General features: G+C 39.8%; 1 protein-coding gene, 1 long non-coding RNA gene and 1 other non-coding gene across 3 annotated transcripts; all 3 read left to right on the forward strand.

The window, feature by feature from the left end:
- Positions 1-10,829: 10,829 nt before the first annotated feature.
- On the forward strand, positions 10,830-43,238 carry LOC109029547 (uncharacterized). The gene is made up of 2 exons (XM_019040040.2): positions 10,830-11,011; positions 41,393-43,238. The coding sequence occupies exons 1-2, from the start codon at positions 10,937-10,939 to the stop codon at positions 42,623-42,625; spliced, it is 1,308 nt and encodes a 435-aa protein (XP_018895585.2). The 5' UTR covers positions 10,830-10,936; the 3' UTR covers positions 42,626-43,238.
- Positions 24,987-25,058, forward strand: TRNAD-GUC (transfer RNA aspartic acid (anticodon GUC)). The gene has a single exon. It is a non-coding gene; the product is annotated as a tRNA-Asp (tRNA).
- An 18,458-nt stretch (positions 43,239-61,696) lies between the features above and the next one.
- On the forward strand, positions 61,697-64,573 carry LOC109041916 (uncharacterized). The gene is made up of 2 exons (XR_011899870.1): positions 61,697-62,101; positions 62,927-64,573. It is a non-coding gene; the product is annotated as an uncharacterized lncRNA (long non-coding RNA).
- The last annotated feature ends 7,516 nt before the right edge of the window (positions 64,574-72,089 follow it).

Consider the following 72,089-nt stretch of genomic DNA (forward strand, 5'->3'; position numbering starts at 1 on the left):
AAGAGAAAAATGAAGACACAGTAAAATTCATTCATAAAAGTAAAAAAAATGGGTTGTATCCGTGAAATCCTAAATGGGGATCTTATCAATACGTTTATATACAATAAATGGATCTGCTTAAATACCATAAACTTTGTCAAAGATCCGGACTGAGTTTTCTCTGAAACAAGTTAGGATCCTTTTCCTCCAAATCTCATCTGGAGTAAAGGGGTCTTGTGGCCTAAGCCCGCGAGAGATCTTATACACGAATAAACAAACAAAAACACCGCAATCAAAAGTATTTTCCTTGCCCTGAGAGCACTCCTCAGAGGTCCGCACTTGGAAAGTACAGAACCTTTCCTGCTCGTGGTGAGAGAGAGCGCATTGGTCCAGGAACCGTAAAAATGTCCTACAGAATTTCACCTCGCCTTTTCCACGGCTGGTGAAGTGGGTACAAGTTTGGTTTGCCGTGTCAACATACAGCAGGGACCAGTGATTTTCATGACAGATGGGAAAGAAATAGTGCAAAACGTCGGAGGTTCTGGTTCTTTTCATCCAGTTCACAACTCTGTTTTTGTAGCCCTCATTCGTGAGTACAGTGAATAAATTACTCTCAACACGGACAGATTTTGCTGTACTCTGACAAACTAACTTAACAAAATGATTCACAACATCACAATTTAACCAGCTTTGGCCAATGAGAGTGGTTTGCCCGGGAATTTGGGGCTGCTTTGGGTTATTTGTCACACGCACGTAAGGGCTATTTGCCTGGACTGAGAAAGGAGAGCCATCTTGGACTCGGTACCTCTTGACCTGACTTTTTGAGCGGTGTCCTCTCTGTTTCCGACTTTTAGTAACCTTGGTTTCCATCTCGAAGCTGTAACACAATGATATGAAACCCTACCGTCAGATTTGAGCTTTTCTTACAGCAATTTATAAATGCACTATATATATACATCGTATGACAGAAGAGGCAACTTAAAAAAGCAGAAAATTAAATCAAATTAAATTAAATTGCAAAAGGATCTTCTCCCGAGAAAATTCCCTTTAAAATGTTGCCAGTTGAGGGGTTTAATTCGTACATTTCTTTACATCTTTGATGTGTATAAGACCCACGCACTGGTCATTTAAGTCTTTAAGTTGCAAAACGTTCGAGGACACAATTTTTGCCACAATATAGGGGCCAATAAACTTGGGCTCCATTTTTGGACCGGGTTTTCTAGGTCTTGCGAATACCGGGTTTTTTCGCCAAACTTGATCCCCCACGTTGAATTTCACCACTGCGCGACGCTTGTTGTAACCGCGGCTCTGCTTCTCGAAAGCAGTCTTCATACGTTCGCGCACAATTTTGAAAATTTCTTCCAAATTCTTCAGCGCTGAGGGCCGCCTAGTAAGATTCCGTATGTTTTCGGCTGGTGTCCGCAGTTCACGGCCAAAGTTCAAGTATGCTGGGCTCAAACCCGTCGAATCGTGTTTGGCGGTGTTCATAGAGAATAAGAATGCATTTAGATTTTTATCCCAAGGTACTTCTTGATTAGAGAACTGACAAATCAGAGTTTTGAGTACACGATTTGTGCGCTCCACCCAGTTACTTTGCGGCGAGTACAAGGGTGTAAAATGATGCTGCACTCCGAATTTCCTCAATGCTTGCCTGAATGTTTTGGAGACAAATTGGCCGCCGTTGTCGGTGAGAAGTCGTTCGGGAACTCCATGACGGACCACGATTAATTCGAAAAAAACTTCAGCGACAGTGGCGCCATCTACCGCAGGCACGGCCTTCGCTTCGACCCACTTGGTGAATTTGTCTTGAAAAACAATCACGTACTTATTTTTCCGAGCTGTTTCTTTGAAAGGCCCAAGGATATCTGCTGCTACGTCCGTCCAAGGATGCGTGACGTTCCGGAAGTGCATGTGACCTTTTGGAGCGGTGTGTTCAACTTTGTACTCCTGACATAATTTACATTTCTTCACATACTCCATTACATCGCGGTACATTCCGGGCCAAAAATAAAGCTCTTGAGCCCTCGCGTAAGTTTTGGTGACGCCAAAATGACCCGCCAGAGGTTGGTCGTGAAGTTCTCGTAAAATTTCCCCGCGTTCAGTTTCGGGAACACACAATTTCCATTCGGGTCCTGTCCATGGTTTGGTCCCGGATCCGACAAGTTTGAACAATTTTCCATTTTCAAGCTTGAAATCTGGAACGCTAGCAGGATCATTTCTAACTCGCCTCACCGTGCAATCGTACCAACTTATCTTTTCGGCCGAGATTTTCCCGATGACGCCTTCAAGTGTGTCATTTAATGGATAGCGTGATAACATGTCAGGAACGTGATGTTTTCTGCCAGGTTTGTACTTGATATCGAAGTCAAACTGCTGCAGCTGTAACGCCCATCGGGCCAATCTTCCCGAAGGATTCTGAAGTTTATTGAGCCATGTTAAGCATTGATGATCCGAAATGACGGTGAAGTGGTATCCCTCTAAATACGTTTTAAATTTGTGAATAGCCCGAAAGACGCAGAGAGCCTCCTTCTCCGTAACTCCGTACAATTGCTCCCGTTGCGTCAGAGATCGGCTTGCATACGCAATTACTTTTTCTTGTCCATCAATGGTGTTTGTCAACATGGCCCCGAGACCTTTTCCCGATGCATCACAGTGGAGGGTCAGAGGAAATTCAAAATTCGGCGCGGTCACCACTGGTTCGCTTGTGATCGCATCGATAAGCTTCTGTTTCGCCGTCTCTTGTTCCTCGGTCCAAGTCCATTTTGCGTCCTTTTTCAGGAGCTTGTTCAGTGGAGCCGCTATAGACGAAAAGTTGGGAATAAAGCGCGCAAACCAACGTGCTGTTGCCAGAAAACTTTTCAGCTGCTTAACATTTGAGATGGCCGGAAATTTGGACAAGGACAACACTTTATCCGGATCAGGTTTGATGCCTTCCCTTGTTATCAAGTGTCCAAGGTATTTGAGTTCGGAACACGCAAAATCACATTTGTCCATATTCAGGGTCAATCCTGCCTCTCTTAACTTCGAGAAAATCACACGTAAATGTGTCTTGTGCACTGTCAGATTAGAGGAGAGGATAAAAATATCATCCAAAAATTTTACTGCAAAATCATCACATTCTGGGCCCAACACGTTATCAATTAGCCGCTGAAAGGTTGCAGGCGCAGAATGCAGCCCTTGCGGCATAAAATTCCATTCAAAAAGGCCACGCCCTGGCACCGTAAAAGCAGAATACTGCTTGCTGGATTCGGCGAGCGGGATATGCCAGTATCCATCCTTTAAGTCCAGTTTGCTCATCACTTTCGCTCCTTTGAGCTTATCTAAAGTAGCCTGGATAAAGGGCATTGGATATGCGTCCTTTTTGGTCACTTTATTTAGTTGCCGATAGTCGATACAAAATCTGTATTTCCCATTTGGTTTCTTCACTAAAACCACCGGACTGCTCCATGGGCTCTTGCTAGGTCGGATCAACCCTCGTTCTAAAAGAGCGCGAATTTGGTCGTCCATAATTTGTTGCATAGCTGGGTTTAATGGATAATAGCGCTGTTTGATGGGCGTCGTTACAAGGGGCGTGATTACATGTTCCACGGCTGTTACATTTCTTGTATTTTCCGATAATTTCTTCAGTTCAAATTTTAGAAATTCTTGGAAATCTGCCCATTCTTCAGCAGGAAACCGATGTTCTTCGCTGTTCATTTCCGGCGGAAGTGGTGAAGTTCCAGGTTGCATACCCATTGCGGCGCAAATCCCACCAGGATCCCATGGTTCGTCCTTCAATATCAGAGATTTCGCTGCAGGGTCAATCAACACGTCCCAATTTTTCAGGGAATCCATACCGATGAGAATCATCTCATTGAGATTATTAATTAGGTACAACTTTAAAAACCTTTTTCGACCGTGGACTCGACATTCTACCTCATAAATTTCTGACGTGGAGTGGCGACTCCCATCTGCTACGAAGAAATTTAATTGCGGCCCAAAACTCGCAAGACGGCCTCTCTTCCGTAGAATTTCTGCCATTTTCAGGTTCAGAAAAGTATGAGTCGAGCCTGTGTCGATCAATCCAGGGAAAGTTTCTCCATCGATGTCCACTGCCACTCTAATTTTGTCAATTTCAGCTTGAACTTCCAGGTTGGCCCCATCGGCAGTTTGAAAATCCTCTTCTTCTTCTAGCCAGGTTTCAGCTTCAAAAAAATTCTGATCATCTTCAAGATCTCCAAAATCATGCCATTCACAATCGTTGAGGCAATCAAAACATCGAGGGTACTCAGGTTTTACCCAACATTGAGAACAGTCCTCTTCTTGCAGATTTTGGTTTGTCAAACTGGTTTGACCTGAATGAAGAGCCCGCGTATACCAACAACACGCTGCAATCATGATTAAGCACCATAAAACTCCGCAACCAAAATTCATAAAATTGCAAATCTTCTTAAAAACTGGGCCATCCCGATGAAACGAGGTACCAATTCCTCTCAGCCGATTCAATCCTGGCTTCAAGCCACCTCCAAGACGGTCAGGTCCCATCCTGGACTTGCAATTTCCCACATCGTTAGGTTCAAGAGTACTTAAGTTCGGCTTCTCATGAGCAGGTTCGCGGTCTTCAGCGTCAAAATAAATCTGATGATCTTCTTCTCCGTAGTGATTTTCAATCTGCGGGGGTTGGCAGCTCGGTTTAAATTTCCCCGCGAAATTTAAACCTGATTTCCGTTTCCCGAATCATTTCCAGTTCTCTCTTTGGGTTCGCTGCATCCGCAGACTCGCCGAGTTACGCCATCTTTACCGCAGCCCCAACAGTACAATCTCCTTGGTTCCTTGCATTGTCTCCAATTGTGGCCTTCAGTCTTGCAATTTGTACAATACCGGGATTTCTTTCCTTGCTCCGCGGTGTTACCATTAACAGCCATTACTTTCCCTTTGCCTGCAGATTTTCCCGTGGTTGCACCAAACGCGGTTTCTGGCATATAGGAATTGGAGGCTTCCGGAGGAGGTCTAAACTTCAAATTTTCTTCCCGAGTCTCCTCGAATTCAACGGCTAGTTTAAGCAAGGAGTTCTTGTCCGTAATATTCTGGCGTCGGACGTATAGCTTGTACTCCGGCTGCAGATTGTGGAAGAACCACTCATTCCGCTCATCTTCGGTCAATTTGCCATGTCGACGCATCAAGGTTCCTAGGGCTTCAAAGTATTCGCGCACCTTCTCATTCGGTCCTTGAGTGCGATTCTGGATTTCCGTCATTAAATGGCGATGGAAGTTCCCAGGGAAGAAGTACTCGACAAAATGGTCCAAAAATTCCTTCCAAGTAGACCACTGTGCGAAGTTATTGCGGTACCACAGCGTTGCCGTTCCGGAAAAAAGCTCTGGCAGCAGGTTAAGCATCTTCTGGTCCTCAATGCCATAAGCGCGTTGTAACTCCTTCAGTCTTTCAAGAAAAGAAACAGCCCCTTCTTTGCCGTCAAATTTCAAGTTCCATTTCCTGGCCATGTCGCACAGTTTACCTTGGTTCAATTTGCTTTTCTCCCCTGAGCTAAGCTGATGAGGATCCGAAGGTGAGAGAACGGGAGTATTTTCATCAGAAGTACTGTGAGCTTCAAGTACATTGATCGCATCTTCAATCCTTTTCATGCGGGCTTCCAACTCTTCATCGCGTTGTTGGAAACGCTGGTCAATGTTAGTTGAGAGAGAACCGATCGCGTTGAGGACATCGTTTAAATTTGGAAGAACTTGCGGTCCTGCGTCATCGGCGGTTATCTGATCTGCTAAGTATTGGAGCAATCGATTTCTTAAGATGTTAACATTGCCCGTGGTATCGAGATTGTAGCCGTCAAGTTCTTCTATTAAAGCATTTCTTCTTAAACCGTTCACGCGTTTCCGTTCAGCATCCATCGTTGTTTGTAAAATTTAAAACACAACCGGCAATCACGAGAAGAGAAAAATGGAAAAAAGTTAACGCGGCTTTCAAAATTCCCGAAAAGACAGTAAAGAAAATTTAAGGAAATAAATCATCTAACGACTTAAACTTCCTCGCATAAATGATACTCCAGCCAAAAGAAAAAATTTGAAAGCACAGTGTTCGTATATAAAATGATTGGTTTCAAAATTTTTAAAAAAATTTCAAAGTTTCAATGGTTTCAAAAATTCTAAAATACCTAGTTCAAATTTCGTAGAAAATTCAAAATCAAAATCTCTTGTAATGACATTCGCGTATGTCAGACTCACAAGTTTAGCTAACAAGACATTCAGGGGTACAAATTTAGATAAGGTTCAAAAGAAGTCCCAGTTCGCGGGCTGCCACTTTGTAACGAGGCAAATCCCGTTTCTTCAGAGGCACATACGTCCTCTGGTATAAGATAAGCCAACGTTACTGTAGTTGCCGGAATGAGCTCGCCGGGATCCTGGATTCGGGCGCCAATTTTAAAAATGAGTTCGAACGAGGGGGAGAATGATCAAAAATCTCGTGTCTCAAATTTACAAAAAGAATGTCTTTTTATTAGCTAAATTTGTGAGGACCCTACACTCAACAAATATAAAAAAGAAGCCGAAATGCTACTCAAAGCGTGCACTTCTAGGTTTCCCCGAAATAAATAAATAATGACAAAAGTAAAAATTTTGTTAAAATAACCGAAATGCTACTCACAGCGTGCACTTCAAGGTCTCACAGCTAGAACTCGTCAGGAACAGGAGATGATAGACAGGTAAGGAGAAACAGAGCTGGGCGAAATGCGACTCAGAGCGTGCACTTCAAGCGCCAGGAGGAAGATAACAGAGGAAAAATGAGTGTAAAGCAGAGCAGGACGAAATGCTACTCAGAGCGTGCACTTACGAGTCCCAAAAGTAAAGAGAGAGAGTAGAGAGAGGAAGCGAGGGTACCTTATACAAATCTTGGCTCATGAGCCCATCAAATCGCTTCCAAGTTCTTGGAATGCGATCTTCACATTTGTACCGAAAATTTTAATACATGAAATTTAAAGTTTGACCTGATATTTACATAGTTCAGCTTAGAAAAATTTTGCCCAGGCGTTCAAAAATTTAAAATTTGGAAAAATGCCCTTTTTCATAGTAAAACGTACAATTTTGGAAAGTTCAAAAACAGGAAATTTGTGTATGTGTGTGTGAGCTATGACAAGAGAGGAGAGGCAATTTGTTTTTTGAATTTTATCTTCCGCCATCAGCTGATCGCGCCGGGCGCCGCTCGGTCTCGGCCCGACTCCGCCGCCGCGCTCTGCATGGCTCACTCCTTCCTTCGCGTGAAACAAACAGCTGTTCATTTTTAAAAAAAAACTTAAAACGGAGAATTTGATTCTTCGTTACACCCCCTCCCCACGCCTCGACATCCCGGTGCACTTTGGCCACCCGTTCGTCCTCTCGTCACTTTTCTGATGTAAGGACGGATCTTTATTTATTCGTGAGCCCTGTTCTCCGTATAACTCTATGCTTTTCGGGGATCATGTGAAAATTGAGGTACACCTTTGTGTAAAAGGAGCGGCGTTCTGTGGCAGGGATGTGGTGGAGATGCTGATTGTGGCCCCGGGCAAAATCACTCCTACCCTGACGGGGATCCCTGCTTACCTTCGCGCGCCTCTCTGCGTTTTCAATAGTCAAATAGCAGGACCAATTGAACCCGCTTTATGTCGCAATAATTGAGGGAGAGACTACCGTCCGGGTACGACTCCCTCATACCCTCCATCGATTCAAACCCGTGAGTGTCAATTATTCGTCGAATTTGAATGGATTGAATTGGAGTTTTTACTATTGAAGTGAATTGTTTAAAAAATTTTAGGTGGTTTAGGGGAGGATCAAGTTAGAGTACCTATATACGGAGAATATGGACAGCGCGACATATGTAGATCTTACGGCCCAAAAGGGTAGGTAGCCTTTGAAAACGTAAAATGTCACTGTCAATTTTTAGACTCCAATATCAAACGAAAATGGACAAGTGAATTCATAAGTAAGCATTCTTTCGCAAAAATGAGTAAGTTTATGCAAAAACCAAGTCAAATACGTGCTTTACCAACGACAGTTCCCAACAATTGTGATTATAAATCACTCTGGATAATTTGAATTCATAGATTGCCTATCCTTTTGGGGTCTGAGAGCTCCATCACCTAACCTCAGAATTTTCGACATGTCCATACTCTCCCTATATAGGTACTCTAGATCAAGTATGTTCGGGAAACTTGGGGGAGGGGATCTGAATTTGTCCTACCGGGCTTTATGAGGGAGTGACTGGGGCTAAGTCTTACGCGAGTCTCCCACATTAAAAACAAAAAATAAACATTTTCAATAAGTATCATTTTATTCAACTATTTTTGGGCTCGCCCTCCATGGTGTGATGGCATGATTGATGACATGAAAATTTTAGCTTTTTTGCAAATAATCGAATGCGAAAGTAAGAAACGTCTAATTTTCACGTAGATTCACACGAAAAGTTGGCAGATAATAATTTTCATGGTACCGTATAGAGACTAGCTTTGTTTCCCTTCGCTTGATGTGCTTTCTTTTCATCTTCCCTTAGCGTTAAAATTTAAAAAACAAACAAGAAAAAAATATGAGCCTGACTGATCATTGCATAGTGATCTTTCCAACGCCGAATCGCGCCGCGGTACCCCTGGCGCCTGACTGACTATTTTCGGCGCAGAAAAGCCATAAAATACGCTAAGGCTCAGCTCCAAGACTTTTCCCGGGGCATGAATACTGCCCTGCCACGGAAGAACGCCGTATGGACCTTCAGACGTTGCCAAATTTCATATCAAAAATATTTGTTTTTGAAGAAAGTTATGAATATTTTTCCTTGACATTTTCACAAATTTTAGATCAAATTGCGGAAAAAATTTTCTGAAAAATCGGAAGATATATATTTACAAAGTTTTCCGAAAATTCCAGATTTGTCGAAGGGAATTTGGCAACGTCTGAATGCTTATTCGGCGTTTTTCCTTAGCACGGCAGAATGACAACAACAAGCACTCCACTTTTCCGGCTGCGTGTCCTTTTGAAGTTTCCTTTTCTTGTCAAACACGCCGAACAATTGATAAATAAATAGAGGAGGGAAGATGCCGCGCCGCGACTCCAGGCCCGGGTCCAACCCCCTGGATATTTCTTTCCAATCATGTCCTGCTTTCAGCATGAAGTCATCTTTTCCGCTAAGCCGACACCGATCTACTTCGACTCCGCAAACAAGATCCTGTCTCTCTCGTCATTCAACCCCTCATCCTTCACCGCCCTTCGATGGACCACCGGTCTCATTGTTTGAGGATTCGATCCGTTCTCTGTTTGGCGACCGCCCCTTAAAGGCTGTCATTTCCTTTCACTTTTTTCCCGGCCGGCATGAGAATCAATTAATTCGCTTTACTTCAAGGAGAGGATATTGCATTATTTTTCGCGTGTCCTTTACTCACCAACCACCCTCCCCTCCTCAATGGCTATCATCGGCTATCGATATTTCTCCTCTTGAAACTAGGGTTAAGAATCGAGTACTGAGAGAAAATCGATAATCGATCATTTCCCATAGGGTTAAATGGTAGATTAATCGATCCATCGCAAAACGCGACACGCCACTGATCCCCACCCCCTTCCTGCTTCTGTTTATTCCTTATTTAATTACTCGCGGAAAGGAGCTAAATCGAATTTTTCGACATCGCTGGAGGAAAAGAAGGAAATGGAATTATTTTCCTTTTCTTTTTTAATTTTTTTAATTAAGTGTTTAGCATTTCTTGAAATTTTGTTTGAAGGTGATGCATGTGCTTCTTTGATTATTTACTGCGCGTATCACCACCAGACCTCAGCGCTTGTTTTTATATCTTTCTCGGTTTCATCCCTCCTGCCCTTTTTGTTGGCTCTTTCTTTTTAATTCAGACGGTAATGAAGTTTCTTCACAGGCATTTGGTATTTATTTTTCACATAAGCAACTTGCTTTGGAACGCGGATACCTTTGAAGTGGTTGATTAAGATTTTGCCCTTTTTTCGTATCGGAATGAGATTAAGCCCTCGGGCATGGTTTAACTAAATGAAATTTCTTTTTTACAGAGGCTTAGTTTTAAATTTGTACCCTCAACAAAAGTAGAGACCAAGTAATTAGCAATTCCTGAATGTTTACTCCTCAACTTATTTCACTTCCTGCTTTTAAGACATTAATGCTGCAAAGATACTCAAATAATTTTTCGGGACATACTGAACAAGTTTTAAGGTTTTTTAGAATTGAAATGAGGTGAGAAAATTGAATGGCATGGTATTATTAAGAAATTGGCTTTCCAATGACAAAAAGTGGCAATTATAAAACTGAATGAAACGATAAGACAAAATTGGAAAATGGATCTTGCCCATTAAATGAAGATAGGTACTTTTTTTCATCATGAATGAAACTGTGTGAATTTACTCTAAAACAGTGGGGGAAGCAGAAATTGCTTTTATGCCATCGATGCATATGAATTTTTTTCTTTTTTTAAAAAAAAAAAAAAAAATTATTGAAATAAATTAGACAAAATGAATAAGAAACTACATTTTCAGAACAAATCAGGGGGATCCTCTAGGTATATGACGCTTTCAAGTCGAAAATATCAGAAAATAATGTGAAAGTCAGGCTTTTTTGAGAATGCAATTGATTTGATCGTGAAAAATGGGCAGTTTGGTTTTGCAAAGTTCCGAGAACCTATGTCATTGCAGATTTTTCAGGTAGAGCGGTTGTTAGTCGTGGAATTGAAAATAACGAAGCTCTAAACCGATCTCCTCAACCGGCGTGAGGCATGATTTCACAATGAATTGGAAAATTTATCAAATTAATACATCGTTCCGAGGTGTGATTCGAGATAAAGAGGGCATAAAACTACTATACAGCGAGCGTATCTGCCTCTCGTTAGGGAATTTTATTGGTTTCAAAGAGCCAACTGAAAAATGAGCATGACTTTCGACGTTAGCCGCAATGCCGATCAGTTCCATGTGTCCATTTAAAGCTACCGATCATAGTCATGGTGAAATCACAACAATTCAGGATTGTGCTCTCTACAGCCTTGATTTTCATTTTATTTAATTTCGTCTCTTGTGTAAGTACCTTGTCTGCAATTTATGGCTCTTTAATGTTTTCGGATCTCTCTGCGACTATAGGTCCAATGAAGAGGGAGGATGGTCAAAAGGACAGTCTCAATGCTTCTATTCATATCTCCGCCAGTTCTTTCTCTTGATAGTGTCAGGATTATGTTGACTCTTTAGAAAAAAAAAAAAAAACAAAAATGCTTGATATGTATGAAGTTTGAATCAAAGTACCTGACGCTGCTTGAAACAGCTGGCTCCTTGTAACTTTTCCTCCGTCCGTAATGAACTGCATTGGTTCCATCGCAATTTAATAATACCCTTTCACCAAGCCTCAAGTCCTATGCTGCCACTTTGGCAATTCACTTATGCACAATAAGACGGTGCAATGGTTTAAAAAATAAATTTAAAGTAAACGTTGTATTGCGAGTACCAATTTAAACGTCATTTAAAATTCAAAATTCATTGTGTTGCAATGAGATTACCAGGAGTTTGTTCTGTTTTGCTATGCCAGACGGTCATTCAAATCGATCACAGACATGTGTATTATTTAAATAGGGACCTCGACCTGAGGTTAAGCAGAAACTTACCCTACATTACAAGATGAGGATACTGCTTTTACATTCCTTTTTACTCGGAAAATGTCATTGCACACGTAACATTATTTTTGCTAATGCACGCCCTTTATTTTCATTTACTAACTTTCCCTTAAAACATCACTCCTGAAATGCACCATACTGAAGCAAAGCTCAAAATAAATTGTAAAACGTCCATTGCTATAATCGTTGCAGTCTTACAAAATACTTGCGTCCTTTTGTATACTTGGGTGCGAAATGCATGCCTTTTTCTTTTGTTTGAAGATTTCTGCTGCATTGAAAGGAACTCATGCATTGTTTATTTCTAAACGTGTATGTCCAAAATTGAGAGGTTACTCTTGGATCCCTTGAAGAGTACATATTATTAAGAATATTTCACAAGTAAGGATATCAAAACTAATGTCTAAAACTTGCCTGATCGTGAGATTCTTGGTCAAATCTGTTGAAAGCATTCGTCTCTTCGGATCATGCAAAGGTCGAGCATCAAAATTAGATTTTAAATGAAACATTTTGTAAAAACCGAAAATGGGAAATATTTTGATGGCTATAATTGATCCCACCCGATAGGTCTCGTCTTGATTAGGATAAACAATCTTTCCTTTTTTTTTAATTTTTTAATTTTTACTCAGATGTATTTATACAGAAAAATAAAAAAAATGATTAAGTATTATATTCGGTCGGTCTTTAACTTCTGGTAAATACAATTTTTATATTTTTAGGTATAGCACATACTTCATGCTCACGAGACCTTTTTTTACATATTTAATGTTTAATGCAATAGCTGAGGGTGAGGAAACGAACATCCATTTTCTTATTCTTCCAAGGACTCAGTACTATGGTCTCAAAAACCATCAGTTTTATAACAGAGGAGATTACTCGCTTTATATTATGTATGTTGCTAATCATTAATGATTCGCTAGTACCCAAGTTAAACTCTAAAAATGAAGAGGAAGCGGAATAATTTTAGTTTTTTCATTACATTGCTGAGCCAATTTTTAAGCTAGATTCGAAAAAAGTACGTATAATTCACTAAAAATGAAAATTCAGCACCTCAAAACAGAATCACGGGAATTAAAAATAAGAAAACTTTTTTTTTTACAACGTGTTTCAAGTGATACAGTTTGTTCTGTGATTCTTTTGAGTGGAACATTTCTTTTTGATTCTAGTTTTTTTTCTTTCCTCCGAGCTTTTATGAAGTTTCGAAAGACGTTGGAACATGAAAGGAACTATGTTTAAATTTTAAATAAACTGATAGGTAAGTACACTTATTCTGCATTCCTCTTTGCTTTTAACAGTTTACTACGGGTGTCATTTTTATTACTTTAAAAGTAGGAGTTAAAATTATCAATACCCACAATTCTAAGACACTTTACAGACGAACTCATCAATAGCATTTATCACCGGTTTTAGAGGAATAATGGGATGGTGGCAAATCAATCTCAAAACAAATTTGGGATGAATTGAGTTTAAGCATTTCTTATAGGATCAATTGTATTATTATTACTTTTAATCGGTGTTATATCTTTCTCTCAATTTTTCCAGGGTACGATACCTCTTGATGCAGTTGATGAGGATGTAATTCCAGCTAATGATCCGCGATTAGAACTGCAAGGAACTATCGACACTCCGTTTCAACTGGTGATGAGCAGGGTGCAAACCCTTATGGTCTGCGGAAGATGTTTCCGCGATCTATTTTCAAATCAGTGTAACATAGTTCAAATAGTTCTGGGGGCACCGGAGAACATTCAACCTCAGAATCCGTCGTCAAATGATTGGCTGGGAAATCCACCACCACCCGCACCTTCAGGCCAAAGTTGTCTCTTAGGAATTTGGACCTGCTTGCAGAAGCAATGTCTACCATGGTAATCATCACCAGTTTCTTAATTTAATTATCAGTATGAAATTAGTAAGAAACTAAACTACTACCTATGTAATATAAATCCCATCATTTTGAAAAAAAATAATGAAGACCAAAAAATGCTAGGGGCGAAAGAGGTCTTGATTTAATTCCGATTTGGAACCCTCCCCGCTAGAAATTTCCAAAGAGTTCTCGATTCTGAAACTTTCCTATTACAGGAGAATTTCTACATCCTTTGTTTTGACTCAAAAATGGGTTTCGTTTAAAAACGCATACTGTAAAAAAGATGCAAATTAAAAACTTGGATTAAGCGCTTGAGGGTTTGAAAATTAAATGAAATTTTAAAATTAAATGAAAAATTTTTCCATTAAAACGACAGAAAGAAACAGCGGACGTCTTTTTCACGTCCAACCCGTATCATATTGGCTTTTACACCAAATTTTTGCATTGTGTTTCATTTACTTGAATAACACTTTTCGGTTGTTCTTCTGTTTCTGTACAGAGTAATCTGGAGGATTTTCTTTGACTGGCCAACAAAAGAGGATGAACAAAGTTATTATGACGATGAAGAAGAAGATTAAGATCAAGGTAGACCTGATTATGATCAGATGGAGGAACAAAGAAACACCACAAAAATATAAATAAGAACTCAGTTTTCAAGCTTTAAAATCGATGAAATGTGCGAGGAATTGTATTGTTAGAAACAAATTGATTTTGGACGATTGGAATCAGGAAAAAAATGTCATTTGCAAATAATTGAATACATTTCCGAGAATTTTCTGCAATAATCCAAAACAGCAACACTGATTTTTTATCTTATCTGAAAAGTATACTCCCAGCAAAAACTTTACCTGATCAGGTTCAACAATCTATTAAAAAAAATTATTTTAATGATTGATAAAGTCAGGCGTGGTGCAGGTTTTTGTTAAGGCTCATTTGACGAAAGGTTTAATTTGAGCTGAATGTGAATGGCCTGAAGACAATTCCATCTGTTCTTTAAAGATATATGGTTCAAGAAAACAACTGAGCGTTGTCACTGCTTAACATCTTGTGTAAATCATTTTGGGAATGTGTTACATGGTTCTCTATTTGACGCTTAAAAAATTGTGTAAAACGTATCCTGTAGAACAGATGTGCATTGCCCTCCTCACTGTCTATTTCCAAAGATATAATTTAAAATGAAATCAAGAGTATCAACTATTGCTGAACCTGACAGATTGTTGAGAAAACGTGAAAAAATAAAATAAAACCTGTCTATGTGATACATCTCATATTCAAGAGATTTTTTAGGTCGATTAAGTTGTGAATAAAATTGAAAGAAACAATACGTAGACATTAGGTTGCATTTGAAAATCTGGCTACAACTGCTCTGCTCTGATTACCATTTTAGGGTCTTTTTATTTCAATTTCAATTGTTATCTGTAAGTTCTCTCTGCGAACGGGAATTGAGTGTCACGAGTCGGGGTTGACCACCGAAACCGCATTTTATTTTATGTTTTATCGATGAGTCCCTGAAGAGTTCCTTATTTGCTTTTGGAAGGATACCACTCGAAAAGTTACATTTGATGTAAGATAACGATATGTTTACCGCAATAAAGGGGTGCCCTCCTCACTGTTCGATTTTTGTGTCTCATTTTTCCCTCGTCATTTTCGGTGATCCTCCTAAATATATTTTAAAAATAAAAAAGGGGAAAGAAACAGGCGTATTTTAAATTCGATACATCACTGATAGGTATATTGACTTGAAGGCTGTTTGATCCTTCCCGGCCAAAATCTCTTCCAGTCTCAATAGACTCGACCCTCGAAATTTGAAACTTTCCCCCATCGACCCTACTTCTGGGTGTCTGCACACTCCATTGTAAAACATATGGACTTCTCAATACGTTTAAATGCTATCAGCAGGTTCATGGTTTGTAAGCCATGCACCTGTTCTGAATATCCAAATTTTGGCAGTCCTATTTCTGGTTTTTGTTTATGGTCTACGCAGTAAAATAGTCGCTTGCGAAAGCTATTGTCCAGGCCGAGGAGTGCACGACCATTATTACTTTCACTAATTTCTGTCCGCACAGTTCTGTTTTTCTACGAATAATTTTCTTTTGGAAATTGTTTTATACGAACATAGATTCTATTAGAATCACACATCGATAGCCAAAGTGCAAAACCACGTAACTCCATCGCAGTGTTTAAAATTTTCGCTACTATTTTCTTGCGAAGGGAAACAAGCCAAATCTTTAGCTTGAAATTTATACAGAATATTCTACAATAGCCCGTTTCAGATTTCTTCTCCACTTTCGTTGTATGCAACTACCTATCTCGCGCATACAGCTGAAGAGAAAAAGTGATCTGAGGCGGGCTCAAACATGCAGAGAAGAAAGTGTTACCTCACTTACAATCTGAAGGTTTGCACATAAAATATTAAGGCGCCATTGTATGTAACCTGAAAGCTGACATTAGAAAACTGTTTTGCACATTTATATTTTCCTTCTATCCTCCACAAACCACAGGTCAGTAATATCACGGTTTGAAATTGGATGATATCCTCCGAGTTCATACTAGGGACTCGATACGTTTGCGGATAAATCAAAAGCAGGGGAGTAGCGCGATGAAAAATGAAGGGGCTGAGCCAGATCTGAAAAGTGCAACACGCTTAAGTAATTTCGCGCTCATAAATACGGCACCGATAACGATATTTGCATACTGATCGAACGAAATGGTTTATGATAGCAATCTATCACGCTGAACTTAAATCCTTTGACGTCACAAAGGACCCAATAAACGACGCGCTTTAATCTATTTTAATGACTTTCGAATTAGATTTGTCAAAACCTTTGACAAATAAATTAAAATTATGAATCTATAAAACATGAGCGCCCGGTGACTCTATCATCAAAGTTATTAGTACGTAATAATGACGGTCAGCCAAGTAATTTATCGTCCCGATTACGAGGGGGGGGGGGGGGGGGTTGCTCACGGGGGCAGGACACTTGCTCGCCAGAGCAAGTAGCAACCCTCTGATTAGCTTTCGGTCATTTTTATATTCCTACGTGTCCGGCAGCCCCATTTTATGATCGGTTAGCCTTATGCACTTGCTGCGAAACAGGTTTGTTAGCCTGACAGCAAACCTCACATTTGTTGCTCATTTACTTAACGTACCTTGCAAGTCTCTCCTCCTCTTTTTTTTGATAATGTGACATTGCTCCGTCCAATGGCGAGGCGTGAATGATCGATTATCGATATTTCCCCATCTGAGGCTATGGTAAAGAATCAATTATTATTTGCTGGGTACCTACCCTAAAAATTAATCCTATTGTAGCAAAATACAAAAGCAAGATTTCAAAAGACTCCGATAAGTTTAAACAGGGCTTAAATTGTAAATGAAATCTATGTTTGAGTTACAGAATTTTGATGAAAAAAAAAAAAAAAAAAAAAAAAAAAAAAAAAAAAACATGTTTGTCTTTTACACACGTAACTTCTAACTTAATGCGCAATGCAGAATTAAAATGTCCATTAAGATCTTCACTTTTCTATGGAGATGAAGCAGTTATTTTTGGGTAACCTCCCCCCCCCCCATCACATCATATCATCACCAACAAAACCAGCCTGATTATTACAGACGACTCACTCTGTGATTGGATGTATTCACGAAAAAAACAGTACGTGTACAGGAATTCAATGCATATCGATGGCTAAGAAACAACATCGCTTATCTGCAAACAGACGATTTTACAGGACTGAGAAAAAATTTCCCCATTTTTGTAATTTTGCGAGTTAGGTTTGCAATCTTTTATTCAATACAGTGTTATCATAGCGCTCAAATGATGAATGGAGAAAAGACTAAAAGTATAAGCTTGTTTATTTTATACTGAATATTGCGGAGAAGTCACCCGCCCATTTTCGCCAAAAGTATCAGACAGATATCTGTCTATATATCTATGTCTGATGTATGTCCATCAGTCTAATATTGTTCCGTAGCCCCCAATGTGCATCAGACTTCTCCTGCATGAACTCACCCAATTCAAAGTTGTATTTTTCAGGGAGGATTAAGTAAAACCATAACCAAAACTAAATTACCATAGAAATGAATACTGAGCAACAATAAAGCTTGGTCAAGCGAACCTCAAGTTTCCCGGTTTGCGATTTTTTTGCAGCAAGGGGGAAAAACACTTGCTACAAGAATATCAATTGACTCTTTGTGCCAGCAACGAAGGGCACCGAGCTTTTGACCGGCACCGTCTAGTTCGATACAAAAGGGTTGAACCGGAGCGGAACAAAAACAAATCATTTCATTTGAATAACGCCGAGGAGACTCAGAACCTGTCGTAAGCTCCGCCGCGTTGTCAAACTTCTTAACAAAATCGTATATTTCTATGCCAGTTAATACGAAACGGAACGATTTACGATACACATGACAGCTAGATCCGTCTGACAGGGTCCCGGCCCGGGGTTTCGCGTCTACCGAATACATCTTTATGCCATTCAAAAATTACGTATTCATAGGGGGACAGAAAGCTCCTTAATTTGTATTTAAATGACTTATCAATTGAATAAACAAAGGCGTCTGGACTGACGAATGTAAAAATCGGAGAGTGGTCGGAAGAACAGATGACCTAATTGGTCATTTGATGACGTAATTAATTCACCCGGTCCGGCGGCAACAGATTGCGCGCCCATATATCTTACAACCTGAAAATTCTTTTATTTGCGTGCCCCTCCCCCCCCCCCGTTGACGCCCTTCGCCCTCCGGTCAGCGCGAGGACACGGTGACACTTGCCCGGAAGGGCGCGTCGCCTCGCGAGCTTTTACGTTGCGCCCCTGCCGTTTTAAAACCACGTAACTGCATGTCATTTGTAGGGAAGTTACGATTTTTTAGCTTAGAAGGGTAGGTCTCGTGTTCATGCGACAGGGGTGGGACGAGGGGAGGAAGAGGGTATTTTGCATTGTTCGCCATTGTGCTCGGCTGCGATTTGTGTAAAAATGCACAGATTGTTTTGAAATAATAACTCGTCGACATGATCTATCGGTGCCACATAAATTTCTCCGCCGTTTTTATTCTTTTTATCCCGCGGAGCGTTCTACACGTTGTCCGACAACGTTTTAAATCATGCAACCGCATTTTAGCGATAATTTACTCCTCCGGTATTTTTTTCGCCGCCTCCGTAGTTTTTTATGGGATTTTGATTTCATTCAAGGGTGAAATACTGACGGTAATTAACGCAGATGTGAGTGTGTTGAGAGGACGGAAAGTTATGCGTTTTTAAGGATTATTATTTATGGATTTGGAATGAAATGGGTGGAGTGTTGCGTAAGAAATAGAGGGAGGCAACTCCTGTAGCGAGGAAAAATTGTAACAGTAAAACAATGACTATGAGCCACGATAGGGACATTCGGGCACACTTCAGAACTTTTAAAAGCTTAACGTAAACTTAGCCAACTGGATTGCATTTTGCAAAAAGGAACCACGAGCACTGCAATGTTGCTAAGATTGTGCGACTTCTTTTGTCTTGGAAAAAAAACCCTGGTCATCCATTGACAGTTTCTATTTTATTCGCTGAAAACTGTGAATCTATGACAAAAATCACCGTGTAAATTTCATATTTTGTCATGATTTCAGTTATTTTACTGCAAGGGTGAATTTGCACAATCTTAGCACCATCAATCTTAGCATCAAGAAGAAAAAAACTTAGCCAACTCAATTTATTCTCACAAACTTATTTCATCGCCACACAGCGGATCGAGTCAATGGGACAGGTTGGACATGAATTTTCTGACAATTTATATTTTTAGTGCGACTTTTCCTCTCACGGAGAAAAAAACTTTGGGTAGGGGACCAAAAGTTCAGGTCATACGGATCCCTGGAGTTTTCGGATCACACATCCGACAGTTCGAGGTCCAGCTGCCGAAGTTTGGGTCCGGATGTCACGGCAATGATTTGATACGTCAGAGGGAAAGAGCAATCGATTATTAGAAAATGAATATGACCACGGACGAAAATCGAGGGCTCCTCCGCCTCTTCATTTGGAGGAAGAATTAATGAATAATCATCAAAGAAATTCGTTACGGCCCCGGGAAGAATGCTCATATTGGAGCTCCGCCGGCGATTGCCCGGCTCGACGACATTTATCAATTCAATCAAGGCAAAGAGCCCCGGTCATCCTCCGACACACAAAGCGTGGACAAATCAAGTCATTCGACAAATTCCTGGTGATCGTGCTTGGGGATGGATAATACACTTACGCGTCGGGCACAAATCATACGGTTACTGATTCGTAAACATGCCGACGCCTTGTTGCCAACTTCCGGATGCAACAATTCCCCGGATGAGTTGCAGATCCGAGCCACCATTTGTGGAATACTCAGCTGAAGCATATGAATCAGTGAGTTCGAAAACACACCAACTCGGGTTTTTTCGATTTTAACTTTCTTACGGTTTAGTAACACTTATGGATAGAAGCATCTGCACGCAAAAGGAAATTTCGAAATTGCAATCGGAAGTGCTCGAAACAGCGACGGCAAAAGGGGAAAATCGAAGAATTTCATTGGAAATATCAATTTTCAGCCATTTCAAGGGAAACGGGTGACCATCCGATTTTGCGGTTTTCTTTTTTCGGTTCAGTAGATATACCTTGCACCAACAAGTTATATAAATATTCAAACGTTATTCGGGTCGAAAAATATAAATTTTTCAGGGCAGACTATGAAAAATCAGTATTTGAAAGACGGTGAGAAAGAAAACACACCAACTCGGAATTTTTTAAACGCTTAACTCTTTGTCATCAAACATGGTGTATCGATTTCAACTTGGTGCTTTACAAAGTCTCTAAGCACTTGTCCTTTGGCACCAAAAAGGTTTTTCTTAAACTAACTTCTTCGCCCGCTGCGCAGTTTTAGGTGTTACCTGAACAATTTTTTTCCGAGTTGGTGTGTTTTCGAACTCACTGATTCAATTGATAATATTTGCAACCTTTGACAGTATAATATTTAGAACTGGTTCGACACCATAAGAGCCAATTAAAGACAAAAGCCACTTGTCGCTACTGCCTCTCCAAAGAAGCTTCAGGCTCAACTTGACAGCGAGGCCTCAACGACGCCAACCACCCCGTGGACTCGGTATTGAATGACCGGTCAGTGGTCATGCAATCTTTCAGTCCTCTTACCTTCCACTCGGTTCCACCCCCAGGCCGACCGAATCGCGGGTCACCAGCGGACAGCGACAGGGATGGCAGGGGGGTGGGGGCGGACGAGGACAGTTTCATTTCCATGACGGGACGGGGATGGCATCGTGGCACGCTTCATCTGCTCCGTGATCCGGGGAGATTGCTCTTAACGCGGATAATTGGCGTCTAATCTCTTTCCCTCTTTTTTTGTCTTTTCGAGCCCACTTGTCCGGCTTGGCTTTGAAGTGCGCTCAGAAACAGTAGCCATTCGATTATTGCTGCGACCCGCGACTTCCCCGCCTCCGCTCAAATCATGTTTTCTCGAGCCACGTACCTTCTCCTGAACTAAAGTACCTATATTGAGAGAGTATGGCCACTGGGCCCCATGGAGAGGCTTAGGACCCAAAAATGGCGGTGCTTTGTTTTGGTTTTTGTGGATGGGAGGGGGTTCATTGCCAACTTTTGACGGTTATCACCAACCACACTTGCTGCCAACCTTACTACATCTAAGATAATTTTTCTCAAAAATTACATACGATTAGCCTTAAAAATATGTAAAGATGTCGCAATAGTGCAATTGAGTAAATTTCTCGTTACGATAAGCAAAAAACTACATTTTGAGTCATTTTGCATTGCATTAATTTATGGCGTCCGCCATTTTTGGGTCCTAAGGGCTCCATTCAGCCTAAGATGGCTGAGCCAATAAGAGGTGGTAACCCCAGTGGCCATTCTCTCTCAATATAGGTACTCTATGCTGAACCGGAGCCCACAAGAAACTGCACCATCTCACAGGGCCCGATTCACCTACTTGCCGCCCATGCATGGGCCGCCTGTATTTTTCCGCCCCCTTCTCATTCGGTTTGAAACATCAATACATGCGTGCTGTCACATACGCAGGTTGTAAAATTATTATGTGTGTTATCTGAGTCAGGTTGTATGTGTTCATTTTCTAAATAAAGAGAACATTTATCGGTAGGCATCAAGAAATTGGACTACATTTTTGCAGTTAGGAACTACTAATTCTGGCTCACTTTAGAAACAATGATGTACCATTAGTTTCTGTATAGACATTTGTTATTTTACGGGCGATCCAGAAATTTTGGTTCCTAATTACGTAATGTTGTCCGATTACCAATGAAACCAGATCTCTATAGAAGTAAATGAGGAACTGCTAGCACTTTTGTATTTATAGATTTTGTTATAATTTCATGACACACTCGAATTACCCTCTTAGTGCAACAAGATGCAATTATGTAACATGTTCCGTTTTCCCAAGTGGCAGGAATGGAAGGCGCTGCGGTTCGCTTAATAGCAATAATCGGATGCAACTATTCGAACTCAAGGGATGCCCGTGTTGCTTGCCTAAGAAATTGAAGGCGTTGCGGTCCTCGCTGCTTGAGCACGTTTCTCCTTTTGCAATTGCTGCATTTCCAATCGATTTTGGACGAAACACATTGAGATTACAAACACACATTGATTGACACTGTGAACTCACAGCGAGAAAACACATTGATTTGAGATACTAATAAATTATACATAGCTGATGCATTTTTCACCTTCTATTTATACCAGAAAAAAAGGTTGCCGATTTCCACGATGCGATAAAATATTTTCCCCCGCGATTTTTGCTTGATTGATTCATTTTGTTTTCTTCCTCAGTCTAATTCATTGCAAGTCTTTTTCTTCTTATGACGGATTTAAACCCTCAAGACTAGGCTATGAAAAATAAGGAAACATTATTCTTAAGGGAGAAGATAAAATTTGGGCCTGTGCAACACCTTGGTGAAAGAAATAATTTAATCAGGATATCAAGTGAAATTGCTATCATGTTCAGCGTGTTCATTAAATTTGAGAAAAGAAAGGGTTAGAATTCAATGATAATCAGCTACGTGATACTGATGACAACCAACAAAAACCCGCGAAAGAGAATAATTAAAGTTGAAAACTATAATTTTTCATCGAATCACGCTAATTTGAAAAAGGGTTGCGAGGCGAATTAAAATCAAGTCAGAAATATGATCGGCAATCAATTGAATGTCATACCCTGAGGAAAATCAGAGTAATTCGTTATGATCTTAGACGTTCGCATCGTGGAAAATCCTCGACGAGGAAAACGTGACTTTGAGGAGGCGGAAATTTCACATGTTCAAAGTGACACATCCAAATATTTCGTCATATATTTTTAATTAACGTGCACCCGCACACACACACACACGCACCCCCTGCCGAAGACAGTGGCATCGGCATAATTAATAGAGTTTAATAAGCGGCGCCTAATTAATTCATTAATATACTAGTCAAGTGAGCTGTCAATTACCGCGTCGGCACAAGTGTATAGGTATTGTTGATGCCGTGACAAATTCCCTCCGAGGTTATTAGATTTGGTTCGACGGGAAACTTTGAATCGAAATTGCGCGGCGAAACTACACCAGGCCTTGTCATTTTGCAGACTTGAATATTTCTCCCCCACCCCTCTCCCCCCCCCCAGTTCGCTTCCTTCAGGAGCCTTACATCTTCATGCTCTCCCTTTTCTACGCTGTCTCCTTGTTCCTTGCGAGTGACTCGGAAGGGTTGATTCGTCTGCGGTGATAAAGCGTTTATTGTGTTACGGCAAAAATTAAATTAACGCTTTCTTATGACTTCGGCAGGAGCTGCTGGGCTCAATAATTCCCACCTCCGAATCCAATCTTGTGTATAAAGTGTCGGCAGTTTCGGGTGCCTGTGCGGGCTCTTATGCCGATGAAGTACCGCATGATGAATTGAAACTTGACTGAACCACTAACTTGCTTTCCCGGCATCCTTTCTCCCCCGATGACAAGTATGGGAGGGATTTCGATATCACTATACTGCCATGCTAAGGAAGAACGCCGTATGAGCCTTCGGATGTTGCCAAATTTCCGTTGACAGATCAACGGAACAGATAGAAAATTTGTTGATAATAATTCTCTTCCGATTTTTCGGAGAATTTCGTTCGTAATTCGATCTAAAGTGTCTGAAAAATTAAAAGAAACATTTTCATAACTTTTCTCGAAAATAAACATTTTTAGATGAAATTTGGCACCATTCGAATGTTCATACGGCGTTTTTTCTTAGTACGACAGTAAGACTCGTATTTGTGGTGGTGTGGACAGGCGAAGAGGGAGGCGGGGGACCAAGACGTCAATCTTGGCCCCACCTTGACCAGAAAAATTGTCGCCAGAAAATGCCATTTTCCGCGACTATTAGGGGTATTTTTTGGAACTCTCTAATCCTTTCCATATTATAAGATTTTTGGGCACACAACTGTGTTTGTTCGCGACTTTGAAAACGATTTGGACTACATTTTGCAATTAGGAGCTAAACTTGCCAGCCCATCTGTAAAAATACGCATATGCACAGGGGAATTTATGGCACATATGTCATTTCTAAACTGAGCCAGATATTATAGTTCCAAATTGCAAAATGCAATCCATTTAGGGATGTAATCTATAAAATGAAGCTGTTTGACAAATTTTGATTTTTTGTGACTGTAACTCTTTCTCGACCCTATGGATCAATGATTGGAAATCTTAACCGGAAATCAGGAATGGTTATGGGGATGTGTAATTCTTGCTTCTATATTTCGCAAAGATTTTCGCCAAGATTGTGCTTTGTGAACGTTTAGCATAGGACCAATATTGAGTGCAACAGCGAATTCGTTTACAAATTGGGCGGAAATTCGTAAATTATTAAAAATCTGTTTTTGCTCATTGAATGAATGACGACATAATTAAATCATATCTGCACAAAATCGGTGGAGTTTTATGCCAGTCACCTCTCCCCCGATCAGTCCTTTTTCTTGAGAGAATGAAAGAGTGTGCACTGTGCAGACTCTTATGATGAAACAATAGAACATACCTAATGATGACTAGCATGAAAAAAAAAAACATGTTAAAATGAAAACACACAATATTGATGATTTTCAAATCGGAAAAGAATGAAAAAAAAAAAAAAAAAAAAAAAAAAAAAAAAAAAAAAAAAAAAAAAAAAAAAACCTGACGGAAGAATTTAATCGTATTGTTCCAAATCGTAGCAGAATTTTTTTAATTTTTGGAGAAACATTGTGTTTCTTCCCGCGTTTCGAAATGTGGTGGGCGCAAGTCTCTTAAATACAACTGACTTTGGGAGGAAAATAATATTAAATTGATGAGGTAGGTAAACATCTGTGAAACTGTGCCGCTCTTATCTGGGCGTAGAGCACGCGCTCTCCTACAGCGCTACACACTTCTACAGTGACCTAAATAATACTATTTCTAGAGTCGCAGTCGTTTCAGATACATCTGTTAGTTTTTGATGAGGCGACAGATAACAGATTCTGCTCATTTTGTTGGTTTTTGTTATACTTCGATTCCTCTCTCACCAGTCCTCGGTAGTATAGTGGTCAGTATCCCCGCCTGTCACGCGGGAGACCGGGGTTCGATTCCCCGCCGGGGAGGACATTTTTGCTAGATGAATCCGCACCTGAGAATACCGCCTACATTATTATCCACCAGTCGTTTACTTTGTAACAATAGCGTGTATATATAGTCAATGCGTCACAATTTTAGAAAGAAAGTCCAGAAAGGCCTTTTTAGCGGGGTTTTTTATTCAAAAATTAGCCTGCTTCTCGTAAGTAATATAACCCTTAAAAACGCCTTCAACACCAGATTGGTATCAAAGAACCTCATATGTAAGCTGACCGACCTAAAAACATTAATTAGACAAGAAAAGGGGGGGGGGGGAAACAAAAAAACAACCATGTGCACAAAATGCCAGGTAGCTTTACTAGACGCATGCGCATGGACTAGTGCGTTTACCTTGGATAATGCGATGATGCAACGTGCCCCAAATTTACCAGCATATCAATGGTAATGTCATGCTTTTCTCTTTAGTCCTTACAGCAGTCTCCTCAATTTACACTCCAAGCTCTTTGTCGAGAGAGAGGGAGGGGGCGAAAAGGGGGTGAGCAAGAACAGCCCCCGATTCAATGAGCAAGAATTTACGAGGCACTCGCTGAGCGGAAGTCCTCGTCCGATTAGCGCACGGAGACCCTTGCTCAAATACATCGAGCATCAAATCTGATACACGGAAGAGCCCGAAAAATTATAGAGGCATTCAGGAAGTATTAGATTTTTTTAAGGAGCCTTATTAAGTCGGGAAACAGCGCGCGGATTACATTTATCGTCCTGTTCCGAAAACTGAACAACTGTAGCCGGGGCCATAAAAAATAATTAGCTCCCAATATCCAAAGGCCAAGAGTGAGTTTACGCGACGCACCGAGATGCGTTGCGCGGTGTAATTGCAGTTATAAAAATAAAAATAAGAACAAGGCTGATTGAAATATTGTTATTAGTGGATTAAAAGTGTAGGCTCTGTCACCCTCTTCGATAGGAGCGCTAACTACACCCCTTGTAAAGCGCAAGGGCTGGTCTTCTTAAACATGCGTCTTCAGAAACGGGGTCTTATCTCCTGAAATTTGCATATCTCTTTTCTTAGGCTCAAAGAGAAAAGTATAAAATTTTATTTTTATTAATCTGAACCCTCTTCCACAAATCGCCATCGATGCATGAGCTTCGAAGAATATTCTTTCAGCTTTCTCCTTAATATTCCTCGCTTTACGCTGGGTCTGAAGTTTAAATCGCTCTTTGCTCCAATACGAGTATATCGTGTGACAAAAAGTATCTACGTTTTTGGAGTAATTCGATGTCTTGACATCATGAAACAATAGGGTAGTTTCTTTGGCAATGTTGACGATGAAGCCGCCTTGCAGAAAGTACCGAAAATTTAATCAGTGAGAACGTAAACACACCAATTCGAAAAAATGAAAATAATCAAGACACACACAAAACTGCATACCAGGTGAAGAAGTTAATCTAAGTCAAAGATTTTTGGTGCCTAAAAGCAAGTACTTAAGGACACTTTAAGTGTCCAAGTTGGAATAGATACGGTAACTTCAATGACCATTATAATAATTGTCTGTCCTTAGTGAAAAGTGAGTATTTTCGAGTTACCGAGTTGGTGTGTTTACATTCTCACTGATTCAATTGGACGACCAATTTTCAAGTTGTAAAAGTTAACAAACAAACAAACAAACAAACAAAAAAAAAAAAAAAAAAAAAAAAAAACTTGAGCACAAAAGCGTTATTGATTAATATAAAGCTTATACTGTGCGTGTGCGTTTTAAAAGTATGTAGTAGATAGCATGTCTGATCAGAGAGTTCTTCAGAGCACCGAAAAAAAAATAGTGATTTTTACAGAACGTGTTCTGTGAATTTCGCAGTTGTTTTGTTTTGCTGAATTATCTGCAAAGGGGTAGGATTTTTCGATTTCTTTAAGTAGAATTACATATCTAGTTTGTAAAATATTCGAAATACCTGTTACAAATTTTCACATGACAAGGGCAGTTATATTTAATAAACTGTTTTGTAATTTTTAAAGTCTCTTCAGTGATTTTCGCAAAACGGAAATAAAATTTTCCAAACGGTTTAAAAGAAAACGCTGAACTGTAGTTTGGTGAAAATTGCATTTTAAGTAAAGGTAAGATTGAAGAACGCTTCTGTATTTTTATCAAAATAAAAGTAAATTTTTACCTGACAGTTGAATAAAAATTTTCAGATATTCAGGGGACCCAAATTTTTCGACAGTTCGTGGCTACTCGATAAAAGATGCTAGTAGCTCAAAATTGAAAGGAATATAAAGTTAAATTTTGAGACATCACATGACAATTATTTTGTCATTTAAATTATGTCACATGCATATTGATTCCTTTATTTTCATCGCCGAGAGTATCCTTAAGTTACTGGAATAACCAGAGAAGTACATATATGATGAATTTATAAAATAAAAAAGTTTGTTTATACTGTTACATCCCAGCCTCCTTCCATTTCCCCATCATTTAGCCGACAAAGTTGACAAAATGGGACGGTATAAGCTGGCAATGAAACTTGCCACGAGGTATCGAAACGGAACGGAGTTTGTGTTTAGGTTACTTTTGAGGGGATGGTTTTGCGTCTGTATTCTTATTCGCAATGGAAGCGGTGTTATTTTGCAGTCTCTTTTACAACCCACCGGAGACGAATTCGACCTCGCTAAGGCAAAATGCCGTATGAACATTCAAGAGTCGCCAAATTTCCTTCTGTAAAATTTTCATTTTATAGGAGAGTCGTGAATATTTTCTCTTGAGATTCGTAGATTTGAATCTGATTACGAATAAAATCCTCTGATAATTTGGAGAACAAACTTTCGCAAATTTTCCGAAAAATTCGTATTTCATCAAAGGAAATTTGACACCGTTTAAAGGCCGATACGGCATTTTTCCTTAGCATGGCAGAATAGCCCCGCACGGAGCATAAAACGCAAACGAGTCTATGGGTTCAGGTGCGCTTTTTCTCAAGCTCCGTGGCACCCTCGTCCCTCCCTCAACCCCCTCATCTTGCGACTCCTTTTTCATCATCGAGTCCGACTCACCACTAAACTTACACCGAGCTCCAGATTAAATTAAGTACCATACACTCACAAAACATTCATTGCAATACATTTTCAACTTACTAACGAGGGGCCATTTTTGTCAAAAAATGAAACAGGTGAATCTACCGGAATAAAGGATGAATGAATCGAGGAAAAGTCTCCTCCCTCGATATAAAATCAACGTAGGCGGATCCCGAAACTTTGGACGGGGGGAGCGTAAGGGGGGCTTAAGGGGGGGGGGGTCTGGAGGGCTACTCCCAAATTTTTTAAAAATTTGACAGCATCTAATATACAATTTGAGTCAATTTCGTCATGAATAATTACCAAATCGAGGCCGTTCTTCCTTCTCCATTTCTCCTCCATTCTTCCATTCATTCTTTGTTACTCCCTTTTTCTCCTACTTTTTTTAAGTGAACGGGGTGCGCCCCCCCCCCCCTTGAATCCACCCATGAAAATACAGTAGGTAGAGAAACCACACGCAGATTGATCATTTTGGGAAATTATTGATGACCTCCTGTGGTAGAGGCTAGTTTTATTTTAACTCGATGATCGTATATTAGACTGAATCTTGTGAAAAATGTCTATTTTTGGCATATAAATTGGAAAGGAAGCCAAATGTCTGAAATGTAATATATGAATCTCTTATGCGGAATTTTTACCCAGAATTATCTCACGATGTGTCTTGCACAATAGTCACATCATTTACAATAAGAGAACCATAAAATTGGATATTCTTTATGAAAAAAAATAAACAAAACAAAAAACACAGTAGAACATCATACCTGTTTTCTCACACTCGATATGAGTTTCAATAGTCAAGCCGTGACACAACTTGATAACTCTATCTCTTTAATTGTTCATGTGCTGGCTCAAACGACGATTTTTCAAAAAGTTTAAAAACTCAGTTGTTCATCAATTTCCTCTTACGATGCAAAAAATAAACCCTTTCACAATGACAATGCCTCAGAAGGAACACCAACCCGACTCATGTAATCCCCAGAAAATTAAAGGTGGCATAATTGAGTAAATATCGCAGGAAAATCATCCGCAGCGTAGAACAATGACATTTTAATCATTTTTCTTCTCTCGGAGCAGTGTAGGGGAAACGAATTCATCACTCATCGTCCTCCCCTTGAGCAAACTCTTTTGAATCGACGCGAAGAAACCGCTGCGAGTGGATTTTAAGCCGCTATAAACATCGGGTTTAAGTATTTTAAAAGTCCTTAGCGTCGCGATACAATAGAGATTGATAGAAAATCACAAATGGAACTCGAGGAATGAATGAAGATGGTGGAGGTTGAGTCGAATGAAACCCATACCCTTTCGGGACCCTTTCGATGAGATCCTATTATGATCGATGCGATTTCAATAACCCTTCCTCTGCCGTGGTCACGAATCCTGCGGTTGTTTCTGCCCTCTTAGAACCATTATACGATCATTAACGCGACCGATTAAATTGAGTTGTAATAATCCTTTGACTTCTGTCGGTCGTAACCTAACAACCTATGTCTACATCAAATCTTTTGGTTGGAGTTATCAAATGCTCATTACTTACCTGAGGCGGTAGTTTACTTCGTACAAATGCGAACAGATACGGGTGGAATTGAATTTTATTCGAAACATATCAATCATAAAAAGAGGTGGAAGGTTTTTTGTTATTGTGGATGAAGTCGTACTAATGGCTTGCGTCTCAGAATGGCGCGTGAGAATAACTTGTAAAAACGATTAGACTCGGTTTGTTAATTGTGATTTAGAAGTGTTAGTGGGTATAATATTTGTAAGAACTAGCACCTTGTTACATGCTCATTCGATTGATTATTATTTGCTTTTATATTTTACTTTAATTTATTTAAGATGTTAACGTTCGTCTCAGTCCCCTCCTGCACATGTATGCCTTTTTCTGACAAAGATATTTCAATAACGGTGATGGTTCCTTTTTTCTTCTCCTTCTTCTAGCTCAGATCCCTATTTTAGGAGCTACTCTTTTTCTCACTGAAGAATTTGGTAGATCATCTTTATAAATATTTGTAAAAATATTTTGAAAAAATTGTGTTGGTCATGTCGTCATCTAAATAAAATGAACGATATCGGCACAAGTATAAATTATATTCGATTTAAAAGAAAAACATTTCGACGGTTATCATTTCATAAATACACAGTAATAATGCAAATAGTTCAACAAACAAACACAAGAAAACAGGTGACCAAGGCTTAAAAAAAAAATTAGTTGCTTTGTCAGATAGGTTTTTTTTTTTTTTTTTTTTTTTGTACGTACATTTGGACAAGTTTTGAGTTTGTTGGAGTTTTTTAGCCAACGTGCGTTAAAAATTCAGCATATAAAGCTAACGCACGTTGACTAAAAAACTCCAACATACTGTCGTATGAGTGCGTCTACCGCAATCACTTTGTGTAAGTTTTGAGTTGTATTTGCCTTAAAAACCGCATATGGTGGGAAGTATGACCCTCATCGAGGAATATTATCTTTTTTCGTTAGATTAAATGCATACATTTTCTAAGAGAGCGGCAGTTTACCTATGTGGCATGGTCAATAATTACTCTTATGCCTAAGCAGAAGGATGTAATCAACTGCAAGCAAAATTATTTAAAGTTAGACTTAATGAATTCTAGACGTTCAAAAACGAAATTGGCAAAGGATTATGCTTGAAAAACCCACATTGAAGTCGAGTTTAGAGCCCTTATTCTAACTCGTTCATTTAATCCGGGATCTAAGCTTCCCATCCGACTTGCGGAAGCCTCGCGTATTATTGAAAAATCCGTTGTCGACTCATCAAGTGACTTCCCGGGGGAGATACCTACTCCTTAACCTTTTTATTCAGTTTTCTGGAACGCGTCAAGACTGAACCCTCGCCACCCTCGGTTAAGCCCTTGTTTAAACTTTTTGATTTCCTTTTCATTTTAACTTTCTCGCTTGTTAAGCCTCATTCAATTTAAATTTTAATCCTCGTGCAATCATAATTACAAACATAAGACAGGTGTTACCCACTGGGTTTGGAGATTTTGGGATTGCGAGGAAGCCTGGGCCGTTGTTTTGTGTACAAGTTAAATAGTCAAATGAATTTTCGTTCTACCTCGCGTCTCAAAAGATGATATCCGAGAGAATCAGCAACCGTCTTTGCTTAAACATGTTTTAAGTATCAAAGAATAATTATGAATATTCTTATTTGGCAAGGATGCTTCCGTTTTTACGTTGAATGGGCTCCATTAATGAAAATTAAATTTTGTAAGGCAAAGCGGTACCAAATGAAGTCTTCTTTTGACTTCATTTTTGAAAACAATGATTGGGGTAAGCATTCAAGTTTGCTGAAACGTGTATTAAAAAACTGAGTGATCTTTCTTGCTATCTTTTCATTTAATTTTTTTATTTATTTATTTTATTTTAACATCGATTTAATAATCTCCATTCAAATTTGCGAACACCTTCATCAGATAATTTATTTATGAAAAAGTTTTCCAGAGAGAAATTATGAATATAATCCAAAATAAATTAAAAAATACGGTATTAACCATCGTTCACTCATAATTTTAACTAATATGTTTAAATAGCTAAATTTTGTAAAATGGTGAAGTTACAAACGTAAAAGTTTGAAAGCAAAAATGTTAGTATTATTAATTCGCTTTTAAATTAAATCCTCTTTGTGAAAAAAAGTCTCTTAAATGTTGAGTTCAGACTCTTAAAAAATTAAAAAAAAAAAATTACTTGATTCAGTCGGATTTTTGCTTAAATTAAAAGGAAATTCACTGAAATTAAGGGGCTTGGCTCTCGATTCAAGCAAAAATCCGATTGAATTAAAAGTATTTTTTCTTGTCAATTTTTTTTTTAGAGCCTGGACTCCAAATCCAAGATACGTTTTCCGGTGCTTCCAAAGCTAAAATACCCTATCTTCAGTAACATCGCGCCTCGCTGCGTTGTAAGTATAAGATTTTGAAATTTCGAACTTCAATTATTATTGAGCGAACGATTTGAGTTTGAACCCTACGCGCTCTATTACTGACGAATGGGACTCTCCGATCGCAAATCATAAATCCACATAACGAATGATTCGCACACCGCAAGTTTTTTTTCTTCTTTCTTTTCTTTTTTTTCTTTTTTTTACACTTTAAGTATCCTACGAGGGATAATCCTGCGCTTTACCATCCATAAAGTCCCATCCCCTCTGTCCCTAATCAAGCCAGCTCCAGGTAACCGTTGTTTGAGACCATCAAGCTTGAGTCACCTGGCCGGGAATCGAACCCAGAACCTCCCGATCATAGAGCAAGCGCTACAACCACTACCACAGGAGGCAAATCAATCGCAATTTTTAGAACTTCTTAATTATATTCAAGCGTGGCAGGTCTGCGGGCGTAGGTTCAGTTACGCTCGAGGCAAGGCAATGCCCTTTTATTTTAGAGGAGCCTACTCATGCGTGGCTAATGTTGTCATATTGGAATTGAATTCCGGGGACCGCTGCCGGTTGCATCGCGCCACCCCGTACAATCGGGGAGCTGACACTGTGCTCTCAGCGCTCTGTTATCAATCACTTATTAACTTCCTGTCATTAACATACTTTTGTTTTCACCGCGCCACCCACCGTCGACGAAACCCCAACCCACAACGCACCGTGACCGTGTTTCACCGATGACCTTCGATGAAGGGGGATATTAAATTAGTGTGGCTCTGAAATCAAACTCGGGACAATACCGTGGCGGATTTGGCAGGGTTTCATGTACTGCCGTGCTAAGGAAGAACGCCGTATGAACATTCGAGAGTTGCCAAATTTCCCTTGATAAAACATGTATTTTTGACAACATTCATGCATATTTTTCCTTGGAAGTTTCAGATATTTTAGATTAAATTGCGTACAAAATTGTATGAAAATGGAGGGAAAAAATATTCACAATTTTTCCAGTAAATTCGATATTTATCGAAGGAAACTTGGCAACGTTTGGAGGCTCATACGGCGTTCTTCCTTAGCACGGCAGTGTGGTGGTGTGGCATTTGCCCCGTGGAATAGACTGCTCTAGTTTCACGTCACAATAGATCGTGAATGCACCCGGTGAATATACTTTGATTGGTCCCAAAATGGGGAGGGGGGTGGGTTTCCCTCGGAAAACCGAGGGGTCCAGGGGGCGTAGGGGGCATGCGCCTGAAAAAAAGGATGAAAAAAAGAGTAGAAAGGAAGAAGGAAGGAATGGAGGAAAAAAGAGAGGAAAATGCTTATATTCGGTAATTATTTAAGATGATGATATTGATTCAAACTGCAAATTAGATGCTTTAAAATTTCGAAAGAGAATTTGCAGGTGTCTGATGAATTTTGTGTTTAGGTGGATACTACTGAGTGACCTGAACACGGGAATACTCTTGGTTCATGAATTGAACAATTATTGGAGAAGATATGACAAAATTATCTAATCTGCTAAAATATGTGTCTAAACGGAAAATGTCGCCAGATGACGTCACTAGACGGTGCATTTCCTCACTTTTAAATCTACTTTTATACTATTCCCATATCAGAAAAAAATTATAAAAAATGCTGTGAAATCAGCTCTTTAAGCGCTTTCGGATGAAGCAATAAAAAATGTGCATGCAAATTCAGCCCTGGAATGGGCAATAAGGGGCTTAAAAAGGAACAAGGGCGCTCCAAATTACTGAGGACCTGTGGGAGGACAAGGAACTAATGGCGGTTTGGCGTCGCGGAGCGCGAGAGACCACTGTTAAAGCGGCTCTTATCTATGTCTGTAACAATACAATAGTTTGTCGTTACACTCTGTGTAATTCAGATTTTCCTAAGAAATGTTCATTCAGTCGGAAAACAAGAAACCTAGGGCAAAAACCGCAAAAAGCGCCAATTTTGGTGTCTTTTTATCAGTTTGCTGCTTGTTGCGCGTTTAATTTTGCCGTGAGTAGAAAGAATTTGACTCAGCTTGTAGAAAGACTAACGAGTTTTAACTGTGGAAATAACCAATTTTGTCGTCCGATCAACTCCTGGCAAGTCACTGGCCATAATCCGCCAAAAAGGCCGATTTTAAGCCATTTTTGCCAAATTTGGCAACATCTCGGTGACAATTTTTTTTTGAAATGGTCAAATTCGGATTCAGCGCCAAAAATTACATAAGAAACTATGGAATTAATGCTACCCGGTGTTTTTGGAGGCTAAACTTTCTATCTGCCCGGACTCAAAAAGCATCGTCGCTCCATAAAGCTGTTTACAAAAATGATGATATCTTGCGAACCAAAAGTTTCCCTGCAAGCTATAATATATCGATGGATGTGGAATCAAACGAACTATCGATTAGACAACTTTTCATTCAAATTTGAAGATAGATTTTTTGGGTATTTGCGGATTTGTAAAATTTGTCGAATTTAAAAATCGAAAAATTGGCAACAATGCATGTTGAAATTAATGCTACATTAAAAACATGGTCATTTCCTAAAAGTGCGCAATTTTTGGAGAATTTTCGTTAAAACCGCAACTTCATAGCTCAATTTTAATGCCACTTACGGAATTTGCCCGTTTTCAACTTGGCAACGCTGTAGCTCGCGGAAAAAATTTAGGGTGAACTTGCCAATGCCGGAAAAAGGCGTGTCTTGTGATAGGGAACAACATATCCAACTCCGGGCAAAATCCAAGCGTAGGGCAAAATCGCCGATTTTGAATAACCCTCTTTTCCTGAGTGATTTGAAATAGATAAAAGAAAATTTGACTTAAAACGCATAATATCCGAAATTTAAGCTCAGATTCGGATTCCTCGTGAAAAATCGATGCAATTTCATGTATCATATGGCACCATATCATGAAGGAAAGACTTTAACGTAGGCGTGTAGATTCTAACATATCAGTCCGACGTGGCAACATGAGTGATTCGGAGTGGATCAGCTGATGAGTAAGAAGAAGTTTGTTTTCTCGGAAACGGACGAACCAAATGCTTGGAGCTGGCGCCTGGCGGCGTAGCTCAAACGTTTGAATTCTGTGCCTATACTTCCGCATACCGGCCGGCTTTGATAGAATCTTTACGCCTACGATTACCATCTTTTCTTTATGCTATGGTAACATATGATACATGAAATAGCATTGATTTTTCACGAGGAAACCGAATCTGAGCTTAGATTTTGGGTATGATGCGTTTCAAGTTGAATTTTCTTAATTTGAAGATTTAAGACGGCGGACGTAGCCTGAAGGGATACATCGGCCCCATTCCATTGAATAAATTCGAATTTTTAGTCTAATTTCGTAAATTCGAAAAACCATGGTGGCGGGCGTGGCCTAAAACGCTATCTCGGTTCCTGCTCGTTGGATTTCCGTAAAACTTGGTGCCAAGGGGAGAGGGGAGGAGAGACATTTTCAAACACTGCAATCGATATGTCGCAGGCAAATAGTAAAAATAGGCATTTTGTCAAATGCCTAAGCAAATAATCAAATACTAGGGGGCTATGCCCCATGACCGCTACGCGGTCCAACCCCCTGAAGGCGATCCGCGCCATCAATGGGCCGCTTCGCGGCCCTATTTTTACCTCCTATCAGTATTTAGTTTTATTTTCCCCCTCAAAAATTACAATATGAGGTATACTTTTTTTAGAATGAAATAATTTTTGGTTTTGATGAATATTTTAGTTCGTTTTAATCCTTTTTTTTTTTTTATAAAATCAGTGAAAAATTTAACATCATCCGAGTTTCTGAATTGTTGTAATAAATGCCCTTTACTTATCATTAAAACCGAGCAGAGTCAAGAATAATTAATTGCGCGAAGTCATATAGTTTTGCGGCGACTTTACCGTCGCCCGAGCCAGGGACGGGAAAAGGAGTACGCTCCACGAACATATTATTACATGCTTATCAGTCACACAAGGTGGGTTGAATATAAATTCTTAAAAATTTATCAACATACTTTCCCTAATCAGCCCATATCTGATTGCTACCTTTGGTGACTCAATGTTGGTAAAGCGTAAAAAATTGACGGGGCAGACTACGAACAAAATACTTTAATTATTGAGGTATCTGAGATGGTGCCCTTCATAATCAACAAGTTTATAATTTGCACTAACGCATTCTGTAGTTCAATGAGCCCACTTAACCGAGTAGCATCAACCAAAAACAAGATAAGTGAAGCGCAAGCGCACTCTTTGGTGCAATGAGTCAACTTGATGGAGCAGTTTACCATCAATTTTGTCTCGGTGAACAGATTTGTAATAGCTAGTAGCAACTAATTTATTGAAAATGATTGATTTCCCTAAAAACGTCGTGGACAATACAATGCCGTTGGTTATTCTATCAATTTTTTCATGTATACGGCACCAACTTTAAATTAACAAAACCAAGATGGTTATCCGCGCACAGTCATTTTTTTCCGTGATACATCCCTATACAGTAGAGGATCCTCAGAATTTCAGTATTCACTTTCAGAGATTGGCGAGGTTTTTCTAAAAAAATTGGAGGGATCCGCAATAATTTTGGTCGAAAAAAGTTTTATCCTTATCATTTAGTTCATAAGCACCGGAACTCCCCATATCATTCCAAAACTGGGGACCATTAACTTAATCAGACGCAGGGAAATCAATGTTACCCTTCCCTCGGGTCGGAAAGTGTGCCCGCAGCCTGGCGACTACTTGATTAAATTTTTGCATCCCTTTTTTCATCTTGGAGCAACATTTTAAAGGGTGCGCCCGGCGGCCGGCGGCACCACCCGGGTTGCTTGAGAGGTGTGCGTTTGCGGCCCCGGCACCCCTCTTATTCGCGCCCCATCGGATAACATATTCTGACCACGCGGAGACTAATATTAAAAAGTATATGTGAAAGTATGTGGTCAGCGGGTAAGGTGTGCAAACTTGAGTAATTAATTCTTCCTCCCGTCTGCGGCGGACTCCAGATAATCCCGGGACGGTTTTAATAATTTAACCCCTTCGGTACGGACCTAAGATAAAAAACACAGATGCAGGATATCAAGCGTTTCGCTGAATTTCTTAATTAAATTTTATGTTCGATTTTTTCATCGCCCCGGAGCCTTAATGTGCGTTTTTTACGTCGGACCCGCGCGGGGAATTCATGAATTTACTTTTTGCTCTGTCGTCCTCCCTAGTGATCGGCCATACTAAAGAAAAACGCCGTATGAACCTTCAGGCAGTGCCAAATTTCCTCTGATGAAATGCGAATTTTTGGGGAAATTATTAATATTTTTCTACCGATTTTTCTGGTCATTTTCCTCGAAATCAAATCTAAAATATCTGAAATTCTTGAGGAAAAATAAGAACAAAACATCAAAAATACACTTTTTACTCGGGGAAATTTGACAACTTTCAAATGATCATACGGCGTTTTTCCTTAGCATGGCAGTAATTATGTTTGAGCGCGAGGAAGAAGGCGGCCTTAAACATATCCTTTTATTGAGACTGTCAGGCGCGGACTTGCAATTTCGAATTTGCAGGGATCATTCGTCCGCCTACAAACGTCGCGGCGCAGGGTTTAATTAAGTCCTGGAATTGGAGGGATCCCTTCAATATCTGGGTAAAAATTTTAAGCAGCAGTTGTAAATGTGAGGGTTTTCCGGACTCCGGCGCAGAACGACATCACGGATGCGTTGAGGGACATTCCTGAGTTCAGGGCTCACTGAGTATCCACTGTAATTTATTAACTTGCGTGCGTCACTATGATGAGATCCGGAGGGTATCATCACATTCGCTCACAGTTTTTTCAAGAGTGGCACGTAAAAGCTGATGAAAGAGCTTCGTGAGACTGTGCCTCCAATAATGTGTCTCTTGAATTTGGATCCCATTTCGCGAAAAAGAACCGCACAAGCATTCCAATGTCGCTAAGATTTTGTAGCTTTTTTTACCCCGCAAATATAAACAGATCATCTAAACAATGTTTATCTTTACTCCCTATCATCTATAAATTCAAGAAAAAAATAACCTTTGTAAATTTTAATTTTTGGGTGATTTTGGTAATTTCATTGCAAAGTATGTAAGTTGCACAATCCCAAGCAACATTGGAATGCTCTTGGCTCCTTTTTGCAAAATCCATTGAATCTACAAAAAAGACAATCAACAGTCGAGCTATCCTTTCACTTGCCGTACAATCTGCAAAGGTGGTAGAAAATCGTGTTAATATTGTTATCAGAAAAAGTAATAAAAAACTTAAAAACGTCACAGTGGATTCATCACAATAAAAAATTAAAATTAAAACCGGCCTTTTTTCGTTTCAAAAACAAACTCGCACGGCGTGTTTGCTTCAATGAGACATTTTCCATGCAGATCCGTTCTGATTATGAAGCTGCATGTATACTGGAACAAAGCCAGTCAATTGCAGAAGTTATTGTCAGAGGTGGATGGGGGGCTGTTCTGGTCGTGAGAGCTGTAGCTGAATGTAGAATAATTAGCGAGTATTGGTTCGCGGGTGGACAGCAGAATTGGCCAGCAAGTGTCGATAGGTTGAAAGGATGAGTGACACAACCATTATTTACATGAATAGGAGTCATACTCGGGACGTCAGCGATGCGTCGGGCGCCTCGCCGGCTATGCAGCCCGCGACGCAACGTGTCAATAATATATCATAGCCAGGCGACGAGGTCTTTTGTCTATCGACCCACTCTCTATATCCGTCGACGAATCAATCATAGCCCCTGATTTTATCTCTCGCCGCCCCCTCCCCCGTCAGCCTCGCGGGGCGCGCAGCTATCGTCATTATCAATTTGTTTCGGTTCGGCGGGGGAAAGTAGTTTAAAAAAAGGCTTGTTTTACATTTTGTACTTTTTGCGGCGTGTCTATGCATTTCCGAGTGCAGCGCTGCCCACTCCACTTTAGGCTGTGTGCACGCGGACGCAGCACAGTGGGTCGAGTCAATAGCAGAGGTCGCACAACATTTAAAAACTTTGAAAGCTTTTCACTCCGTTTATACAAAACTTTGAGGTTCTAAAAGTGGTACCATTGGTTTCCTCGTGAAATTGTCTTCCAGTTACGCCCCTTGAACTTTAAAATGTGACGAGATAAACATCAAAATTAGCATTTTTTGTCAAAAATTACATGTCCGACCTCTTTAATTGACTCGATCCACTGTGCGGAGCCGCGGGTGAAGGGTTAACCCCAGCCCGCGTGTGCGAGCATCGGTAAATCGGGCCTACAAATTGCACGCGGCCCATCCCCAGGGATATCTGGATTTGGATTTCCGACCTATGCTAGCCTTGATGAAATGCCACGGATTAACATTTTGTTGCATTAATGGGCGATTGTCAATCAAGCTCGCCCGCGCTCGGATTAGCTTCAGACTCCGACCATCGTGTCGGCTCCCCTGTACCTCGACGAAAAAAAATAATAATCAAACAAGCAGACGAACAAAAAAAAACACAATTTGATAATTAACCTCAACAAGTTTGCTTGTTTATTTGCTTTTCTGCGCCGCTTTGGTTGGAAATAACCTGTCTCTATGCATGCACAGAGATTTTGATTCTAATCGGCCGATTCAAACATGCGGATAACGACGGTAAAACTCCCGAACCTTGTATCTCGACTGCGGTGTTTTAATATATCCGCTACTGTTTTATTTTTGTAGAAGAGAGAAAATCCAAATTAATCCTCGAGGTTTTCCCAGAATTGTCCTCGTATCGAGAAAAAAAATCATATTGCCGTTGAGTAGTTTTCTATGTAAAAAGCAAAGTACTCTTATGAAAGGAAGTCTACAACATCATAAACCGAGATATGTGGTTTGGGAGTTCCACAGTTGCGGTCTTGACACGTTCGATTTACAAAATTTTTAATCTCTTACATCTGTACTCTTCAAATCAAGCAACCTCAGAAACACTTTTATATTTTTTTTTTTTTTTTTTTTTTTTTTTTTTTTTTTTTTTTTTTTTTTTTTTTTTTTTTAAGAAACTTTCGGTGAAATACGCAAATACTAATTTTGAAAAGGCTATTGATCTTTCTCAAATACGGATTATCGGATGATAAAAATTAGACCACATTTTGTCAGTAGGAGCCATAATTTCTGGCTCATTCTTAAAAACGCCTGTCTGCACAGGGAAACCAATGACACATATGCCGTTTCTAAAATGAACCAGAAATTCTAGACTCTGATTACAAATTGTAGCTCTATTGTCCATGACTCATTCTGTGACATAATGCGTTTCAACTCAGAATCCTAAAAAATTCACCCTTTTTGCCTTCTCTATAAGTGAAGCTGAAATACTGCACAGAAATGATTTTACTCCTATTCTGAAAGAATACTACACGTTAATAATGATTATTAAAAAAAAAAAAAAAAATGCGTTTAACTTTTTTGAGCTTTGCAATAAGTTTTTAGTTTTGTGTAAATATTAAGATGCATATTTTGTAGCTTGTAAAATGGCACGAATGTTAAGAATTGAACAGAGCAGTGAGAATGTAAATTCGAAATATGAAATGATTTAAAAAAAATCTATAACTGTTATGATTGAGATGTCTTTTCTGTTAGCCATGAAAAGGAAATGAAGTTGCATCACTTAATCGGGCGCTCATATCACTCAAGCGCATTGCCCTTGAGGGTGAAAGTTGAAAAGGGAGAGAAAAAAAAGTCGTTCAATTTACATCCTGTTCTGACCGCAGGAAACCCCCCTCTCAACCTTTTTCTCTCGTCCAATCGCGCAAAATGAGGTTGAAAAATGAAGATGGTAGGATAAGTCTGATTCCAAAACCGGATATTAAAAACTCAGCAAAAAAGTTGAAAAGTGAACGGCTGAAAAATGTCAAACGCATGGTCACTTTTCCTGTAAACGTTGTCACGCAGGTTTTATATCGGACGAATTAATTTTCTTTCGAGTTTTGAGAGTAAATAGTTATCTTTCCGGACTTTGAAGGGAGGGGAGGGATTTTACTGACGGCAAAGTTTTAAATTGCCACTCACTTACTGTTGAGTATTTTTCTCGTGTATATTTTAACTGGTATAGAAAATAGAACCCACTTCATTTGAATGGGAAAATTCAGATCAAATTTTGCAGAGTGTCTGATTAATTCAATTTTCAAGGCAAATCAATGAACATCATCAGTCTAAACTGTTTAAGGGATGATTTCTGTGGTCTAAAAATATCCTGGTTTTTTAGAGTTAGTTGATAAGGCTGCTTCGTCTTTTGAACAAAATCTGATTTGGATCGCCTTTTTTTTGTAAAACCTATCATTTGTTTGACACTTTATAATGTTTGTTTTTGCTTGCATCATGTGACGTCTATTTTTAATTCAGATCAAATTTTGTAGAGTGTCTAATTCATTCAATTTTCAAGGCAAATCAATGAACATCATCAGTCTAATTCTGTAATGTCTTCTGTAAATTCTAAATTAATTCTAATCTGTATCATTATTTTCCCCAGTTCCCTGGAGCGGAGGCGTCTCCACTGAGAGGAAACGGCAGAGATGAAGGCGCTGCCAAGGAAATCGAAGACGCTGAATCCAAAGGCTCATCGATAACCGAAAGCGACCCCAGCAACGACACGGTCATCAACGTCCCCGACGGTGACCCAAGTTCACTCGAGGACATCGAGGACGAAGAGATAGAGACGCCCCTCGTGGCCGCGATCCGAAGCGAGTGCAGCGGCCTCCAAAACAAACGAACCCGGAAGATGTGCGAGGCTCTCTTGAAAGCGTCCATGGAGGAACACCCGCTCCATCTGGCGGCGAACCGCGAAACCATGCAGAACGAGATCGACTACAAGAGAAGCGAAGAAGAAGACAGGAACGGTGTCGCCAGGAGGCGGAGACGATCGGAAGGAGCGACTGGCCTGGCGAAGAGCGTCTGCTCCTGGTTGAAAAACTTGAACCCGGTGAAGAAAATGAAGAACCGGGGCAGGGACAGGGTTCCTGGGGACGAGTCGAGTGTGGCCAGGCTTGGCGTCGATACAGAGAGGAGTCTGGAATCAGGAGGTGCCAATCAGGAGTTGAAGGTCGCCGAAAACGATGACAGCTCCCTCGCTCTTCCGCTGTTGGTGACACAAATCAGGAGGGCAGCTACCGGGCGTCCGAGATTCTACGGTCGAGACCATGACGAGAATGAACATGAAACAGGTGAAGAAGCACGCGCTGATGTACCGGATAACAGTAAAATAGATCCCAAGGACGGCAAAGCAAACCCTGAGGATGTTAAAGAAGACCATGGGGTCAAGAACGCGCATCCTAAGGTTAAGGACGCACAACCTGAGGCTAGGGACGCACACCCTCGGGTGAAGGAAGAAGGGAGCGATAAAGATGAGGTTGACGAAGAGGATGACGCCGAGAAAATTGAGAAAGACCTGAAGGAGGCGGATAAGGTGAAGGAGGATGACGATTATGGCGAAGATGACGAGAAAGAAGATAAATCGCCTGTGAAAGGTAGGGCTGAGACTGATGATAAGAAGGAATCTGGTGAGGATGGTGATAGCGTGTCCGAGGAGAAAAGGGTGAAAAGGCAGGATACCGAGGAAATCAAGGAGATTTTCAGTTGGCTGAGGCCGGGAGCTAGGTGCTACTATTTGAAATGCACGGGAGCATACCCACATAAGAAAGATTTGGATAAGGAAGATAAGTATGAGAAGAAGGACAAGCATCCTCGGCAGAAATCTGCCTTCTAGTTTTTTGACTGGTGATGTTCGAGAGAGGTGAACTACGTATGTTATGGACCGACAGTTTGTCGATTATCACAATTTTGTTGGACCGTTGTTGTTTGTGCGAATCGGTTCGCTTCTCTGTGGTATATGCTACAAGTGCAATTCAAAAATGAAAAAAAATGAAGAAGAAGAAGAAAAATAGAGACAGAGATCACAAAAACCACGATTGACTTTATAATATTTTGAAATTAAAATACTTGTTTTACAGTTTCATATTTTCTTTTGTGGGTATCAAGATATCAATTTTTAAAAGAGGTGGTAATATTGTAAAAAAGTTTTGTATGTGAATCACAGTCAGTCTATAGACTCGTTAAATAGTATCAGCTTGTCAGCGATGAAGAATTGATTCCGAAAACTGCACATATAAAATTGAATAAAAATAAAATTTAGAACTTGAAGTATCGTTACGTTTTGGGAATGCAAAAAGGACAGTCATGGTGAAAACCAAAAAAAAAAAAAATTTCGTTGCATTGATGAAAAAATAAACGAAGAGAGAGACAAATGTTGTTTTACTTTGTTTTATTTCTTTGTTGTTTTTACAAGATTACAAATTATGAGATATATTTTTTTTTCTTTTATATTGTCTTCCCTCCGACAAAATTTACTCAGTTGAAAAGAAATGCATGTGAATTGCAGTCAAATTTGTTCCACTGATTATGACCGGAAACTCAACGAGCTTTTGGACGAGTAAAATTGTCGCTATCACACCTCGGCGTCGTGATCTTTCCTAAATTCCCCATCCGCCAATATGATTTTTTGTGCAGTAGCTCGCTGGCCTACAGAGATATATTCCTCCACACTCACATTCATCCGACACCTGGACCATTAGAGGAGGGCATTCAGCATTAAAAGAGTGATAATAGACCCATTGTAAGTTAGTTCAAAGTTGTTGACAGACAAAGTTCTCGAAATTGCAAAATAAATATTTATAATAAGGTAAGTTCTCGTTCGCAACACAATGACAGGACACATAATTGACCAGCGCCACCCTCGTCGTGGTGAATAGGTCACTCAGGAGTCCCGCTTGCGCGGAAACGGACGCCGCGGACGGGCATCATTTATAAAAACGCTAATGATCGCTCCAGATTAATGATAACTTCCCTATAAACGCTGTTAAATCGATTAAGATAGAGGATAAATAAAGAATGCCCGGGCGAAATAAACACGCGATTAAAATATCCAATACAAACAATATTGGAGAGCGCATTATTCGGGTAGGGCGACGAAGCGGGTTGCATCATTTATCAAGGCAGGGGCAGAATGGGTCAAGCCGATTTCGGGGGGAATCCGCGAGGCGATGGCGATTGTTCGAACGTGTCACCGCTTTTATCGGCCGACAATAGCCACGAGCGGACGAGCAGGAAATTGCCGCCGAGAGTAATGACTTTTTCCGAGGGAAAATTGGGCCGGCGTATTCCAGGATTTGGGTAAAAAGCTTCCACGATTGTAACCGGCCGCTCGTTTGGGACATTGGTGAGAATTTCGGGCGCACGTGTCTGTCATCATCATCATTATCGAGTATCCTGATTGGGCGAGGTCGATTGGAGTCCATCTTAGACTCGAAGTGTGAGTGATTGTTGGGTAGTTAAGTTGGAATGGTTTATGAAACTCGGCTTTTTCCTGTTGGCCGTTTATAGGAAGAGCCGAAGAACCAAAAAGTTAAATTTTGACAACCCATTTGGAGATGGGTATTTTATGATCATTTTGGCATCCCCCTCAAAAAAAAAAAAGAAAAAAAAGAAAAAGAAAAAGAAAATGGAAAAGAAAAAGAAAAAGAAAAAAAGAAATAGAAAAAGAAAAAGAAAAAGAAAAAGAAAAAGAAAAAGAAAAAGAAAAAGAAAAAGAAAAAGAAAAAGAAAAAGAAAAAGAAAATGCTTAGATTTAAATAATAATGCCAATCGGGCTTCAGGACAAAATCTCTTTGAGGGAAAATTGTGCTTGTGTGTGAGCTTTTTCCCACTGTAATGAGATATCAGCTTTAAGCTGAACTTTTTACGCACGGTGGCTAAAAAACTCCATCATTGTTTTAGGAAAGAAGGTTGAGCCTTTCAATTTTCATAGAGCCATTTTTTTTTGCTCGTAAGTTACATGGTACAAAGGTTGCTAAAACTGGGCGCACCTGCCTAGTGACAAAAATCGCGCACTCACAGAAAAACATATCAGTCGCTACTCAAAGGTTGAGTCATAATTAGCACCAGTAGTGCAGTATAAAATTAGGGGAACTAGAATAGGTTGGTAAATAACAACCGTAGACCCATGAAAGATGAGATCGTCACCGCCGATCTAATTCGTATTTGTATCAGTTAATATTAAGAAATTTACTTGGACCTAATACTAGAAATCTGCCTCTTGGGTCCGGAGTACAGACTCTTAAAAAATTTGGCAAAGAAAAAATACTATTGATTCAATCGGATTTTTTCTTGAGGCAAAAAGAAATCCGCTTAAATTAAGAGGCCTGGTTCTCCATTCAAGCAAAGATACGATTGAAGCAACAGTAGTTTTTCGTGACAACTTTTCCAAGAGCCTGAACTTTTGACCTAAGATACTTTTTTTTCTATTGAAGACAATAGTCAATGAAATGAACATACATTTTAAACGTAGAACATGATCTCAAAATAAACCTGATACTTTTGTGTAAGATTTACATTTGAAACAATGCCGTCCCTCCGCCACTTAAGCTGAGAGTATTTATATGCTATAACTCATAATCAAAAGGCGAATCGGGAGAATCATAAATCGTGGGCTTTGCGGGTTGCCTGGTCATCCGAGATGGGGCGCATTTGCGGTGGGCACGCTTCGCGGGTATGCAAAACAGTAAGATCTATACTCTGTATGACTGGGTGAGCTTCGACCGAAGTTATGGCTCAGCCAGTGAGGTCTTAAAAGCTCCCATGTATCATTGTCACCGACTCACCAAAGTGTGAATTCGGCCGCCAAGTAATTGCTCCATCCGAATATATGTAGCAGGCAAATCAGGCATTTTGTCAAATGCCTCGGCAAGTAAATCAAATGTTTGCACTTAGATTGAGATTCTGATTATTTTTCTAATTTTAGACAAAACGGTCCATTGCTCACGTAAGAAAGAATTCTCTGTAAAAATTTGCATCGTGGAAAGGTGTTTCGCGCAATTTCTAATCCCAAAAGAAACATTTATCTTGAAATTTTCAGCATGCCGTAAAACACAGAATTTTTAAAATTTTAACTTTCGAATATATGAGCATTTGAAGGAAAAAGAACGAGGAGAGGTTGTGGATTTGATTATTAATTCCTTCTGAGATATTGAAATGCATAAAAGTTCTTTGTAATGTATTGACAAAATGTCGGAAACTGTCAAGACTCTCTGCCTAGGCATTTTATGACATGCCTACTTTGACAAATTGCCTGCGAAGTATACAACCCTACTCTCCTGCATGAGAATTGATTTTGAAAATGTTCGATAAATTCGTCGTGTTGTGAAAAAGCTTTTGATGAGCGACCACATAACATGGTGCTTCATTCCTTAACCTGTATTTTGGTCCATGTTGTCCGAAATGATGTTACTTCATTGAGCAACATAAACCCATTTACGCTGGAGATCGCCCTCTCCGTACGTGTACCAATAACCACAACTTTTCCGGTCACCATGCACGCTACCCGTGATGCTACCAGAAATCAGGTGCAACGGTGAATCCACCGACCACAACCCTTAATCCACCCCAACCCCGATGATATTTGTTTATTCCTTCGGATCCCCAGAAACTCAGCGGTCGTAAAAAATGATTTACGATATTTTTGACGCAGATGAGGGCGTTGCGGTTCGTTTTTTTCGCGGAGGAGGACCGAAGCGTGTTGTAAGGGCAGGAGCTCGGACGCACCAAACGATGATTAGGTGGCAGCTGCTGGAGGTATAAAACGAAATTAGTCGGTCATAAACCGGGCCGATGGACCCGGGTCCCGCACGAAAGTTGCCGGCCAAGCGCAATTGACAGCGGGCAGCTTTCGCGGGTCCGCAGCAGCGCGGCGGGCGGCAGGGGTGGGAGTGGAGGATTTATGCGCCACCCGAGTACCACAGTTGCCGGATGCAAGAATGTCGGTCAAACATTTTGAGCCGTATCTGAAGTCATGACTTAGCTCCACGGGACGTTTCATGGGATTTGTCCCGGGGAAAAATCTCACTAGCGAAGTTGGGAAAAATATTGAGTTAGTCAATACTAATCACAGTGCCAACTGTGTGCCACCCCCAGGCCGCGCTGCACTAAGGATTGGCCCAACAAGGCCAAACGCGTCTACAGTTGCCTCCCTGAATGGTTGTTACTATCACTGAAAAAAAAGGTGCTTGACTCAAGCATGATAAATCTTGAATATGCCGCCAAGAATTTGTTTTAAGTTGATTTAAGCTGAATTTTTCTTGATACAAGCAACATAATGCTTTGGTTCACTGGAAAAAACACATTGTATCTACAGTCCAGACTCCTAAAAACATCGACAAGAAAAAATACTCTTGAATCAATCGGATTTTTGGTTAAATCAAGAACCAAGCCTCTTAGAAATTTGAACGGATTTTCTTTTGATTTAAGCTTAAATCTGATTGAATCAAGAGTATTTTTCTTGTAAATGTTTTCAAGAGTCTGGACTCTAGATCCAATGTGTTTTTTTTCCAGTGTTAAGCGAAAAAGTAGCTTCTATTAAACAGCAAAATTTTTGATTTAAGAAAAAATACACCTATGGCGGCAAATTTAAGATTATTTTTTTTTTCAGTGAGTGTTGCACCAAACAGCCTATCTCTTTGGTCGAGAATTGTGCTTGTGTGTGAGCTTTTTTCCTCTGTAGTGTGATATCAGTTTTATGTTGAATTTAACGCACGTTGGCTAAAAAAACTCCAACATACCGACCAGGGATACGGTCCATGGATTTGAGAATTTGCAGGCGTCTGAAATTGGATGCACTGAAAAAAATGGTATGCTATTTTAGCACCTAGGATGTCAAAAAAGTGTCTGGTAATCCTAAGATGCTACCTTAATTGCCCACGCAGTTGAATTTGCAATCCCAGGATGTTAAGTTAACTGCGAGGGCAGTAAAGGCAGCACCTTGGGATTACCAGACACATTTGTGACATCCTAGGTGCTAAAACAGCATATTGTTGTTTTCAGTGTGAATTGTGTGTTAAATCGGAAACTATACTGAGAGAACTGAACACAAATATACCCGTAGTTCATAAATTGAATAATCATTGGATGAGATATCGAGACAAAATAATGTAATCTGCTGAAATACATGAGTTTAAATGGGAAATGCCACCAGATGACTTCACAAAGCGATGTATTTTTTCACTTTTAAATCTACGTTTATACTTTTTCCCAAATTGGAAAAAAATTATACAAAATACTCTGTAATTAGCTCTGTAAGGACTTTCAAATGAAGCAATACAACATTGCGTGCAGATGTATAAGTTTGGAAATAACGTGGGACCTTATAACATGAAATATTTCAAAGCAAAATAATACAAGAGGGGAGAACTGCTGTCACATGACCTGAACCTGTCAGTCTGTACAGCTCCTTGAGCACATGTGTAGAAAATCAGTTTGACCCCTCTGATTTTATGGTTGCTGTCTTTGCTTCAATTGTCAAAATATAATTTCAGGTACTTAAATTGATAAAGCAAATATTTTCAATTGCGTATAATTATTTTTTGGGGAAGAACAGCAAACCTCCTCCTGCAACATTCTTGTGAGAACCAATGTTTAACAGGGATAATCAGTCTAAAATCTAACGAACGTAAATCTAACGAAGATAAAGTCGTTATTGCTTGCTTCTTTCAATTGTATTGAATCTTTTTCCTTATATATGGGTCTCATATTTACAGGTCAGGGCACCTAAGCACGGGAAATATACTGTACTATCACGGGATCAACCGTAATAAAAAATTGAAAGAGGTGTCCTCTTACTGTCAAAAATAAAAGCAACTCTTTCTTCTCTCAGTCGTTGAACCACTGAATAAATAATAGGTTCAAAGGGTAAAGAGGAGTAACAGACACGAAAATCCTTTTTCCTGTATTTCACTGTTGTAATCTCTACGCTTTAAACAAATTTGAGCAATATCTTTTCTTACCGGTCATAAGTGCAACTGAAAAAACTGTAAGATATGAAATTTTGTGATTTATTTCAACTATGCATGTGTTTTTATAGTGCAATAAAATAAGAATGGATACTTATGGTTAGGAATTAAGAGCATCTCACTTGTCAGTCATGATGGAAAGTTAGTTTCAACGTTCATAACAACTCCATGGTCATTTCAAGCAAACCTCGGGGAATTCCTTAAAACGACCAGTGAAAACGATTGTAATTTCTGTGAGTTTGCAGTGCTTTTGCTTATTGTGCAGTTTAAAAAACTGGCTGTTTTTTATTGCCCAATTTTTTTTATTAAAGGGAAAATGTATTTTGCTGATTTCAAAAAAATGGATGAAACTAAAAGGAACACATAATTTTTCACACCCAATTCAAAGAGGTGTATCTTGTCAATCGATGCTATTCTTTGAAGTAAAAAGGAAACCTCAATTAAATTTGAAAAAATGGCCATTATACCCATTTTCTTCTTGAATTTGAGTAAAATCGATGTTTGTTTTAACGAAAAATAATTAATTTAAATCATAGACAACTTTCACCCCTCTTTTTTTCTTTTTAAATGAAAGACGCATACTTCTAATAGTTACAAACTTTTTTACGGTAAACAAACATTTTTGGACAAATTATACATAAAATGGATAGCATCGTGGTTTGTCTTGAACTTATTTTTATTTTTATTTTAATTTTAAGTTTCACCATAAATATTTTTTACAGTAAGTGATCTCCAATTATTTTAGATCTTAAGGGCGCCCTTGAAATGAAATCTGGTAAAACCGACAACCGGGTGAGGTCTCTCTTGGTCCTTCCGTGTTATTACCAAGGATCCTTTACGATACGCCTCTCTCGATTCGTCAAGCTGTTTGTCCATCATAATCGCACCCTTGCACTCTCACTCTCGCGTCCACCCCCACCCCCTACGGCTCAAGACTCCGAGTAAATAAAACCAGACGACCACCCCCGCCCACGCTTTCTTGGCACAGTTTCTAGAGGGATTCGCCTCCCGAATTTCATCAAAGTTGACGCCCGGAGCCCGTCCGAGGCGCGATTATAATCTCCAGCTTGAATATAAAGCGGACTGTCAAAGTTACATAATATCAACACATTCATCTATCCATGGAAGTCTGGACATCTGCGCTGCCACGCTAAGTAGAAACACCCTATAAACATTCCAATGTTGCCAAATTCCTTCCGATTAAATATTCATTTACGGAAAAAGCAAAACATATTTTCATTTGAAATTTTGTAGAGGCGTTAGAATGAATTTCGGTTATAAGTCCTCGGAAAAGTCAAGAGAAAAGATAAACAAGTTTTGCAGGAAATTTTTGATTTTAATAGAGGAGATTAGGCAACATTTGTGTGCTTTTATGACGTTTTTCCATAGTATAGAAATGTGTGCGTTGAATGAGAGCTTAAAATCCGCGCAAAACCAAGGAGTGACGACGGAGGCGGCGGCTCTGAATGCTTCTGCAACCCACACCCCCAACCCCTTTCCCTGCGAAATGAATGGACGGCCCCGCGCTTTTGAACCCTTGAGCTTTCACGGTTTGCAGAAAGCTCTCGGACATCTCTTGTGTTGGTTTTGGGTCGCTCAATTAAACTTTCAAAACTTCGGGATTGAACTTATGAATACGATTCGGACGGACGTTCCCGGCGGATTCCGAGGGAGCGGCCCTCTCAAGCATTCATGAGCTTTGAATGATAATTTCGGAATTAAATAAACAGTCGGATGTTCAATTACTTTGACGTTATTATTTTAAAATCAAAAGATTATTCGTGTTTGATCGGGCTCACGGCCACCGTTTTTCTGCGGTCCTTTTCCTTTGCCCTTTGAGCTTTGACTCTGGACCACAGGTGTTTTCTCCCAAGCATCCTCATGTGAAAGCGTAGCTGCAAAAAAGTTCGCCAAAAGATGCATGCTTAATATTTGCTTGAGGGCAATCTCCTCACACTGATAAACATATCGACGGTGAAACTACCAAACCACGTATCTCGTTTGCGGTGTTTAAAAATCTGCGCTCACATTTTATTTTTTTGAAATAGACCAAATAAATATCATTCCTTGAAATTTTCACAGAATTTTTTCCACACGAAGAGGAAAAATCACAGAAATTTTCAAGACTGGACGTTTAGTAGTTTTTCATTTAAAAAATAAAGTATGACAGGAAGTCTGCGACGTCGCAAACCGAGATACGTGGTTTGGTAGTTTCACCGTCGATATTTGTATTCTTTTGGTGCGTTTGGTCAATAGAGGAACTGAGACACAAACCAACACAAATTTTGTGTTTATTTTGGTTTACTTTGCGGTGAATTTAGCGCAGAAAACAATGGAGGGACTGAGAAAATGCATTCCTCCGCTTGCACATTCACTACTCGTTTTTCCTTGAATTTCTTTGAGAAAACTAGCTGACATTTTCTCTTGAAATTGTCAACCGAACGTCGATCAAAGCCCAAGGTTATTTGGTGTTTTACTTTCCGTGCTACCCAAACTTTTGTATTGAGTTTTCTCTCTGTGCAGTTGATAAGTAATCAGAGAGACCCGATTGAATAAAAAAGTCTCTTACTTACATTTAACTCAGACCCGAAAGGGATTTTTTTCTTTTTTTTTTGTCGTCTCCGTTCTTCAGCTATAGGCGTAGTGTTTTGACCACCAACTCACTGCAACCAGTGACCAAGAGCTTCCTTCAAAATTGGCTTATACACATGGTATTGTCAAAAAATGTGAGGTCTGCCACTTCACAGATAGGCGAATTCATCAAATGTAATACTGTTAACTTCATCAAAGCAGTACGTAATAATGAGATTTCCAATTTTCTATTTATGAAACGTTACTAAAGCCACTTCCAAAACTGTTAGTTTCACCCGCGATGGTCGCAAAACCGAAAAGAGATTATCACTGAATCACTTTTAACGAGGAAACGCCTGTTAATGGGGGAATATTCCTGATTTTTGAATCAAGTACATGGATTTGTTGATAATCCTTCTGATGAGCCTGTTCCGCAGCTTAAGCAGAGGCACAGAACCGTGTATTATTCGGATTTTAGTCTGAACTCCGCCCACACGTTAACACGAGTGCCATGTGTGTGCAGGTCCAACACATACAGAGACGACAGAACAGGAGGACTATTTGGGAAATATTATATTCGTTCTCGGTACATAAAATTTGTAATTTTGCGTTGTTTCGAAATGAAAATCACTAAATACATTAAAAAATGTTACCTGGTCAGAAGTAAAAAAAAACTGGTTTGTCACAGTTAGGGTCATTCTTCTCCTCAGAGTCGTTTTAAATAAAATGGCGATGCCTCATTTTGTACACCATGTAAATGCAAAGTTATGATTGGTCTTCAAGCAATTTCCACTTTTTGCTCCGCTAATTTTATTTATATCTCGTAGGAAAGCAAAAACATGTTTGAGAAAGCATCCAATAACAATTTTGAAACGAAGAAATGTTGACTTCCTCTGAAAAAAAGGAATTGTAAACTTTAAAAGATCAAAATCAATGTGTTATGAGCAGCATAATCAAACCCATGCATTTGAATATTTGAGATGAAGATTTAGTTATTTATTTCAGTCATAAAACAGACAGTGAGCCAGTATGGAAATAAAATTTAAAGAAAAAAAATCATAATTATAATTTACCCTTAAGTGCAATAGGTATAAGGACGGAGTTAAACAGAAAGGAACCAAGCCACATCGGGATCGAACCAAGAAAAAAAGGTTTAAAGTTTAGCTCCTGCATAAGACTCAATATAAAAGATAAACTTCAAGTTCAATTTCTGCAAAATTTGATCCAACAAAAACTTTGAATTTTTGGCGATAGATAGGTAGTAGAGCAATGGTTGAGTTCAAAACCACTCAACTCAATTTTTTCCAAAATGTGCGGGTTGGTTCCTTTTTGCCTAGCTCAGTCCAAATAAAAAATACCCTAGTGGAGCGAGAAAGTAAAAATACATGCATTATTTTAAGTTATATACTTTTTTTTTTTTTTTTTTTTTTTTTATTTTCCTCAACATTAAAAAAAATCACCACGAAACGAAATCCAATTGACCTTTTCCTAAATACTTTACTAAAAACTCATCCGATTTCCACAGCTTAAACCTGTGGAACCTTCGCTTCTGGGAAGAAAGGAGGTTTTTGACATCGCAAACATAATATAGCGTTCGAAATTGACACAAGCCCGACAGCACACCCAGCACAGTGCGGAGAAATCATAAACATTAGCGCGCTCTGTGGACGAAGCCGAGAGTCACGAGTCGAGTGTCTCACCCTCTGCCCCTCCGCCGCATTTATGAGAGTCCCCTTCCCCCGGTTATCCCTTCGACCCTCGGCTCATTTCACCCCTCGACCCTCGCGCTTCCACCCCGCGGCCCGCCAGATGTTCCGGCCGAAAGTTGCAGCGCGCGTCGCGGCGGCGGGACGCGACGCGAGGTGGTGAAGCTACGCGCGCCTATTCCGAATCGTCGAGTCGCGAGTTTCCGCTCGGGTAGGGGTGGAGGGATTAGTTAATTGTATTCACGATCCTAAGTTTTCTATCCGCCGAGCGCAGGTAGAACACTCGACTTTTGAGGGACTTGAGATTTTTTTTAAAAAAAAACTATGCGGCAGCCCGTGGCAGTGAAACAAGGTAAAAAAACCACCCCACAATAGGAAACGTGGCTAACATTTTAAAGGAAAACCCCAAATTGTGTTGATTGGTTACGCAGTCATTATCAAGCGATGGAAGCAAAATGATATGTAAAAAAAAAACCCTAAAATGAGGTCCCTGGAAACTATATTTTTGGCCCGGTATGCGTTTCCGGTCTCGTGTTCTCTTCTCGGGCGGGAAGTCGCGGTCATATCGTCGTTTTTCTGCACGGAGAAAAAAACTTCGTGCGTGGGACCCGAAGTTTCGGTCATATGGATCTCTGAAGTTTTCGGATTGAGCATCTGAATACTTTAGGTCCAGCTGCTGAGGTTTGGATCACACGTCTGAAACTTCAGTTCTCTTATCTGAAGTACTTTGGTTTTGAAGTACTTCAGATGTAAGAACTGAAGTTTCAGATGCGTGATCCAAACCTTGGCAGCCAGACCTAAAGTGTTCAGATGCTCAATCCGAAAACTTCAGAGATCCAAATGACCTAAACTTCGGGTCCCACGCACGAGGTTTTTTTCTCCATGTGACATGAGGATGCATCTCGGTTCATTCATGAGCTTTAAAGAGCATAGGACTGTATAGAGAACAGGGCTCATGTGAAAATCGAGTTACACCTTTACGTTAGATGGACGACGATATGATATCACCTACCGATCTGCTTTGATCAAGACTAACTGAAGTGAGGTGCTGTTATGATGAGGGAACCAATCGCGCCTTCAACTAATCGTGTATGTAACACTGTCATCCTTCGCGCACGAATAGTTGCATCCAGAAGCCGCTTTTTCTGTAATATGAGCAAGGATGACATGGGAAATGGCATCACATAAATTTTAGGTAGGCATCAGTCCTATCCTCACAGGACTAGATACCATTTTAAAATAGGGTCGTGTCCAGTCAAAATCTAAGTGATGCCATGTTCCGTTTCTTTTCTGGCTTCCATTTCGGAAATACGGCTTGCGTCAATTTTTTCCTCAACATTTCCTTGGTCTTAGGTAAGTACCTCGCCGATATTCTGATTTTCCTGATTGTTCTTTTATGTTCTTTTTCCTCCTTTATCGGGTTGTATCAGATAATACTCACTTTTTCTTTTTCGCCCGATTTGAAATTAGTTTCGCCGAATTAGATCGCCCGATCAGTTTCGCGATGCGTCGCCGATGATAATGATGTTTCAACTTTCGTTTCGTTTTTATTTTAGTTCGATTTTCGTTTTTGATCAGCTGATGATGGCTCTGAAAGCCGAAATGGCCATTGTGTTTTAGTTTATGGTTGACAACCGAAATTTCAAATCGGGCGAAAAAGAAAAAGTGAGTATTATTGACTGTTATTTTCTTTAAAATAAAACGTATTCTGCTACGGGCGAATACTAAGTCTTCTCAGCTTGCGCAAAAGTTCGATCCGAAAGTAATTAGTTAGACACGATAATACGACATTTCACTCACCCTGATTTGATTCATACGGGATTAAGCGTGGGTTAACGAAGTGCAAGCCTTCAAGTCCTGGTGTCTAGTTGGTGGGCGGCGAGGGTGACAAAAGATAGATATAACCGGAAGGGCGGAAGGGTGAGAAGTCTCCCGCAGAGGTAGACCGCGCTCACCCCTGTAGCGCTGTCTTGGCTCCTCTGCCACGAATTAAGTATGCAAGCGTAATTCGACCAGTCTTACTCCTCTTGTTGCTTCATGTTGTGACAAAGACCTCACGTTCGCGTTGTCGGGTACCGAGAGCGAAAGATTTAGGAAAGGCGATGAAATTCCCCCTCCCCTGTCGGCGCATGATCCTCAGCCTCTGCGTTAGTGCACATCTTGCTCTTTAATATAAAGCATTCGAGTAATGTGTAACGCATAACGCTTGAGGCGTGAGGCGCTTCGGGGGATTGGACCAATGGATCACCATTGGAACCATTTGGACCATTGGAAATATGGATTGCTAATTAAACAATTCAATTGTTAAAAAAAAAGGACTACAATGTTTCAAATGTACATTTTACAGTAACGAGAGGCTATCTTAACCACCCGTGGTTTTTTTTTTTTTTTTTTTTTTTTTTTTTTTTTTTTTTTTTTTTTTTTTTTTTTTTTTTTTTTGCAAAATCTGCTGTAGGATTATTTTGCAAATTTTCGATCGTTTTTTCTATTTTTGAATAACTGATTCCCCAAAAACTTTAAATTTTGAAAAAAAAAGAAAAAAAAAAAGGGTTCTCTACATTTTTTATGCAAGATACAAGATAAATTGGTGTCCCCTAGAATCTGAGTTCCAAAATTAATTCATGCCATACAGGATTAAGAGCATGATGGCGACCTGATCGAGCACATACGTGACTAGAAATGCAAACCTTAATCCCATCGAGAGGATATACACTCGAAGCTTCAGGTGCTTGATTAGATGCTAAGTAAGCGCGAATTTCTTCACTTCAATTTAATGAGACACTATTTTGAGTTCAGGAAGAGACTTCAATTTAAAACGAGGAATCTTAGAAATACTCGGGTAAACTCCGAGAGGGCTGAGATGGAGATGCTAGACCGCAAGAAGACGCCCCTGTCTAGCAACATCGGCAGCGATAATTGAGGTCCGTAGGCCGGGGCCGGGGACAGGCAGGATAGTTACAAGCGCGACAGGGAAATAAATGTATGCAGATTAGATGAGTTCGTGAATGAAGCCGCCTGGTTATCACACCTACCACGCCAAAGCTCTCAGCTTATCACCCGCTCGAACAAAGGGTTTCGTCCCTTGCCTCGTGCCCGGGCAGAGCCCTGAGCCCTTTTTCGAGGCTCCGTGCATACTTTGGCGAAATTACTTGCGCGATCGAGTCGATGGACCAGGGTTGCTAATGCTTATCCAGAGCCCAGGTTGACAATCCCCCGGATTCTGGAGCTATCGTCTGAAATTGAGAAACTTTGCTGCGTTCAGTGGCAACTGTGTTGAAGGTACGAATTTTAGCCCTTCAGTACGCTTAGCGACAAGAATTGCAGTATGAGGGTTGAGATATTCTCATCCCAGGAAGCTGAATATAAATATAGCACAAAGACACCACATAGGTACAATGGAGATGTTTCATGTGTGAGGGATTTGCGATTTGACCATTGATTCTTACGTAAAAGTTCGCGAGAAACACGATTGTGCCATTGGTTTTCTCTGAAATCATCTCCCATAAGCTCAAAAAAAGCTCTCAAAGTGAGGCCAAAATGGAGGGGATATCCCACCCTACCCTGAGAGTCCACCTCTACATCAAAACAAATTCTCCATGCTAAGATAGGGAGCAAATACATTAGCAGGGATGCCGGGTTTTCAGTTTTCGAGTCCCCAAATAAAGTGGCAGCCCTGTCAATGTATTTGCTCCCTATCTTTGCATGGGGAGTTTGTCTTGATCTAGAGATGGACTCTCAGGATAGCGTGGGATATCCCCTCCATTTTGGCCTCAACTCGAGAGCTTTTTTTGAGCTTGGGAGGTGATTTCAGAGAAAACCAGTGACATCATCGAGTTTCTCGCGAACTTTTACACAACAATTAATTGTCATATCGCAAATTCCTCACACATGCAACATCTCCATTGCAGTATGAGGGTTGAGATATTCACATCCCTGGAAGTTGAATATAAATATAGCACAAAGACACCACATAGATACAATTAAGTTGAATACTTGTCTAATTTTTTTAGAAATCGCAGTGCACGTGTCTAAAGGGTAAATATTTAAACCGAGTTGTTTAAAAATACTCGAGACAGAAGGGAAAGTTTTACTTGGCCACATGATAAATTTTTTTGGCAAGACACAGTTTTGAATTCTCTCTCATTCATGGATAAAACTTGATCAACCTAATTTTTTTTCAATTGAATGATGAAAATATTATTTCACGAAGTTCTTCTGTATGATTTCATGGAACCTCATCTTTGGTGAATTTAGGATACCATGGAATGTTGCACACTATTAATTTCTCATCTTAATTTCCTGAGGTTATGAATATTGATAGTTAAATGCGGATAATGCGTATTTCAGTTATTGCAATTTTCAAAAAATTTCCGATTACCTATGTTTTGATTTTCTCAAAAATACTGGTATGAATATTCCCTTCCAATTTTAAGTGACATTTTTAGAATGAATGAAGCAAATTCACAAACAAATTCAGAAGAAACTGATGGTTGCTTTTCTTTTAAAATAATAAAGCCTGAGTCGGCACATAGAACATCGCAATTCGACGTATGCATTTCCCGACTTTGCGCATTGAATCTTCTTTTAATTTATAGGTGTGCCAGTAATGAAAGGGTTCTGTAACGTCTGCTAGTTCCTCTTGAGGCAACATAATGGGGTGGGCATTAGACACAGTTTTTTCCCTCTGAATTCGTCGGCGTATAGGTACCTCCTAACCGTGTCTGCGAGTGCTAATAAAAAGGACCCATCACAAACCAGATACCTAAGCGGCTCAGCCATACTTGACCGTCGAAGCGGCCATCCTTTTAAAAATCGCCGAAAAGATTCGGCCCACCCACTGACGCCCGGCGGCCGAAAGCCCTGCCGCAGTGGTCCATTGAAGATCACAAAAATGAACGCGGCCCACTCAGCGGCCAGGAAGCGAGCCCAATCTCAGTTGGAACATCTCCTTGATTTTGCCGCCATTAATACATAAGACGTTAATGTTGCGATGGTGGCCTGCAGAAAATTGATTCCTATTCGGAGCCCATGGCATAGCCCCGCGGGGTTTTTGCCCCTCGCTCTATGCACGATTTCGGCGTGCGGTTTCACAATGACGACCCCCAGAAAGGTTGATTTTTTGTTTGAACCTTTGTCTTTAAACGCACCGCGTCTGTTTAGAGTATACTATTTGAAAGATCTCGCACTGGTCAATTGTTGTCCCGATAAATTGTTTGAGGGTGAAAGAATCTACTCAATGTGTACCAGATAGGAGTGAAGATTCTACGCAAGTATATTTTTGCATCTCAACTTGATTGGCGGATCCGGTGTTACCACTTCGACAGGGCCGGATTTTCCTACTTGCCGCCCATGGGCCGCCTGTATTTTGCCGCCCCTTCTCATTCGTTTTGAAACATCAATAAAAACCATCAAGTGAACGTGCCAGCGGGGGAGGGTTGCATAAGACGCGTTTACTCGTGTTGAACACATTTTTTGGGAAATCCCTGTCACCCCACTTCTAGAAAAAGGTCACGGAACTTTGTGCGAAAGTCAAGTTTGGTAAACCTATCTCTATTGGACGAGGTCTTCCATTCATAAGAAATGAACGAAAAAATTATGAAAGAACAAACACAAAATGTGGATTAATGATTTTAACTTCCGCCGCGCCGCGCAGACCGCACCGTGTTTGGCGCAATGCGTGAAGTATTCACGCAGTCTTGTAGGCGCTATCCATTTCACGCTGACCACAATAACCGCACTGTGCTTGATGCAATGCGTGAAGTTTTCGTGCAGTCTTGTAGGCGCTAATATGTGTTACATGTGCAAACATGTTGCAACAAAAAGAAAAAGAAAAAGAAAAAAAAACGGGAATTTTCCTCTATCAATTTGAGCATTGAGTAGCGTGGACACATGTTGAACATCGCAGAAACCGCGTGAAATCTGAAATCTCGGAATAAATACTTATTTACCGAAGCGCTAGCTTTCGGGGCCGTGAAGTGGTATTTTTTCCCTTCGCCGACTCCTCAGTGCCGACAGCGTCGAGTGTCCCGTCTCCCGAATTGAGACGAGTCTGAGGATCCTCAAGCATCGGGAAGAGCAATTATTTTTCACCGCCCGCGTGAACGAGTTTGAGAACGTAATTTCACCCTCTTCAGCACCGCGTCGCGACGCCTCATCTCCTCGATTCCTCAAAAAATCATCCCGCGCCGTGATTTACCACCGATAATTTGCATACTGGGAGAACCCGCGCGTCCGGAAATGAGCAGCGGAAGGGTTAAACCGGAGGCTCGAGCCGAAAACTCCCCCATAAATCCCACCGTGAGCCACGGATCCTGTACAATAAATTACAACCGGGGGCTCAAATTCGAATCGAGATGGGGTTTCAACCCTGGAGTGTCCAAATGATACTCCGGTAAAGGATTGCGGCTCGGATTTTGAGTTTTCGAGTGTCTTGATTCATTCTGGCCGCCAACAATCGATATCTCGTTCGATTTGACACTATGCCTCACATGGAAAAGTATCGATAATCGATAGGTCGATCAGGTTGGGAACGTCAAAATATTCCGCACTTCCGGTCTTGGGCGATTTCTTCCCCCTCCCCATCCCTCCACCCTCAACAATCTCTAGCCCAAGGCTTGACTTTGCACAGTATCATTAACCGTTTTGCCTCCCCCGCTCCGGGAACGTGATTCTGCGGCGTTTGTGTTTCTCCGTCATTAATTATAATCAGCGTTCACGACTCAATTCACTCTATTTAATACGGCGCGAGTGGAGCAACGTTTCCGTTTTTCCCGATAATCCTACGGTTTCCCCGTTGAAACAATGGGATTAAGGCGAGTTTTTCCGGAACAACGGCCGATGAGCGTTGAGCCTCGATGAGCGGATGAGAATCAACCCGTTGGAGTCCGCGCTCCTTCCGCCTCTCGTTCGCACTTGATTTGACCATTAAATTTATTGTTGCTCCGGCTCGTCCTTCTCAGCCGAGCTCGGGTGGAAAAGGCCATTGGGGTGGCGTGCTTTGCGATATATCGATTGATATGCCATTTAAACCTATGGAAAAAAATCTATAAACAGAGTGTTCGCAGCGAATACCTTAATTATCGATTCTTTACCGTTGGGTTAAATGGCATTACAATCGATACACCGCAATTCACGCCACGCCACTGGAAAAGGCTCCGTCCGATGTGGGCTCAACCCTTCGTTTTGAATAATTCGATTTGCGGATGATGCGTCTTGCTTGCTCTGTCGTGCTATGGAAAAACGCCGTATGATCATTCGAGAGTTGCCAAATTTCCCTTGATAAAACGTGTATTTTTTACTACATTCATGATTACTTTTCCGTGGGATTTTCAGATATTTTAGATTAAATTGCGCACAAAATTTGCTGAAAATTTTGGAAAATAATATTCGCAGTTTTCCCAATAAATTCGGTTTTTATCGGAGGAAACTTGGCAACGTCTGAAGGCTCATACGGCGTTCTTCCTTAGCGCGGCAGTGCTCGCTGAATTGTTTCATCAAATTAGGGGTCATCTCGCGGAACCGTGATCCCAACCCGAGAAAAAATGGATCATTCAAGCTCATTGAAAAATGAACGATCCGGATCATTCAATTTGAATGAGTTTTTCGTCAGCTCATTCAAATTTGAATGATCCAGATCGTTCACTTGATCATTGAATTTTAATGCGCCCGAATGAGCTTGAATGATCCTGATCATTGGATTTGAACGAGCTTGAATGATCCGGATCATTGGATTTCAACGAGCTTGAATGATCCGGATCATTGGATTTCAACGAGCTTGAATGATCCGGATCATTGGATTTCAACGAGCTTGAATGATCCGGATCATTGGATTTCAACGAGCTTGAATGATCCGGATCATTGGATTTCAACGAGCTTGAATGATCCGGATCATTGGATTCCAATGAGCTTGAATGATCGTGATCATTGAATTCCAACGAGTTTGAATGATCCTGATCGTTGAATTTCAACGAGCTTGAATGATCCTGATCGTTGAATTTCAACGAGCTTGAATGATCCTGATCGTTGAATCCCAACTAGCTTGAATGATCCTGATCATTGAATCCCAGCCAGCTTGAATTCTCCTGATCGTTGATTTCCGGTGAGTCAAGGTCTCGGTCTGATGAGAATCTATTATAAAAAGATTGTAAATAGTAAAGAAGCAAAAGTACATGGGTATCCATTCTCACTTTGCAGTTTTTTTTTCAACAGAAAAATGAAGGGGAAAAAACCAAAAAAACATATGATGATAGGAAAAGTTAAGAAAACACAGACTCACCAGAAGTTTATCCAATTCCTCCAGAAGTAAGCTCATCCTCCGCCCTATTACAGCAACAGTGTGAATGTAGGTACTATAATAAAAGTAGTTTGAAGGTGAACATTTTTGCTACAAACCATCTCCCACACGCTGTCAAGAATTCAAACCACACAACAGTCATTGTGGGAGAGGCTCGTAGCTTTGCCGCCGAGTTGCAGAGCTGCTGCGGGGATTCTTTCCATCGACAACTGAAAAATTTAACTAAAATGGAACATATTAAATTAACAGCATAACCAGAAAAATGTTGAATTGAAGAATTAACCGCGCGTTTAGAATTGCATAAGCGATGTCGCTGTTTTACTCTGATTTAAAAGAAAGAAACAAGCAAAAATTACATTGGGATACAGGGGTCCCAGTTAGCAAGATTGAGCTCCGTCATTTGGATCCATTAGCCCGTACAGGAGCTCGCTCCAATACTCGCGTTATCCACAAAATGTAGCAGTAGATTGAAGATGGCATTGCTAAGCGCGCTCCTTACAGTCTCCGTCCACAGTCTCTAGCGGCAGATTGGAGACTGAGTTGATAAGCGCGCTTCTGACGGTGTTCATCCACCGTCTCTAGCGGTTGAACGAAAATGAGTCGGGTACGAGTCCAGGCGAGCGCATCTAGCCGCGTGTGTAGTGCGTTTGGAGTTGCGGAGAAATGCAGGAGTCTGGATGCGCGCGCCGCGCGTCCGGCGCGTCCTTCAACAGGCAAGTTGTTGTGATTTGAGTCGTGAGCGCTTATGGAATTGATTGTAAAGTCCACTTGTTAAAGTAAGTATTTTCCCCATGTTTTTATTGCGTTTTCATTTTCTTTACCGGTGTTTAATTCTGCCGCTCGTGCAAGAAACAAAGCCGAAGTATTTATCTCTTAGTTAGTTATTTCGCTGAGGGACGAAAGTTAGTTTTCCTTTTCAGAGCTAACCTCCCTACCACTTTGTACCATGCTCTGTTTGTTTGAATTCAACATATTTCCTTGCGAAAGTGCAGGACAGCTGATCCTCAGTTGTCCTCCAGACGTTGAATTACTAATTCGGCAAGAACACAATTCAGCTTAATAAGCCAAAATTCTCGTGATTGTAGTCTATTCGAATCTTACTTGGCTAATGCAAGGTACCACTGGCTTATATCTTGTAGACTCGTGTAAGCACTCGAGCAGTGAGCTTGCTTATGAGTTGTCGACGTATATACTTAATCAATGAGTTTCAGACTGCATCTCACTTCTTCTCCGCTAAGTACTTTCATCTGTGCTCAGGGTTGGAATTGTCCTTGTCCATTGTAACCTATCTCGGATGAGATACTTAAGCTGAACTCAATGAGTAATTGATTTTGGTTTCACCTGCTGGGTGCTCCTTGTTAGGTGTGGAGTATTTGTTCACAATAACATACCTCAAAGGGTTGCGGAGTCTCTCAGAAGTCAACGGAAATGAAATGGTGATTTTCACAGAACTTTTATGCGTTAGTTCTGAAGTATTCAATATTTAAATGATAACAATCGCTGATTCTTTTTACAGAGTAAATGTATAAGAACTAAACATAAGTTGGGTTTATTAGGTGTGAAGCTAATGTGTAATGTCATTTTCTTCATCTATTTTTCAGTGGCCTCACTCCAGACGAGCATCTGCACTCAGATTTATTTCCAAGTATTCTGGAATTTCCAAGCGGCTAATATTCTATGATCTGATTGCCCATCCTGTATCTGAGCAATCATTGGTAGAGAGTTAGCAGCAAAATCAAATCACCTCAAAATTCATCATTTAGTGCTTCAAACAACATTGATATCAAGGAAGATTTAGTGTAGGCAACTTAAATAATCATAAAAAGTGACTTTCAAAGTTTGATTTGTCCAGATATTAATTTTTTCAAACGAAGAAGAAAAGTGTACTTAAGTTCAGTGTTGGAAATGCCTAAATATCTGAATCAGTAGGTAAAACCAAAGTGTTCTGAATTTAAGTTTTAAAGAAGAACTTTATATTTGGTGAGTCTTTTTTTATATAATTTCTTAACGCATACTCTTTCAACACAGAAGGACTTTGATAAACTGTAGAAAGCAGTTTCTTTTGATGCTCATCATGAAACATCATCTCAGCAAGTTTGATGCCCTCTCAAGTTTGAGTTACATATTTGTGCTGTATATTACCTGAAAATTTTGATTTTATGTAGTTCAAAGCCTTGAATATTTTCTGTCATACTTTTTAGTGATCTAGCTGTATTTGTCGGCATCATTTAAGTGGATCTGAATGTCATGATTTATCATTATAACTTATTAAGCTTAAATTATAGACATTGTGTAACTCCATCCCCCCAAAACTGAGGGTCTCGCAGTCAAAATCTCACGATACTTTACACCGGTGACTAATGAAGAGTTACTGGAGTAAGCGTTATTCGGACTAGATGTGGCGCATCAATCAATACCTTAGTATACATTTTCTACATCAAACTTCATTCATCTTTGCAGGGTTCTCTATGGTAAACATGCTCCCTTTGTGCTACCAGCTACATGTGTCTTTCAGTGTCATTGATTATCCTAGGATTTTCAATGACATGTGTCATCCATAATCGTAGGATGACCAATGACATGCGCCGTTTAGTGTCATTCATCATCCTAGAATTCCTAACGACATGTTTTAGGATTTTCAATGTCAGGATTTTCAACAATATATGGAGTTGAATGTCTTTCAATGTTTTTGTGAGGAATGAAGGATATACCCTTGGAACGACATCTGATGATAAAGTGGCAAAAGTTATATTTTCCTTGAGAAAGTGGTGAAGATTCATTGTCAGCTTCGATGAGATTTGATAGAAAGTATTTGCAGCATCCTATTCTGGACGTATGTTGAGGCTCCATCAAATACGGCTAAAGTCATTAATACTGTTCTTTCGTCAGCTTTCCAATTTTATCGATAATAATTCTTACATCTACTTAATAGTGCCGATTCCGAGAGGAGACTCTTATCAACAGGGTTGTAGAAGAATAATAAGTTATCAAAACCAATGTTTTAAGATATGGCTAGTCTCCAGAATTTCTTATTTTCATACAAATTATGCTTATTACTTGTGCAATGTGTTCCATACATCAACTTTTTTAATTAATGGAAAAACTGAACTAGGTAATAAAATTTTCTCTTAAATCTCTAGTTTGCCCTAGAGAAAAGATCATCTTGTACATCATCAATGTACATCTTAAATTTAGAAACGAGTCTATTTGGAATGATATAATGGTAATAAAATATCTTTGTTGGTATACATCTGAGTTTTTTTCTTTTCTTCTTTTTTTCTTGACTTTAAATGTTCTCCTTTGTTACATTGTTGAGAATAAATCTAGTTAGCCATAGGGGAAATAATTATGAGAATTTCTGTTAACGTTCCTGCAATCACATATAATTAGTATTTCAATATACTTAAAAAGTTTTATTAGCGACATATCGAATTCATCCAAGAGGCAATTTGTCTCCTAGAAAAATAGATTTTCGAGGTAATATGGAAAATAACTTTAGTTAATAACTTTGACTTGGTATTTTGTGTACCAATCGAAAACACTTTGATATAAGTACATTATAAGTATAGGTCTTTACTATAAGTTTTCTTTTAAAAAAATTAAGTTTTCTTTTGGGATTACTTTTAAAAAAATCGGATCCACAGGAAGTACATCTACATCTCTAGAGTGCCTGATTTCTGAAATTTTGAAGCTAAAAAACTGAGGAATAAAGTGAAAAATATACAAGAAAAAATTTCATGGATTGTGAAATTCTTTCAGAGGTATTTTTGACATTTTATTTTTGAGCTTTTTAGCCTCAAAATTTAATTATATTCTCTTGAGATATAGATCTATTTCCTGAAGATCCGATGTTTTGTAAAAGAAACAAAAACCCCGAATAAATTTCATTATCAGTCAGAACTGCCGCTAGGAACGCGCTGCGTGACGCCGCGCGTGGGCCGCTTGCGTCAGTGCTACAAAGCCGCTCCGGATGCCGCGAGTAGCGGCGCCTGGACTCCGAGTCCGACGAGGGGTATCCACATTCAAACGGGTGAATATCTCTAGCTACACTGCCGCTCCTCTATGTGGATAAGCGATTCCGCTTTGGCACCGTCCACCGCTAGAATCCGCGATGGAGCTCGATCTTGCTAACTGGGGTATAAAATTGGCTTTGTCTCTGAAATAATTAATTTACCTTAGATTGTGCTTTGAAGTGAAATAAGGCAATAGTACTTACAATTTTGTGCTTGCGTGTTTGTTCAAATGAAGCGTTATCGATGGAGAAAATATTGAAGTAAAATTGTGTCCTCGGAACAAAAAGCAGTGCATTTGATGGCTGGAGCATACAACTCACAAGTACAAGGTAAGTTTATACTGATAACTTGTTAAACAGTCCAGCGAAAAAACAATAAATACATAGAATTTAAAGCAACACAGACGAAAAATCTGAGCGGCGACACGCTAATGATACGCAGGCAGCAAGACTGATCAGACCAAGTGGCGAATACCGCGACCCCTCGGCCTTTACAGGTTCGGGGGTGGAATTTCCATCTTCCTTGGCTCAACGGTCATCTTCTTTTGTTTTCTTCACGCAGCAAACGAGTGGTGGGAGGCGGGGAAGTAACGGCGTTGCCACATTGCTGAAATATTTTCCCATCCTCCTGTCTTAAGGATTGCTATGATTATGTCAATTTCTCGTCTCTTTTTTTTTATATTATCATGTAAGGCTCATTTTTTTTACTGTCATAAGGCTAATCTTAAGAATTTTCAGAAAAGCTAGTGAGAGAGGCCCTACTTTCCTCGAAAATTGAAATCCTCTGTTCTGTAATTTCTCTTCTATGTCGCTTTAAATTCTATTTATTGTTTTTTCCCTTGACCGTTTAACAAGTTATCAGTATGATGTTACCTTATACCTGTGAGTTGTGCTCCAGTCATCAAATGCACTACTTTATGGTCCGAGGACACAATTTTACTTCAATAAAATTCTCTCCATCGATGACACTTCATTTGAACAAACACTCAAGCACAAATTTGTAATTACCTACTGCCTTGTATCACTTCAAAGCACAATCTAAGGTAAATTAATTATTTCAGAGACAAAGCCAATTTTATACCCCTGTATCCCAATATAATTTTTGCTGGTATCTTTCTTTTAAATCAGAGTAACAGCGACATCGCTCATGCAATTCTAAACGCGCGGTTTATTCTTCAATTCAACATTTTTTTTGGTTATGCTGTTATTTTTATATGTTTCTTTCTAGTTAAATTCTTCAGTTGTCGATGGAAAGTATCCCTGCAGCATTGCCGTGCTAAGGAAGAACGCCGGATGAACATCCGAGAGTTGCCAAATTTCCCTTGATAAAGCATGTATTTTTGAAAATATTCATGTATTTTTTTTTTTCTAGAAAAGTTCAGATATTTTAGATTACATTGCGTACAAAATTGTCTAAAAATTTTGGAAAGTAATATTCGCAATTTTCCCAGTAAATTTGGTTTTTATCGGAGGAAACTTAGCAACGTCTGAAGGCTAATATGGCGTTCTTTCTTAGCACGGCAGAGCAGCTTTGCAACTCGGTGGCAAAGCTACGAGCCTCTCCCATCATGACTGTTTTGTGGTTTGAATTCTTGACAGCATGTGGGAGATAGTTTGTAGCAAAAATATCTACTTTTATTGAAGGTACATTCACACTGTTACTCTAATAGAGCGGATGATGAGCTTACTTCAAAAGGAATTGGATGAAATTTCTGGCGAGTCAGTGTTTTTGAACTTTTCCCTTATTCCTTCATTTTTCTGTCGAAGAAAAACTGCGAAGTGAAAATGGCTACCCATGTGCATTTGCGTCTATACTTCTTACAATTTCTTTATAATAGATTCTCATCAGACCGATACTTGAATATCCGAATCTGCTGAAGTGATCATATCATTGTGGTAGGTCCCAGAGTTTGACCCGATTGAGTATTTATTAAAGTTACATAGCAAAATTATATTAATGTAGAATAGTGGGAGGTAAAAATTATCCAAGTGACCCAATCAGACGCTGGCATAGTACTGGCTTATTCAACTTTAATAATCTGGATCGTTGACCTAATAAGCTTGAATGAGCTAGCATGTTGGGCCGTTCAATTTTAATGCTCTTAATGATTCAGCTACGATAAGCCTGATCATTGGCCCAATGAGTTTGAATAAGCCGATTAATTGAATCATTCAAATTGAATGATCCTGATCATACAAGTTGAACGATCCAACAAGTCGGCACATTCAAATTGAACGATCCAACCAGTTGGCAGATTCAAGTTGAATGATCCAATGGGCCAGCGTATTCAAGCGCATTGGGTCAAAGATCCGGATCGTTCGACTTGAACGATCCGGATCATTCAAGTTGAATGATCCAACGAGTCAGCGCATTCAAGCTCATTCGGGATCATTGATGCTCATTGAAGAATCATTCAAACTCATTCAGGATCATTGAAAATCGAACGATCCTGAATGAGCTTGAACGATCCATTTTTTCTCGGGAAGACCGTGCTTAAAATGCTCTGGTTGTTGTGGGGGAGGTGGGGGTAGATTAAGATATGCTAACATTCATTTTTCAATTTTTTTTTAAGAGGAAAAAGGAGTTTCAAATAGGTGACGGTCAAATTTTGAATTTTATTTCGGTGTAAGCGAAACTTCATCACACCCAATTTTTCCAAATATTAATGAAACTCCCACTGTAAATACTTTCCCTCCTACAGTCTCTCAACTTTGATCGTAACTGAACCATAGCAACTATAAAAATGATTATGACAACACAGTTTTCTGGAGACATCCGCATTATTCCCGTTTCTGAAGCGACACATGCAGATTTCATTATTTTTACTGTTGTTGAATCTGGGAAACTCAGTCTTCAAAATGTTAGAATTTAATCTTCAAATTAAGCTACGTTAATCCCTGACAACTTAAATTACAATTTGCATAAAATGCAATTGAATTAGTCAATATAAATTCAGCATGAATGGTGGCCCAAGCTTCGAACAAGATAGTAAGGAAAATATATGTTAAATTTGAAAGTCTTAAATCACTGATCGTAAGAGGAAATGACGAATGTGCATGTTCTCATTGCAACCTCATGTCTAAATACATGTTTTCAAGAGACTCGTTACCTGAAACTATACCAGATTTTCATTCATGTATCTGTATTTCAGTGGAGTGAAGCTGACCACGATTCAAAATGGAATTAGAAGGAACTCTGCCAAAATGTTACGAGATAATCTAATTCCGGAGAGGAGTCGGGCGATAAGGGAAACTGACGCAGAATATATTCCTTGACCCGCACTTGAACATTTCTCATTTAGTGGCACCAGTGGTTAAGAGGGAGAAGGGGGCATTGGGAGCTCGCGGTTGAAAACATTATTCTGCCTTGCTGAGGAAGAACGTCGTATGAACATTTGAGAGTTGCCAAATTTCCCTCAATAAAATGTTTATTTTTGAAGGAAGTTATGAATATTTTTCCTCGAAATTTTCAGGACCTGTAGATGAAATTGCTAACAAAATTATCTGAAAAACTAGGGCGAAAATAATCACAAGTTTTCCAGAAAGTTCCTGCGTTATCAAATGAAATTTGGCAACGCCTAAAGGTTCATACGGCGTTTTTCCTTAGCACGACAGTATTGTCGCCAGCGCTCCTTCGACAGGGCCAACGTAGTGAGATGAACGCACGGATAAGCAAGAGTGACGTATATGCAAATGTCTCCCCGCGTCAGGAGATACGTATCATGTCTAAGTAAAATGTAATAGAAGATGATAAGGGTAAGGGTTGAGTCAGGTCCTTTTTGAACAATCAAATATAAAGGCATTTAGCAATGACCATCTCCTACGAGGGCCGTCTCTACCCTATCATCACCGTTAACTTGGCAGGAGCGGCATTACCTGTAATTAAATACCCAAAGGAATTGACGAGACTTTATCTTTCGCTCCTTTAACTTATCCACTGTTAACCCTTTTGAGGACCAGCTCTTGGACCGTCACCATTAAGCGATTTCTCCCTCTAAATTAACTTTACCCTTTAATTATTCAAAGGCCATCTCGACCGCCGGCCGCGGAATCTTCCTTGTGTCAAAACCTGAGCTTGCAGTGGCTCTGCTTAGTTCGTCTACCAATTCCGTTCCTCTGATACCATTCGCTACCAAAATCATTCTTAATTTTTGAGGATCACGACACGTGCTCTTTGCGTTTCATGGCTTCTTCGTGATTTTTCTGCCATATTTCAGCAAGCGCAATACAACATTATATTTTTTATTCACACTCAGTCATCAAAGTTAAAGATAATTTATATTATATGTTACTTTTAAGAAAATTAACCCTTTACAGAGATAGTGATAGTTATTTTCTAAAATGTCGTACATATTCGTTTATATAATTAAAATTATTCATATTTATATAATTTCACTCTCACTCGCAATTTTATATATTTTTTTTTATCTTGGTTTTGTTTAAGTTTTGGGTATAGGCTCTGCGACTGAAGTAAATTCAAAAATTATTTTAGGAACTAATTGAAATAATTCAAATTAGGAACTTTGAACGCACTAATATTACCCGAAAGTTAAAGATAATTTATATTATATGTTACTTTTAAGAAAATTAACCCTTTACAGAGATAGTGATAGTTATTTTCTAAAATGTCGTACATATTCGTTTATATAATTAAAATTATTCATATTTATATAATTTCACTCTCACTCGCAATTTTATATATTTTTTTTTATCTTGGTTTTGTTTAAGTTTTGGGTATAGGCTCTGCGACTGAAGTAAATTCAAAAATTATTTTAGGAACTAATTGAAATAATTCAAATTAGGAACTTTGAACGCACTAATATTACCCGAAATGCTATCTCCCAAAAATATGGGTGCAAAGTCTGTGAATTTAATGCGACCCCCCCCCCCCCCCAAGAAAAAACCTACTTTGAGAAACAGGAATTTTACAGGTCTAATTTTATCTCAAATATTTCAAGTGATTCAAATAATGGAGGCAGTGCCATTAGATTATTCGAGTGACTTTATGTTTCTGACCAATAAAGAATAGAAAGCCATAAATTAATCAAAGCGCTCCTCAAAGGAGAAAGTAAATTAACCTCTAATTGACAGAAGGTAATTAGAGTAAATTATCGCGGAAGGAGAACGTAGTGAAACTCACTATAGTGCATCGCAGTGAACTTGTAAAACGCATTTTACACGAAATATGTCTCACTCAACAATAGTGCGAGCAGTTAGAAACATGTTGTATGCCGGAAAAAGAAAAGAGAGCGGCGCGAATGAAACACGTATACAAACGCGCTCGGTCCCCTGTGGTTTGTTTTTAAACCTTCAAATGAGCTTGTGAATGTGCCACCGCGATAAATCTCCAAAACAGCAATTGGATAGAGCTGAAAATTAAAACAAACAGGAGGGTAATTTAAATATTTCACGCCTCGCAAATCCCTGGTAGCGCGTTCGGCGTGCGGCGCAAAGGTAGAACACCGCACATTTGTTGCAGTCGACATCTGTTTTAAAATTCGCGCTCCCAACAAATCATTTATTTATATTTAGAATTGCGGCTTTGCGCTCATCTCCCGCCCCCTCCACCCCTCTCCCGTGAGCGTTTTTATCAAACGCTTAGCTCTTAAGTGTTTTGGCGATGCCAACCGGAGCAGATTCCCGCGCATAGTTTTTATATCTGTTGTTTGAACCGAGGGTGCGCGACTCTGATCCATTTAATGGGTAAAATGTGTTCGCGAGTGTTTTACGGGTCCAAAGTTCCGCCTCAACTCTCCTCGACCGAAAGTCATCAATCTAGGATGCATTATGAGGGTTTATTAACCCTTTGAGTCTAATTTTTCCGCTCTTTACATTATTTTCGATTCCGCGTCGCCGGCACGCGAACGGGGAGAGCGTAAGCAGGAGGAGAAGTGAGTCAAAATCCATTTAGAGGGTCATTAGGGCTTTTCAGAAGACGGATCGTTCATTCATTAGTGCATTCTCAATGCGAGATGAAGTTCTTGTTTCGGTAGATGAGCCATTGTAAGGAAATGTGGCGTTATGATTTAATGAAGCTGAAGAGATCATAAAAGAGGACCCCCCCTCTTAGAATATTTCTTGGTATTTTCTCATGTTTTACAACCTCTCTTGTAGCTGATATTGGAAAGTTGAGAACATTTTAGAGATGATGCAAATTTAAAATGCATGTGGGGTATTTAAATTATCAGTTAATATAGCAATTCTACAGAAAGGTACCGAAAATCTCAACATGGATCGATTCACTATCATTTTGTCAATCAACGTATAACCTGCATGCAGAATAAGAATAGGGGAAAAACAATAATATAGTCAGGTCGGCAGTTCTCAGCAACTTTAAAGCACTAATAATTGCAGTACCAAATGATGAATGCAGTTTAAAAAAATTAATCATTATTAAGGTCTCCTCTATTAGAGCTATTTAAGTATACCATTTATTCATGTTTATTGCCTCCAAAATCAGCAATAATCTTGTTGGTTTTATTATTACTTTCCTCCAACGTCTATCCTAAAAATATTATTCAAAATATTTAGATATTTCACGTGATGTAAATATTCCGTCCCTCAAATTGTAATTCTCTACCCCTAAATTATGAAAAGAAAGCTGGATTAAGGCAAACTCCATTTTGACTCCTTTTCTTACGAACCATCGCATCCAAACTTCAAAGTCAAAATGCGCGTAAATACCCTTGGAAATTAACATCCACCCCGTAAAGGAAATCCTGTCCTCGGGATAGAAAAGACTTTTGCAACCA

Source organism: Bemisia tabaci, chromosome 5 (genome assembly GCF_918797505.1).
Source record: "Bemisia tabaci chromosome 5, PGI_BMITA_v3".
NCBI classification, from domain to species: domain Eukaryota; kingdom Metazoa; phylum Arthropoda; class Insecta; order Hemiptera; family Aleyrodidae; genus Bemisia; species Bemisia tabaci.

Coding starts and splice junctions, on each gene's coding strand:
- LOC109029547 (XM_019040040.2), top strand. CDS start 10,937: ATGGTGAAATCACAACAATTCAGGATTGTGCTCTCTACAGCCTTGATT. Junction 11,012..41,392: donor TATTTAATTTCGTCTCTTGT/GTAAGTACCTTG, acceptor TATTTTCCCCAG/TTCCCTGGAGCGGAGGCGTC.